General features: G+C 53.5%; 1 protein-coding gene across 1 annotated transcript; it reads left to right on the forward strand.

The window, feature by feature from the left end:
* Nucleotides 1-10,624: 10,624 nt before the first annotated feature.
* On the forward strand, nucleotides 10,625-46,717 carry HS3ST3A1 (heparan sulfate-glucosamine 3-sulfotransferase 3A1; the record flags this gene model as incomplete). The annotated part of the gene is made up of 2 exons (XM_082492185.1): nucleotides 10,625-11,214; nucleotides 45,999-46,717. The coding sequence occupies 2 exons, from the start codon at nucleotides 10,625-10,627 to the stop codon at nucleotides 46,615-46,617; spliced, it is 1,209 nt and encodes a 402-aa protein (XP_082348311.1). The 3' UTR covers nucleotides 46,618-46,717.
* Between the last annotated feature and the right edge of the window lie 23,990 nt (nucleotides 46,718-70,707).

The following is a 70,707-nucleotide window of genomic DNA, read 5'->3' on the forward strand; positions in this document are numbered from 1 at the left end:
CCAAGCAGGGTGCGGGGGGAGAAAGTTTATAACAATGGTTCTCCCTTGGTGGCCCGAAGCGATGGAGTTTATGTCAGGCTGTGCCAAATTCATATCTCTAAGTGAATGGGACTAGCCCTGTCAAGCTTTGAGGTAGGGGCAATACACAAATATTATAAATACAGGGAAGTGTAGAAGCTGTGTCATGTCCAGTGTGGAGGCATCAATCATCTCCTCCCCGTCCTGAGTTTATAAAGTGGTTTCTGATGGTACTTAGACAGTTTACGCCGGCCGTGTGGACTGGCTGGAAAAGCTGACTGCATGCTCCAAGTATGTCGCGTTTGCTCTCAGGGAGCTCCGGTGATGAGGTGCCCCGGCAGGTTTTGTTGATATTAGCAGACGGAAAGAAAAAAAAATAATCCACCACTGCAAAGAAACAGGCAAGCCGAAAACACAACCCGTGCTCCCGCTGAGCCGAGGCTGGAAGGACGGCATGTCCATCACCTCCCTCCCCATGACCTTGTTCAGCGCATGGGATGGGGAAATGGGGCCAGTGGGAGAAGAAATCTGGTAGTGACACAGATGGACAATGATGTGCTCAGTCTTCTGTTTTTCATCATTCCTTTGGAACTATGGAGTTACTGTTGTCTGTTGGCATGGGATGCCCGTCCAGACATAGGTGTGTCTTCAGAAATGTGTGAGGCCCTTTTGCTGTGGACATCCATGTGGAGAAACCTATGAAGCCACACAACCCTCGGTGAGAAATATGCATGACGTGCAGATGCAGAGAGCTTGCACATTGCAGTCATGCAGCTGCCCCCCACAACCCGATGCATGCCCGTACCGCCGTCTGCTCTCCTGCGCGTGCAACGCAAATGCTTATACACAGACAAGAGCATCCCTTTGCCACGCGCACACACTGGATCCTGAGTTTGACTTTTCCCTTCTTCATCTGTCTGGATACCTCTGAGCTGAAGGGAATGAAGGGAAACCTCAAGGCTGAGCTTTTGTGGCCTTCAGTGGTGACTGAGCCCTCCCAGCGTATTGCTGCAGACGTGGGGGCCAAGAAGAGCCATTGTTGGGTATCAACATGTTCAGACTAACCTGACCCCCTCTCAGCCCTCTTCCCGGTGTAGAGGAGGTGACCACATCTCCCTGGGCTTGTCCAGCTGAGGCTGGTGGGGTGGACCTGTCTAACCTCCACCCAACCCCACCGCTTCTCGTAGCCGAACCTCACACACAGCTGCGTCGAGGGAAAGGTGTCTGCTTATGTTTTGCGAGGCACTAAAGATCGTGTTTTGAAACAGCCGAGCTGATGACTGCCTGCTCAGCTCGGTAATTACACACTCGGCGCCGTGCTGTACATGCAAATTAAGCCTAAAATGACACCGGGATGTTGTGCTCCCAAGTCGTCAAAAGCGCACTCCTGGGATTGCCTCCAAAACCCTCCAGCACCGGGGATGCGCTCCCCGGGGAGGGGGGCTGGCTCCTGGGGCTGTGAGTCGCCCCCCGCTCCAGTGGTACCCAGACCTCATCCCAGCGGGGCGATGGGCTTATCCGCACGCCGGCGTGTGGGTGGGAATCTCCGTAACCACCCCGGGCGCACGCCGGCAGGTGGATGCAGACACAACGGGGTAGGTTCCTCCACCCCCACCCCTCTCCCGGGGGGGTTTCTGGTGGGTTTAGCACGGCGGTCGCCGCTGCTCAGCCATCACCCAGCCCTATCTCGAAGCCGCGGCGCGTTATCCAGGCATGACTTCACCCACCGCTGAAGCACAGCCATCTCGGAGCTGGCAGCGCGTTGTAGCATTGCCTAGCAGGAGCGCGGGCTGCCCGAGGATGGGATGCTAAGAATACAGTATTCAGCCCAAACTCCTGGGGTGATGCAAGCAGGCCAAATTTCCCATACAAGGCAGGAATGTGCGTCTCTCGTTCCCCCTTCCAGCAGGAACTAATGCTATGTTACTGCTTTGCTTCCTTTTAAAGTGCTCTCTTCAGCCCAGCGAAGCCAATTAGCGGAGCTGTCACCAGCTCGGCTCGGCCAGGAGGGAGCGGGAGCTGCAGTGCGGGGTGTCCCGGGGAGGGGAGCAAAGCCGGCGCCCTTCCCTCGGCAGCCCCCGGGGATGTGCCGGGGGGGTACATCGTTGCCCCTCTCTGCCTGGCGCACGGTAGGGCTCGGTGTTTTCCGGGTGTTACAAACACCCCGGCAGCACGGTGGGGCTCCGGGCTTGGGTCCCGTCACCGGACCAGTGGTTTCCAGCTGTGGTTTCAGCCCTCCAGTTAGGGGGAGGTGGGATATTCCGAAGGGATCGCATGGAAAGAGCAAGCCACGAGACTCAAATCGGCGCCTCCCCTTCCAAGACCCGCGCGTGCCATCGCTGTACAAAGGATAACTTATTCCTTAAAACCTGCTGGGAAGGGAGAAGCTCGTGGGTTTTACACCCAGCCCTCCCTCTGGCCGTTCTGTCCAGCACGGCTGCCCCATCCCAGCCCTTCGGGAGCCTGGGACATTCTCCAAGCATTGCTTGATAGCCAATAAAGTCAACGAAAAGGCTGCCCTGAACTTCAGAGCCCCTTGGGTCAGTTTTTGGGGAGAGCCCAGGCTTCATACGCTCTCTCATGAGTGAAGCAGGACGTGAGCACGGGCAGGTCCCCCCTCCGCTTCGGGGGAGCCTTGTCTCCAGTTTGGTCCTTGAGCTCATTTTCTCTCTGGCTGGTGTGTCCATCCCCGGACCGGGAAAACCTTACCCAGTAAATCTTCATCAAAGTCAACCCTTCTCCACAAAAACGCGCCACCTTTCCCAAAAGCACATTTTTAACAGGGGGAAAAAAAAAACAACCAACTTATCAGCAGTTTGAAACCAGCCTTCCTCACGTGTTTAATATAGAACCATAAATGCAGATTTAGGGTTTATTTTCCCTGTATTGTTTTCATTGTCTGGTGTGGCATTTTTTTAATTTTTTTTTTTTTTTTAAAGTGGAGAATAATATTAAAAAGCACAAAAGGCCTGGAAGGTATTTACTGTTGTTCCAACCCGTAGCCGGTCACAACCGTATCAAACCCAGCACAACGAAGCACACGGCGCACAAATAAAACGAGACACAAACAAAGGTAATAAAAGAGACAAGTATCTGTTTCAAAAGCACTGGAAGAGCAGCAGGAGCGTAACTATTTCATGTTCCAGCTAATATAGCTGTCTGGAGTGATCCTCGGAAAGCTATACCGGGGAGCAGTTTATGGGTTTCCCTTGGAGAGCTCTTGTAAATATTTGCCTGCGGTGGCTGCGGACCGTTGGGAGCGCTGGGGAGGTGTTCATCATCTCGGTTTGCCAACCCAGCCGACAAACCCGCTGGCCGGGGCGGCCGTATGGCTGCCCCTGCGCCGCGGGCTGCAGGCGCGGACGCGTAGACGAGGCATCCCTCTGTTATTTTATTCTCAGGACCCAACGCTGGGTCACTCCGAGAGTGATTTTGCCATGGATTTTTGCTGCTGATGCGCAAGTGGGCTTAGGGCGTAAGGGCTCGCTTCAGGTGTGCGACTCCCCCGCGTGCGGATTCCTACTGAGCACGGCGCAGCCCCATCTCTGCCGCCTGCCCCAGTTCTCCAGGTGGGAATCCACTGCTTCCCGCAGCCCCTTGTTGCCCGGGGAGGGGTGGGTGCCACTCCGGCCAACCCAGAATGACATAGTGCCTTTCCCCATCTGTTAAAAGCCAAGATGAGAGCTGGTCTCAGCACCCGGACCCATCAATATAGCACCTGGACCTCTCCGTGGAGCTCCCAGACCCCTCAATGTACCTCCCAGACCCCTCATTGTTGCTCCCAGACCCCTCAACATACCTCCCAGACCCCTCATTGTTGCTCCCAGACCCCTCAACGTACCACCCAGACCCATCATTGTTGCTCCCAGACCCCTCAATGTACCTCCCAGACCCCTCAGTGGAGCTCCCAGACCCCTCAATGTACCTCCCAGACCCCTCAACATACCTCCCAGACCCCTCCTTGTTGCTCCCAGACCCCTCAACATACTTCCCAGACCCCTCAGCGGAGCTCACAGATATCTCCATGCACTTTCTCTCCAGGTTCACAGCCCTTTGCAGCCAAGCGACTCCCACCATGACCCCACGGTACCATCCTGCCTGGTCTACAGCGGTCCTTCCCTGCTCTTGGGGTGCACTGGAGGGGCTGCAGCCATTATCATGGTGCAAACAGCCTCCCTTGTGCTGACAGGATGGGTGGTTGCTTGCCCATAGGGTACGTTGCCCACGACTGACAACACACCCCACGTGCGTTGTGTGTTTTAGGTGGCTGAGGAGCCTCACAGATGCGGTGCCAGTCCCCTGGGGTTATGCTGGGTGCAGTAAGCGCCACTGCCTGAGGTCCATGGGGCTGCTTCTCTGCTGGACCTGCCCATGGATGAGCACCAGAGGTGGGCTTGACGAGGGCCCGGGTCACTTTGTGGGCTGCAGAAGGAGCTGGGGTGAGCAGGCACCCAGCTGAGCATCTCAGCGGAGCACCGAGGCCGCCGAATTCGCTCTGCCTGACTCCACCACCTCCCAGCCTGTCCCACCAGCACGGCAGCCTGAAGCAGTGGTAGCCCACCAAAACCACAACTGGGAGCTGTGGCTTCAGCAAACAGGGGAGAGGTATGATCGGTCCTGCTGGCCCCAGAGGGTCCATAACCCACTCCAGTCATTGGGAAATACTGATGCAGCCGCTTTCATGGGAGGCTGAGCCGTTAACAACCTGCGGAGGCCCTCCAGATAAATCATCAGCCCATATATCTCAGGGAAGGACAAACAGGGATCATTTAACCATCAGCCCTTTTGCCCCTTAGATTATATTGCGCATGACAAAGCGCACCGCTCCAGGCCATGCTCTCCCCTCCTTTATGGCAGAGGCATCTCCCGGAGCGTGATGGCCACGTTGGCAAGGGCAGGTCCAGAAATCAGGACCGTGGCCACAGCAGCCGGGCAGCCGCAGCTGGCAGCCCCGAGCTGCCGTCAGGGCTCGGAAGCCCATTCGGTCTCCTCCTCTTACTGGTTCTTATTAATTCATGTTCCCGATCCGAGGCCTCCCAGATGTCCTCACATCTTGTGCCAGCTCTCTAATCAGGTTGGCCTGTTCTCCATCCCCGCCGGGCAGGAGGTATCGGATGCAAGGTGGACACGGTGCCACGGCCAGACATCGGGTACAGAGATACGTTGCCTCCTGCCTCAGCCAAAGCAGGACTAAGATTTCACCCGCTTTCTGCTCACGGGTCTGCTTGCTTTTTGAGGGCAGGCATTGCATATTCCGCAACAGGCCAAGTCATTTTGTCAGGTTAAGTGAGCGCAGGCTGAAAATACTCCCTCAAAACGTTATGTGGTTTTTTCCTTTTTTTTTTTATCTTTTGGTCTATACTGTTTTAGTCCTTTTTTTTTTTTTTTCTATTTGGTCTATAGTTCCTGTGGATACTCTTGTCCTTCAAAAAAAAAAAAAAATAGTAAAATCAAAAGAAAAACCCCATCCCTACACTTTTAAGTGTCTATGGCTCAACATTTCAGGATACCTTTTTGACACCCCCCCTCCCCCAGCACTGGAGTCACTTCTCAGCTCTCCAACGTCTCCATCACCTCCCCTCGCCTGCTCGGCCCCCGCGGTGTTGCTCCGTGGGGCTGCGGCTCCATTCCCGGTGCTCGCACAGCTCTGCCGCTGCCCTGTACACCCTCAGCACGTGCGGCGCCTAATGAGGGCTCCGCAGACCCCGTAAGGGATACACCACAGTTCCTTTTTTAACAATACAGGAGCGTTCGGCTGGGACCTCGCTGTGCCAGGCTCTGCGTGTCCACGCATACCCTGCCCCAAAAAGCTCGGTGGAGTCAGAACCCACCCGGGAGCCAAAGAGCGCCGGGATGAGACCAGCAGCCACGGTCCTCCTGCCACCGCTGCCAGCCTGGGGCTGGGGACATCCCAGGGCTGCCCAGGCGACAGCAGCGGCTCATCCCTGGCACCCCTCCGGCTCTGCTCCGGGGCATTTCCCACCAGCCCACCCCATGGCACACCTCGCTGGCTGCCGGTCCCTCCGGCTCTTGAGGACAATGCATGTCCCTACAATCCAAAGGCAAAAAGTCCTTGAACTTTCCCTGTGATTTCAAGGAGGGGAAAGCCCAGGAGATTACCAAGATCAATAGAGGATTTGGGTAAAACAGGACCCGCCATTGACTCCTCCCTCTCCTCCGGGCTCTCAAATCCTGGGCTGCTGCTGGCCTGTCCCCATTAGCCATTGTTCCTATTCATCTTAGATGAAGGGGCTTTTGTTGTAGGAGCCCATGCGGGGTCACATCACCCTTCGGTTATCAATCTGTTTCTCTCTCCTCTGTCCCATACTCCATCTCCCCGGTACAATGGGATGTTTTCTTCGGCAGCAGCTTCCTGACAGGCAGCGGTTCCCTTTGCCTTCAGACCTTATAATCACTTGTTAAGCCGCGCTAGCCTCGGGCTCCCCGGTCCCCTTTTCCTCCATACTCCCAGTTTAACCCCTGATCCCATCTACGCTACGGGTCACTGGGAAAGGGGAAAAAATACAGCCGTCCCAGCAGGGCTGGCGCGGGCTGTGCATGCACGAGGCAGCCGAGCTGGAAGCCTTCCGCTTTGCCGGTTGTATGGGAGCACCTGGAAATACCGGGTGGCGGAAGCGAAGTCCTCAGCTCTCGTTTGCCAAAGCCACAGAGGATTTGGGTTGCTGAGTTTAAGCCTTGGCAAACTCGCTCACCAAAGGGCTCTCCCAGTGTCCTGGTTTGAGGTTAGAGAGCATCCGTCCTTCCGTCCTTCGTTTAGTGGCCAGCCCAGCCCAAACCACGACAGCCGCTAAGCAGGTCTGTGTCCTCGGTGCCCCGTGAAGGGACCCTGAAAGAAGGGCATCCCAAACCAGCCCGTTTGGAATAGGGGCGTCGCTAAAGGGCTGGCGCTGGCGGTGGAGGGGGATTTTGGCACCGGCCGCGCTGGGAGAAGAGCCCCGCTCGCTCTCAGAAGCAGCACCAGCAATGACTTGTGCAGCAGAGCATTCCTGAAGGGGGAGGCAGGAGGGGAGCAAGCCATAAAGCAATAAATAGATAAAAGGAGGAAGGAACACCCGAGCAAGGTAAGGAACGAGTGCAAACAGGACCCCGGAGGAGAACCTGCCAGGACCATCCCCGGGCTGAGCCCACGCCAGCAGCGGGGCCAGTGCCAGGGAGCCCGCGAGTGCCAGGCACGACGCGCAGCCCTGCCCGCTGGGGTGGCCACGCTCGCCTCCTGCCCGGCACGGCACACCGAGCTCCCCCCAGGAGCCCGGGGCATCCCGGCACCCCGAGGCACCCCGCTGCTGCCAGGCTAAGGGAAGGGCACGCCGGTGCCTGTGGTGGGGTGGAAGGCTTTGAAATAGGTAGATGGATCGATGCGTCAGAAATTTAAGGGGAAAAGCAAGAGGCTGCACTGAAAATGTTAAGTCGGTTGTGTAAGAGGCTGAGTAAAACGGAAAGCACCTTTTGCTCCAAGCCTCTAACTCATTAAAAAAAAAAAACAAAAAACAAACCAAACAAACAACACCACCCCACGTTATCCCTGAGAAAGGGTTATTTTTGCGTTAGGGCTGAAACAGATAAGAGGTTTCAGTTCTCAGAACTGGATGTCGTGACGTCAACCACCCCATTTTTTTTTCTGGCTTGATGGTACCGCGTTCACCAAACGGGCTTTGTACCAAGAGAAACTCATCTAAAAATAAGGACAAAACCAGTCTGCTAATAAACCTCTTCGGAATCTCGTATTTGCAGCTGTACTAGCAGAGTGCGCAGCAATGTGGGGTGCAGAGGGGTGAAGATGTTCGCTATTTTATTCCCCTCTACCAGGTGAGACACCTTTCTTCTCGGAGAGCTGTTGCTGGCTGCCGGAGCCACCGGTACCTTCAGCCCCAGCTGGCAGAAACGATGAGTCAGGTTCTGAAAAAAAAAAAATTAAAAATCCCAGGATTGCCTTAAATATCGTAAGGCTGTTTTAAATACAGATATATTTGGCTTATTGCTTTCTAGACACTGGAACTTTTTAAATAGACTCTGGTCATATTTTCCCTAGGCAACTAGCGACTTTTTAAAGGAAAGCTAAGATTCTCACCAATATTTCCAGGAAAAAAAGCAGCAAACGTGAGTCCTGCGATACGATCGCAGCAGATCCACACGTATCGCCCCCCTCTGCACTCTTTCACACTGATTTCGCTTCTCTTTTTCTTGTTTCCTCCGCTGGAAATGACCACTTATTCAAACAGAAAATGTGGCATTGTTCTAAGCATCGAGGAAAAAAGTACCATAATAACCAGCATAAAGAAGTCAACCCCCTTTGCATTGATCGTGCTCCTTCTACAGGGCCCACTCCAAAGCCCATTGATGTCAGCAAAGTCTTTTCATTGACTTCAATGAGCTTTGGATCACAGCGCAGATTTATAAAGGCATTTAGGTTCCTAATGATGTAAGTAGTTGCCTAGAGGTGTTGGGGGCCTAACCTGCTTATAGCCTTTTGTAAATCACACCAGGCATCTACTTACATGTTCAAGCATTGAAATACCTGCAATGCTACAGTATCCTGAAGTCACCAAACATACCGAGTTGGAATTACGCTTGCTAATTTTAGATAAAGCGATCTGGCTGTGCTGCAGCCGGGGTGGGTATGGATTTGGAAATCCATAGATTCGAGGTTAAGTTTTTTTGTTAGAGAGGAAGAATGTCATAAAGGTGGGAGAAGATCTCATAGAATAATTCATTGCAAATAACATTTGTTGTTAATTTTGGCCTGTTTGCTATTTGGAAACACATTTTTATTAGCCAGCCAGTTCTGCAGATGGCTGATTATTATTCACTGCAATTCCCCCGCCCCTTTTCACTTAATAATTTGTGGATACACCAGCTTTATTTCCAAGTAGTTGAAGTTTAATTCCTCAGCTAGGTCCACACCAAACAGAGGAGAAAAAAATATCTAAGTCAAGTGTTTCATGTGCGAGTTTGTTTAAAAATTCTATAATCTATGACAAACATTTCAAATTAAAAGGACATTCCCACAGGCGATGAAATAATGAAGCCCTTAGAATCAGGCAGCCGAGGCATGAAGCCGATAGCTATTTCCACATTTTATGTACTCTCAAAGGAGAAGAGCAAATTCTGAGAGCAATATCGTGTTGTGTTTGTAGATATTTCTTACCAGCTGCGGGCCAGATTCTGCGGCCAGCCTGAGGGCAACTTGTTCAAGTGAGTGGGGAAAAGTCTGATTTCAGGTCTTTCGGTGCTGTGTTCAGTACAGTGCTTAGTGTAACTGTTGGCTGTAGTCCTGCAAGTATATTTTACACGCATGTCGGTGGTTTCACCGATTTTAAGGGGGACTGTTCTTCCATGTAAAGCTGTTTGTGTATGTAGGGGCGGATATGATCGTTGGGTAAATCAGGAATTTGTGCTCAGGTACCAGAGGGATGGGGAGCCGGGTGGGGGGGGTAGTTCAAAACTCCAAGTGGACGGACAGAAAGGTGGATAGCGTGCGGTCAGACGGACACGACGGTCTCATCAACACCGCACATACTTCACGGGGAAAAGTCCTGTGGAGTTCGCTTGACAAATGAGCCTGTCTGCGGGCAACGGGCTGCATTTCCTACCGCAGCTCCGGCGGGCGGCTGGAGAGTAAGTCAGCGCCCGGAGGGAAGCTGTAGGGAGCCGAGATCTCCTCCTCCCTACCCTACGGGACATCCCCGCGCCCCCCGGGACAGCCTCCAGGGTACCACCATATCCCCCTATCTCCCGGGACAGCTTCCCGGCCACCCCCGCATCCCTTAACCCCCCCGGGACAGCCTCCCGGATACCCCCCCCGGGACAGTCTCTGGGGCACTCCGCATCCCTCTACGTCGCGACACGGTCTCCGGGGGACCCCGCACCCTCCGGGACGGCCTCCTGTGCCACCTCCCCCCATCCCTCTACACCCCGGGACAGCCTCCAGGGCACCCCCACATCCCTCAACCCCCCCCCCGGGACAGCCTCCAGGGCACCCCCACATCCCTCAACCCTCCGGGACAGCCTCTGGGTCACCCCCCGGGACGGTGTCCGGGGCACCCCCGCACCCCGCACCCCCCGAAGTGGACTCGGCAGCGGCTTCCCCGCGGAGGGGGTCGTCCCCTTCCCCCCCCCCCCCCCCCCCCGCGGCTCGACGGGGCCGACCCGGGGGCGGCTCTTCCTCCTTCCCACCCCCCCCTCCCTCCCTGCCCGCCCACCGCCGCGCTATTGGCCCTCCCCGCTCCGCCCCGCTCCGCCCCGCACCCGGCGATGTCCCCGCCGAAGTTTGCCGCGGCGGGCGCCGCACGTGGGAACCCCACGCCGAGCACCGGTGGGCTCCCGGTACCGCTTCCCCCGCCCGGCTCCGCAGCGGGGGCGACGGCGGCGGTTCCCCCCCCCCGTCTCCCCTCTTCCCTCCCGCGGGGGGATGCCCCCCTGAAGCGCCGTCGCCCTCCCCTTCCCCTCCGCCCCCCCCCTCCCCGCGCTGGGGATGCGGCAGCGCGCAGCCCCCCGCCACCGCTGAGCGCTGCGCGGAGGGGCCGCGCCGGGGGGGGCGGCCGCGGAGCATGGCCAAGGCGCCCGGTGGCCGCCGCCTCGGGGTAGCATGGCCGTGAGCGCGGCGACACCCCCCCCCGCCGCCGCCGCCGCTGCCGAGCCGCTGCCCCGCAGCATCTTCAAGAAGTTCCTGGTGATGCTCTGCTCCCTCCTCATGTCCCTCTACGTCTTCTACTGCCTGGCCGACCGCTGCCAGACCCTGCCCGGACCCATCATCGCCGCCGGCGCCGCCTCGGAGGAGGAGGAGGGCGGCGGCGGCGGGTACCTGGGGGGGTCGGCCGAGCTGCCCCCCTGGCAGGCGGCGGCGGCGCGGAGGAAGCGGCTGCTGCAGCGGCTCAAGCAGCAGCAGCGGCGGCGGCGGCAGGAGGCGACGCCGGGCCAGGAGGTGCCGGCCGGGGGCGGCGGGAGCCGGGCCGGCGGTTCGGGCGGCGGGGGCAGCTCGGCGGGCCCCCCCGGCACCCTGACGCTGCTGCTGGGCGAGGGCAGCAAGCGGCTGCCGCAGGCCATCATCATCGGCGTGAAGAAAGGGGGGACGCGGGCGCTGCTGGAGTTCCTGCGGGTGCACCCCGACGTGCGCGCCGTCGGGGCCGAGCCCCATTTCTTCGACCGCAACTACGAGCGGGGACTCGCCTGGTACAGGTACGGGACGGGCTGGGGCGGGCGGCGGCTCCGCGGCGGGGACGCGGGGACGAGGACGGGGCCGTGGCCGAGCCGGCAGTGCCCCCCGCTGGCCGCCGAGCCCCTCCGCCGCCCACCCGCGTCTCCCAGACCCCCAGCCCCTCCTGCCCCCCCTCCCCAAGCCCCATCGCTGCTCCCCGAAGCCCCGTCCCCGCTCCCCACGCCCACCCGCCGGTCCTTTTCTCCCTCCCCAGATCCCCCAGCCTAGCTTCCCCCAGCCCCCCCCCCGCTCCGTTTCCCGATTCTCCAGGCACCACCACCACCCCCATCCTCTTTTTCCCATCCCTGCTCCCAAATCCCCCAGCCCCCTCTCTCCGTTTTCTCCGTTTCCCAGTTCCTCAGGCGCTCTTCCCTCCCCCCCCCCCCCCCCGCATCCTCTCTCTCCCATCCCTGTTCCCAAATCCCCCAGCCCCTCTCTCCCCACATCCTCTTCTCCGCTCCCCGCCACCTCGTCCCCTGATCCCGCACCTCTCCTCTCCCCCCGACGCCCAGTCCCGCTGCCCAGCGCATCCCCCAGCCCTCCTGCACCGGGGCAGTCCCCCCCCCCCCCCAGGGATGCCTCCCTGCAGCTCAGGGTGCTGCCTGCAAGGTGGGGGCTATGGGGAGAGCAGTGGGTGCCCTATCACCCTGGGGACCACACGGGGATGTCTAGGCAAAGCTAACCCCCTCCCCATTCCCAGTTCCCTCACTGAGGAGCACCGGCCCCCCAAGATCTTGCTGCTCCCCGGCTTTTTGGGGGGGGCGGGTGGCTTTGCAAAACCTGTGGCTGATCTAACTCCCCGCCGAGCCGCCCCGCTGCTTCCCCTCGCAAAGCATCGTATCGTCACCTCCCGCGACTCCCAGCCCAGAGATGCAGCCGGGAAAAGCGACTTTCCTATAGTCATAGTGGAGAAAAAACAACCCCATGTTTCCCATGCAAATGTTTCAGCAGCCTGGTAATAAGTAACCCAAAATGTCAGTTCTGGGAGTGCAACCCAAGTGCTCACCTTGCCTAAGCAACGAGCAAAAAGGCAGATGGGGTTCTTCTTTCAATTAATTAGTGTTTCATTAAACCAAATAAAAGGTATCTCCTTTAAAAAGGAGACAGTAAACGTTAAAGCCGAGGGGCAGGATTGTCATTAATGTTGTTTAGATGTTTTCCTCCTGTGTTTTAAAGTTAATAGAGGAGCGTCTTCTGGCAGATTCCTATGGAAAGGATTGGTTAGGGTGGGGGCGAAACTGCTCTTTCGCAGAGTGTGTCTGCATTTGTGGCTTTCTTGAATGAACAAGCAAAAAGGAGAGGATTTCGGGTGCCCCCAGAGCTTGTTTTACTTTCATGTTCAGCCCAGCTATTAGCAGAGAGGAGAGGACGATTTTGGCTCAGCTCGCGGTGACAGCGCTGAGATGTGGAGTAGGATAGTACTGACGGTCCGAGTGTTTATGTAAAAGTCTTAACACGTGGAAGTGATGAGCTTCCTTGTGTATCCGCTGGTGTCAGAAACGCGCTGGGTTTTTGCAGGCAGCAGAGTGTGGGTTCTCTTAAGAAGAAAGATTTCCTTTCGTGTGGGCTGAAGCTGTCTACAGAATTATATTTTTAGCGCGCGCTTATCCAATTTCCACATGCTGACCCCGTATCAGAAAGGAAACATTAAAAACGAATCTGAGAAACCTCAAGAACTTTAATCAAGTCTTGACTTTTTGAAAAATAAACACATGGCTTTGGGGTGGCATCTACTGAAATCTATGGCGGATATGCAGAAAAGCTCATTTATCAAAGATGCTCGCGAAGCCTTGAGGAGCAGATGGCAGTGGCATAGACCCGCTTCTGGAAACGGTGCCGGAGCGAGGACCTAAACAGAGGAGGAGCCACAGGCATTTAGGGCATAGTGCAATCCTTGGTGTAGGGGATTTAATTTTTCCAGAGGTTCCGTCTTGGTCTTGCAGCTCTTACTCATTCGAGGTGCTGCCCTGCAGGCTGTTTGTGTAATCATTATGTTTTAGCATTTGGTACATGAGCTCTCCCATTAATTGCTGCAGTTTGTTTGTTCTACTATTTGATGTACTGAATTTCATCTTTTCTTTTTTTTTTTTTTTTTTTTTTTTTTATTAGCCCTGTGGAGGCTGAGGTACAGTGAATTCTTTGTATGGGATTATTCCTTTGAGACCTAATCTTGCCGGCTTTGCTTGTATGAGTAATCTTTACTAACGCACAGAGTCCTGTCGTGATGGCAGCGCTGCAGTGTCAGCCCGCTGGTAACCAGTTACCAGCCTGTTATAAATACCAATTTAAAGAAAAAAAAAAAAATCTGTCTATCTCCACGGGTTTGTTGTAATGTTTGAGGAGAGTTCAGCGCCAGGGAAGCGGCCAGATGTTTGCCAGGGGTCCCGATTTCTTATCTTTGCCATCGGAGGCTTAGGTTTCACGTGCATTTCTGTTTCCCAGCAGTCAGACTAAACAGCATCATTACACGGTATAAACAGTTGGGTTCTCTTTCAGCGCCCGCAGGAAGCCGGTGCGGGCAGCGAGCGCCCTGTCCAAGGCAACAAAAAACCCTCTTGGCTGTTTGCAGCGACGCGGGCTCGCCAACGGGGATGCTGACGGTCCGTGCCGTTATCGCTGGAGCACGGAGGTGGGCTGTCACAAGGATGTCACACCAGGACCACGGCAGGGTGGCTGTGGGGTCTCGGGCTCGAGGGGGGAATGCCGGTTCCTCCTGGAAACAAAAGAGCAGCTCCGCTAACAGCTGTTTGTTAGACGGTGCGAGGGCGGATTGGGGCTGAGCTGGGGCTGCAGCAGCAGGATGATGCTCCCGAAGCGGCCGGTTAGATGGTAGTACCCGTAGGGCACGGGCTTGGCACGTGAAAGTCCTGTCACCTTACCGGGGTGCCACACAACGCACGGGAACGCTGTCCGTTAAATCAAGTGGAATAAGCGCTCGGCTCTTACAGCCTGTGCCGTGCCTGGGTGAGAAGGCAGATGTCCTACCGGGAGGCTGGTTTTATTAAAAAAAAAAAACCACACACACAAAAAAAAAACCCAAAAAAACCCAACTCAATCCAAGTGATTTAATTTGGTAAGTGCGACACCTCCGTGTGTGCTCGTGTGTGGCTTTGATATCAAGGGAAGTTGTGTGCCGAAAGCAGCTTTCTCAGTTTGGGACTTGCAGGTCCTGTCTTCGTATGGGGACAAAAGGAGGGAGGGGGCAGCCCGCACTGCTCGCATTGACTGCCCAGTGCCGAAATCGCCGCTCCAGCCCCGAACGAGGCTATTGAGCTGCCAGAGTTCAATAGCAGGTGAGCATGGCTTTTAACAGAGTTCAACTGCCATCCCCCGCCCCAAATACAGCCTGGAGGAAACTCCCAGAATAGGGGCTATGACAGTCATGTAAAAAAAAAAAAAAAAAAAAATCTGGATTAAAAAAGAATAAAAAAAAATATCTGTATTTGCAGGTGATATTGCGAGTCTGGCTGGTTCCCTCTGATCCTTTGTTAGTCTCGCGCTGATTGAGCTGCCTGTTGGAATGTCATTATACTGTCAGTCACCTCAGGAACATTTATTTCATATGTTTTAATCTCTCTGCCTCTGTAGCACCGCTGCCAATTGCGCTAGAGCGAAGCCAAGCTAATGTCGTTAGATTGCGCCCGATCCAGGGGAAGATGAAAGATGATTCGAAGTTACTCCGTCAGGTTGGGAGTTTTAAGTACCGCTCCTCCCCGATGCTTCCAGAGCCGGGGAGTTCTGTCTCCTAATTAATGTCCTCGTGGGATTTTTCTCCGAGGCTTTTGTTGGGTTTGTTTTTTTTTTTTTTTTTTTTCATTCTTCCTCTTTTTAATCCAGGCAACCACTGGTGTTCCTGAGTCAAAGGGAACTGAGAACATCTCAGTTGCTGAAGGGGTCCGGGGTGGAGGAGCGGGAGGTTTGTTTGGGGGGGGGGGGATGTGCTTACAGCAGCTGCATCCCACCTTGTTGAGCCGTTTCCCAGCTTCTCTGCCTCAAATCAGGGTGAAATGAGAGCCCCGGGGATGGAGGAGTGGGGCTGCTCCTGCAGCAGTGCATGGCCTGGAGGGTCCACGGGGTTTTGTGGTCACCGCCATTCAGCAGCGCGGTCTGGGAGCGCTCTGGGAGCGTGGAAGCAGCATGGGAAGGAGGAGTGCGCGGATGACGCCAGGGGAGACTTTGGGGGAGGAAGTACCATTCATGAAAGGGGGAGCAGGACCAGGTTGCCATCAGGAGGAAGACCTTCCTGCAAAATTCCCTGCGGGAAGGAGATGATGTAGCAGTAGTTGCCTTAAGGTGAACATCTCCCCCACCTTACTTCAGCCGTGCAAGGAACACCAGTCTTTGACTGTGTTGAGGGTGTGCCCAGCCCAGAACATGGGTTGTGCCGTTGGACATCGAGTTTGAGCTGGTTTGGGTTTTCCGTTCCCTGCTGGGTGCACGCCTGCTTGTAGGAAGGTCTGGTTTAGCAGCACCTGCTCCTCGTCCTGGGAACATCTCGTCTCCCAAACACATCTGAATTACTAATAGCATCAAGCGCAGCCTGCAGCAGTTTCTCTGGAAATTGCAGCCTTGGACAACCGCGTGCTGGAGAGGATCAAGGTCCTTGTTTATTTATTAGCTGTGTAATCAGACACCTCCCCACGCTGAGCTCAGGGTGCCAGGTGCTGTATAAAAAGGGAACAAAAGACGGTCTTGGCCCCAAAGCGCAGGAAATTCACAGTGAATAACAGGCGGAGGTAGGCTGAGGCGGCGGAGAGTGGTTGGGCAGCACGGGTCTCCTGGCCAAGGACTTGTTGGAGATGGAGGATGAGGTGGGTTTATGGGTGGTTGAAGGGAAGAGCAAGGGGAAGAAGGAGCTTGTCGGAAACGCTGGGGAGATCAAGGCTGGACTCATCGAGTGTGTCATAAAAAGTCAGTCGCTGGTTCTGGTCCTCATGTGCTTTGTCGCTGCCAGTGTGTGTGACCTGGACACAGATACTGCAGGGCACTTCGATAAAGATTTGAAATAGTTTGAAGGTTGGCACCCAGCTGCTGAGGAGATGTTGTGGTGTGCCTCGGTTTTCCCATCTGTACAATGGGAGGGAAGTCACTGCAGTGGTGCAACAGCAGGGTTGTGAGGCTGTGCCACCACTCTCCAGCACTGAGATGAGGAGGTATGTGGAGTCTGAGCTTGTTGGGCTATGCTGTGGGTTAAATAACACCCAAAGCAGGTGAACCCCACCAGAGCTGCTGGCAGAGGTCTTGCAGCCTGGGCACAGCTTTAGCTCACTGGCCTCTCCTGGCGAGGTGGAGTGCCATCTAGTGTGCACGCCTGGTGGGTGGCACCATCCAGGGATGGCACTGTCCAGACACAGACCCCCAGCAAGATCTAAGCGCAAAGAGCTGCAGCTGGGCTCTTTCCCTGCTTACTCCATAAATAACACCCAAAGGGTTATTATTTTTGGTGGTGTTTTTAAGCATTTTGTGTCTATACATATCACTTCTGTTTTCTGGTCAGTGGAGAAGTTCGTGTCCGGGGTTCATGTCCATTCCTGATGATGGGTTGAGCTCCTGAGTTGGCATATAAGGACAGGTCAACCCCATTCCCGTTAGAAAGCATCAAAATAAGTATTCAGGGTTTTATTGGACTCTTCTCTCTGCAGATCCTGTGGTCTGCATGGGGATATACTGGGGAGGTTCAGAAGTCAATAGAACCGGTCCTCCTCTTCAGTACAGCTTCTCGCCCCGGTCCCTGGGACGCAGGAGCCTGGAAAGGGGCGGCACCTTCTTCATCCACCCCATGGCTCTGCTTGGGCCTGGGGCACGTGGAACCCGGGGCTCCCCTGGCCCCGCCTGCTGGTGCTGAGCAATCTTGAAAATATGGCCTCGACTGTCCAAGATTTTGTCAGTTGAATTCACAGAGCCGGCTCTCGTGAAAAGCAGCGCGAAGCTCCAGCTGGCTGCTGGGGCCAGAGCCCATTTATGGCAAAAACTGTGATGCTCCTCGGAGAAGCAGCAGATTCACCCCGCTTAAACCGCTGGTCCTCCTTTAAGGTCAGATCTTGCAAATCCTCACCTGTGCTCATCGCCTGTCCCTCCTGCCCGTCGGCGCTGCTGCCGCCTTCGGGGGGGGGGGGGGCTCCTGGGGGTAATTCATCGAGTCTGGGGTCCACGGCTGTGCTCCGGCCGCACCATCACCACCGGTATCTGTTCACCGCAGCCGAGCTAGGATTTCACCCCGACCTTTTGAAGTCTATAATAAGAGCAGTTAGGTCTGGGGAGGGGGAAGGGAGCTGGGGCCTCTCCAAAGAGTTCAGAGCGAACAACAAGTGATCAGAAAACCTGAGAATAACCCTCCCCGTGAGCCCCCTCCCTGACACCGGCATTAAAACTCCTGAGCCGCTAATTATGCTTTTCCCCTGGAGAATATCGAGGTAACCCAAACTGCTTTCGCAGGGAAACAGCAGAGGCTGGCGAGGGGGAGCGGGGGCCGTTGTTGTGGCCATAAATCTCCACAAATTCTCATTACGTGCGGGTATTACAGAAGGGAAGTGGATTAGGTTGCCGTTAAAAGTTGCGTTGCTGAGGTTGGATATTGGGGGTCTTTTACCCTATTACAAAGCCCCACGTGGGTCAGTGGGGCTGTTCCTGCCAGGGCTGTAGGACCAGGGTCACCCTGGGGACGGTGACAGTGTCTCTGCCTGTCTCCTGCATAACCCACCTCCTGGGAAATTCAGGTTTTTCATGGTTTGGAGTTAAACGCGTTAACTCCAAGCTGTTCCCTCCTGAGCCCTTGCGAATCCCCGGGGAGTACGTGAGCAGGACGGTGTCCGCAGTGAGAATATAAATAGAGTTGCCCGAGGAAGTGAATTATTCTTGGCGTTTCTTTCATCGAATGATGTGACTCCACAGGAGGAAATCTTTCAGCGAAAGAAATCGCCGGTTCCCTTCATGCATGGCAAGACCATCCCTCTTGCTTCCTGGAAGCGAGGAGATGCAGAACGTGCGCTTTGTGTTGTGGCACCATCTGTTGCAGAGATATAAAGATCCCTGCTCCAACTCCCCCAGGCTCGGGGCTGCTGCCGGCTACGTCTCTGGTGGGAGACAGAGGAGAAACTTCCCATCGCTGCCCCGGGGGAGCTTTGGAAACCTCCCGCGGTTGTTTTCCCCTCTGTCGAGCGGCCGTGCCTGAGCACCGCATCAGAAAATCCCACCTGGGCAACTCCAGGCATCCGGACGCCTTCCCTGCCCAAAGCCGTGCACGTGGTGGATGCCGGCACAGCAGCTTCAGCGGGATCCTGCCTTCCTCCCGGCTGCGAGCGGCAGATGGAGCAGCTTCCCCTGCCCCGGCCGCACCGCTCGGCTCCAGTTCCTGAGCGTGAGCTGGTGGGCTGGAAACTGGGATGTGATCAGTCGGATCAGTTCTGACCACAATCGCCCTTCCCACACCTTCCCCCGGTGAGAGATGTTCAGGTTCGAGCGCAACATCCTGATGGGAAGCTGCCTATTTATTTATTTAATTCTCTCTCTCTTTCTCTCTAGTGGTATCTTTTTTTTTTTTTGCCGAAAATTTCAAAAAGCCAGGCTGATTTGTTCTGACATCGCCCGTTGGAGAAGGGCTCCCTCCCGCAGCCCGTGCTCTCCGGGGAAGCCTTTTATGGGAAAATATCAAATCCAATTGTTTTGACTTCCGTGTTTGTCTGATGATTTGTGTGTGTGTGCGTATGCTCACACGTGTATCTTTGGGCTCTCAAATGTTGCATCTTGTCATTAACGTTCAGCTCCTGCTTTCGTGGTACTGTATCGTAACACTGAGTACCATATACCAGCATCTTTTGATGTTATTTAAATACTTTTGCACTGTCTAAACCGGACTGTTTGGGAAGCCCTCCTTTGGGGAGAAATCCCCCGGCCTTGGCATGTTTCAGCTCAGAATAAAACAAGTGAGGAAACGTCTGCGTCTCCAGCCTGGGGGAAGCGCAGTGTCCTGACCCCTCCGGCACAGGGTGAGCCAGCAAAAGGCAGCGACCCCACAACACCGACGTGTTCTGAACCCCCGTAACACGTCGGCTGGAGATGCCGCATTCCCCATTTTGCATATGGACTTTTGTTGGCTCCGGAGTCCTTTCCCCTGCTGGGAATTTGCTCCTTCAACCCTTTCGGTCTCAAACCTTGCTGGAACTCCAGGTTACGCCTGGCCAAGTTTTGCCTTAAGCCTCAACAAAAAGGTGTTGGGGAGGAGCCCGGGTCGCCCGGCACAGCAAGGCATGGCTGTCCCCTGCTCCTCTTGGACCTCCGCCCATGGCAGGTCCCAGGCCTGGATGGGGGCAGCAGTGGGTCACCCTGGGTGCAATTAATATTGTGCCATTAACGTGCAGTGGTTTGCATAGGTAAAACTGGTAACGGCAGGAGGCTGTATGATGTGCCAAAGCCAGAAGTAGGGGAGATCTTCCTCCTCTGAGCCACAAACTCTGGGTTGGTGGCCTCAGCCGTGGTGTTCCTCACTTTCCAAAACCATGCTGGTAGGAGGTGTGGGCAGAGCTGTGGCACGGCTGTCCCCCCGGGGTCTGGCAGCCGGTCCCTGGGTCAGTGCAGTGTCACGGCCATCGGCAGCATTGGTGGCATGGAGGACGCTCTGCTCTTCCAGTGGAGGAACAGGCAGAAAAGCACCCAGAGCCTCTGGCGGGGTGAGGCTCAGCACGTGGGACCTCTTGGCATCTAGCTCTACGCTGCTGTTGGTCTCCTCTAACTGGTAGGAATGGAGATTGGCTGGTTCAAGCATCGGCAATGGGCGCTCAGCGTGTGCTGAGCTTCCCTCGGCGTCAGCCGCGTCCCCCAGGTGCTGCTCTGCTCCTCAACCTGTTCCTCGTGCTGAAGGTCATGGAAAGTTCCCCTGACTCTTCTTACAAGGGCTGGGGGTGCTAATCCCCGTGTCCGGGCTAACTTCCAGCTCAGGTAATTCTAGTCTCTGCCCCTAAAAATTAACTCTGTGGTTTCAACTGGCACCGGTTGTCTTTGTTCCCCATCCACAGACCTGCTGAGCACCGTGCAGCTGGCGGAGACCCACCACAGGGCTCGGTTGGCTTTTGATGGCTGTGAAGTGGTCTTTCTTTTGGTCTGCAAGATAATTTGGGTTTTTCTCAGGGCAAGGGATAAAGCTAATATTGAGCACTATTCGTGCCCCCTTGCACTGCTGAACTGCGCTGTGTGAATATTAATATTTGCCTGTAAACGTGTGCCTGGTGTTTATCAGTCCTGTACCCGTGTGACAATGGTTGTTAGCTCCTTCATCATCTCTGAAGAAGGCAAAAACCGAAAGCCAAATCTCGCTGTGTGCGGCGAGCAGAGCACAGGCGGCGCCGGGGGAGCGGAGCGTGGTTTGGGGTCGGTGGGTTCAGCCGCCTCCCGCGCAGGGCTGGTGACACCCGCCTTGTGCACGCTGGTTCCATCAACGTCTCCTCACGCTGCGTGCCCAGTCCCAACCGGCTTCCCCAGCAGGGCAGGGCTGTGCAGAGGAAGAGGATGCTGAGCACAGGCACGCATGCCCACGGATGCACCGGTGCCTCTGTGCTCGCTCTTCCCCAGCCCGGCTGCATTAGGGGCGGCGACCAGTTCTCCCCGCAGCCTTAGCTCATGGGGTTTACTGGGTTTCTTGCTCTGCCGACACGTTAGAGGTGACGCAGCTTTACCACGCGCTGGGAAAGTTCTTTCCACCTTCTTCTGGGCTGGGGTCCATCGTGCCTCCGGCTCCTCTGCTGTCACAGCGTTGGCTGTGTCTGCGCGTCCGCTTTATCTCCGTGGGCGCTCACTGTCCGTCTTGCGTCTCCCCTGCGCTCACGCGCTGTGTTATCGAGTGGCCGGGAGCTGTGAAAGTCTCCCGGGAAGGATGCTCCAGCCCTGCTAAGGACTGTCCCTGCAGCCTGGCTCCAGAAGCTGCCCAGAGGGAGATCTCGTGGGGTGGCTGAGAAGGCAGCGGCCATCCCTCTCATCACGTCTCCATCCGTACTGTCTTGGAAAGAAGCAGAAATAGGGAGTTTCTCAAACAGTGCGAGATTAAATTGTGAAACCAGCTGCCCTGGGAGGTTTTTGGCTAAAGGACTCTAAAAGGGCTCCAGAAGTGCTTAGGAAAGACGCATCAGGAGCTGTTCAGCATGAGGGACCAGAAGCAAAGCCCAGCTGAGGGAGTCCCCAGGCTGGGAGGGACCCGGGGGTTGGCTCCTGCTGCTGGCACGGGAATTAGCCCGTGGGTCAGGGGGACCCGAGGGTGACGCAGGGGGGGCTCATCTTCCCATAACTGTTACGGGGGGAAAAATATGGTTAGTGGTGTTTGGTTAGAAATACACTTTGTGGGAGGGGATGACTTTTCCAGTTGGCATTGAGTGATTGATGGCGGAGAAGGGAGCGTTGCGCTTTGTACCCCCAGTCTGGGTCGTTCCGGTATAAATGCCCATCGGACACCTGCACCCGGTCGGCTCCTGTGCTGAAGAGCCTGTAACTGTCTTGGTTCATACCAGATGCAAAGAAAAAAAGAAAGCTATGGCTTACAGGCTGGCGAGAGCTGGGGGAGCGCTGAAGGCTGAGCTTTTGAAGCATCCTTTCAGATTTATGCACTTCTAAGGTCCCCGAGGCTGCTCCCCAACCCCATGGGACCGATGCTGCGGCCCTGCCGGGACTCTGCTTTGCAAACGTCTGGAGCGCTTGAAGGTCCACCTGCCCTGGTTCTTCAGTTCTTCTGCCCGTCTGCCGGAGGGTTTTGCTGCCCCGATGGAGGGTGTGAGCCCCGCTCTTCTGCCCCATGCAAACCTGCCTGGCTTTAAAGGGCTGCCGGAGGTTTCTGAGCAAGCATACAAAAAAAATCAGCCAATCCGGGTGGGTGGAAGGTGATGTGTCCCCCAGGAGAGGCAAGGCAGGGATGGCTGCATCTCCCAGTCCCGCTCCCTGCGGCAGGAGCTCTCGTGGCAAAGGAGAGATGTCATCCTGGGGAGAGAGGAGCCCAGAGCTGCGTGCTGGGGCTGTTGGAAGGAGAACTTTCTGCCAACACTCGTCTCTCCAAAGACACCAGCGATGCCGACTTGCCAGGAGGAATCTCTGCCTTTGGTAGCAAAGAGGTGAAGGATGAAAGCCCGGGCGTTAAGTACCTCACACCAAATAACAAAGAGTTTCTTGTCCGGCTGCTGCTGCTCCTCATTTGAGCTAGGCTGGCCGGTTCCCACCTCGCTGTTCTTAAGGGTCTGGCTTGGGCTGGACCCTCCTTAGGGCAGGAGATGGGATTTTGCTGTATGCCTACAGTGATAGGAGAGCTGAGCTCCCAGGGATGGTGTGGGCATTGCCGGGGCACAGACAGCATGTGCTGCCTGTTGCCTGTGTCATGTCCAGGGCAGCGAGGAGGCTTTGGGGCACTCACTCAGCCTGGGTCATGTTGAGCAAGGGCCTATTCTCTCCCATGCCTCAGTTTCCCCATCTGTGAAATGGGGTTGTGCTGATAAGCTCACTCACAAAATACTACGGTCATTGCTAAAGGTGCTCCTAGGGGAGCTGGGACTTGGCTTTGCAGGGCCTTTGCAGGTCAAGGGAGGTGATTCTGCCCCTCTACTCCGCTCTGGTGAGACCCCACCTGGAGTACTGCCTCCAGTTTTGGAGCCCTCAACATAGGAAAGACATGGACCTGTTGGAGTGTGTCCAAAGGAGGCCACGAGGATGCTGCGAGGGCTGGAGCCCCTCTGCTGGGAGGAGAGGCTGAGAGAGTTGGGGGTGTTCAGCCTGGAGAAGAGAAGGCTCCGGGGAGACCTTAGAGCCCCTTCCAGTACCTAAAGGGGCTACAGGAGAGCTGCGGAGGGACTCTTGATCAGGGAGGGGAGTGATGGGATGAGGAGGAATGGTTTTACACTGGAAGAGGGGAGATTTAGATTAGATATTAGGAAGAAGTTTTTCCCTGTGAGGGCGGTGAGCCCCCGGCCCAGGTTGCCCCGAGAAGCTGTGGCTGCCCCATCCCTGGAGGTGCTCAAGGCCAGGTTGGACGGGGCTTGGAGCAACCTGGGCTGGGGGGAGGTGTCCCTGCCCAGGGCAGGGGGGTGGGACTGGATGGTCTTTAAGGTCGCTTCCAACCCAACCCATTCTGTGATTTCCTGCAGTCAGTGAGCACCAGGGTCTCTCCCTCTAGCATCACCCTCTCCAGGTTGTGTTTGCTCTGACCACTGGCACAGTCGGACACAGAGTCACGTCAGGTTTAGATGTTGTTTCCCAGCACGGGGGCCGGGCTCGGGGCAGAAGCGCTCGGCCGCCGGAGCCGCCTTCCCAAGAAGTCATGATGGGGCTGTGCCTGCTCGCTCCCGTCTCTGCCGCCCTCCCTTCCAGCAGCAGTAAATCCGCTGGAAGATCCTCAGAAAGAAAGAATTTAGGAGGACACGCAAGCAGTTAGCCCGGGAGCCTCTGAAGGGGCCGAGACAGGGGGAAGGACCTCACGGCCTGACCCAGATGCCGCGCACAGCATTTAATTGAGTTTGACCGTCCCCAGTGCCGCGGGTCGGGGTCAGCCCCGGGCGGCGAAGCCCGTCGAGGTGCCGGAGCTGCTTCATTTGGCACTTGGAGAGGTTGAGCTCTGCCCTGCCTGCGCGGGGGGTCGCACCCTCTTGTCAGGTCGCGGGGACCCCGCTGCCTCCGCGGCACGACGCGGCGGGGTGGGCGAGCCGGGCTGGGGGCTGCGGCTTCCGAGGGGGCTGCGCCGCGCCGCCGAGTTTTCCAGCTTCATCTGCTCATCCCTTCCTAATTGCAGTTGAGCTGTTTGGCCAAGTGACAGCGAACTGCCGGGTCGCAGCTGATGCCTGGATGTGTCCCCGTTTCTGGCGCTCCCATCCCTGCTGCCCGGCTGTTCGAGGGGCTTTACGACAGGGAAGTCCGGCAGCCGTCGCCCTCCCTTCCAGCCTGCCCCAAAAAGGAAGGTGAGAGGAAGAAATCAGTGCTTCTTCATCACCGCCTCGGCCACCAGAGCCGGGCATCGGCATCGCAGGCAGTTTCCTGCAGTAGCCAAGAGGAGAAGCCATGGGCTTGATTTATCCATCACAACCCACCAGCCTTCCCAGGTCAGACGTGAAACCTCGGGTTTCCTTCTGTACCTCTGGATTCTTTGCTAGGTGAGAAATACGCTATTGCAGCGCTGGATTTTTAAATTATTATTTAATTTTGGACAATGTAAGCATCTCTCCAGCGCGTGCTTCTGCTGCTTTCTCGGCTGTCACCCCAGGGCAGTGCCCCCAGCCCCGCTCTCGCTCGGAAGCTGCCTGGGCTTCGTGAGTGGGATGGAGGAGTCTGGACCCAGACCAGAGCCCACTGGGTGTTTCAGTATGGATGAGTTCCTTCTCCTCCCCTCCATCCCTGGGACCTTCTGCTGAATATCCACGGTCAGCCCAGGGTGGGTGCCCTGGTGGGTCTGTCCTCTGCTCATGGTCACCTCCGTGGTCACCTTGGTTGCTGGGAGCCAGCTCTTCCTGGAGCTTCTCCTGTTCCTTATGCATCCCGGTATAAAGCCAGATTTATCAGACCAGTGAGTTTTGCACCAGCAGCTGAGCCTGCTCTCGCGGGAATCTGTCTGTCCGTCTGTCTGTCTGTCTGAGTGGGCTGTGCTCCTGCCTGCCTACAGCTGCTGGGGTTGTGCGGCCTCCGTGGGTACGGAGGTGGCTCTGCTCAATGTGGGGGATACATTTAGGAATCGTTTGACCCCTTGGCTTCCCGAAGAGGCATCAGCAAAGGGGTCTGGAGGAAGCTCTGTCCTGGCTGACCTCCTAAGCCGGGCGTTAAGTGCACAGCACATCCTAGGAAAGGGCTTGGAAGGAAAGCGCACCGCCCACTGAAAGCCATCCCCTCCCTGCTCTGTCCTGGGGGAAGGGGCACTTACCGCACCCCCATACTTAGGAGTGGAGCCCTGAGATGGTCTCGTCCCTGCCCCGACCAACTCCAAGCCCTCGGGTACCCCAGAGCCGTAAAACGGATTCCTGCGGGATCCTGAAGATGAAGAGAAGGGAGAGACCTGGGCGCTGTGGCTCCCTCCGGCCCCCAGGCACCCCCGGGTGCCACACATCCCTTTCTGGGAGCCGCGGCCATGGGGCTCCCGGGGGGGGGGGGGGCGGGGAGGGAGCTTTAAGGAGTGATCAATAGCCTCGGCCACCGCAGGGCCATGGGTCAAAGAGGCCCAATTATTTCCTGGTGATATTCCTCCTGGAGGGGGTCATAAGCCAACACAGCAGATACGGGTCCACTGGACCCCCCCGGCTTTGGAGCAAAGCAAGGGCAGGGATGGTGCGGGGTCCTTTCACGCAGAAGGACTTTCAGACACGAGCCCGTGGGTCACCCCGACATTGCTGACTCAGGCACGGTGCCCCCCTCCGCAGCACAGATTTCCAGGAATGCCGTCCTTCACATCTCCCGCTCGGCAAATCACAGCCATCATATGTTTAGGGGAAAAAATTGGATTTGCCTTGTAATCTAATCAATGTTAAATAACAGTAATTCTAACTCCGAGGCTCTATGTTTAAAGTGCTGTTGGTCTCTGGGGATCATCGGAGTTATTTAATCTAATGAAATCACCATTACTGTCTAATGAGGGTGCACCACGGGAATGTCTTTCCTGGGAAGGAAAGCAATGGTTAAATAATTGGCAGACAGGGCCAAATATTCAGCGGGGGTAAACAGGCTGTAAGCTGAAGGTTTCACCTGGTGGGGATCCGGAGCTCGTTGGCTGAATCCTTCACTCTGGGCGGTGAGCCCCCGGCCCAGGTTGCCCCAAGAAGCTGTGGCTGCCCCATCCCTTGAGGTGTTCAAGGCCAGGTTGGACGGGGCTTGGAGCAACCTGGGCTGGGGGGAGGTGTCCCTGCCCAGGGCAGGGGGTGGGACTGGATGATCTTCAAGGTCCATTCCAACCCGAACCATTCTGCAATTCTGTGATCTTTCTAATGGTAACTGTCATTGCTGAAGACACGTTGGTGGTGAGCACGTGCCCAGGTCCCCCTTGGGCAGGCTGGGCTGTGCCGGTGCCACCTTTCCCCTTTTTCTGGTCCAAGCAGGAGTTATGGTTTTTAAGCCACCTCAATACGTCATCCTGCGTCACGACTTGCTGCGCTGCCCCCAGCAGGTTGCTCTCTGCCGTGGCTCTCCCTGTGGTGGTCCAGGTTGTGTCGCCTGCTGGGTTTTAAAATGTTTTCCCCCAAACTTGCTGTACTTTTTTTTTTTTTTTCATTTTTGTTAAGCAATTTTTTTCCTTATCTCCTTTTCAGAGGGAGATAGGACCTGTTCCAGTTCCCATTTCCCATGCTGGCTTCGCAGCTATTTCTGAATCACCAGTCGATTCAGTCATTACGGAGCAAGCCGAGCTGTATTGAGCTGGTTGCTTTCCTACACGCGGAACTTACTGTATTCAAATATACTGGAGTTATATCAGCAGCAGGCAGGGACTCTGCTGCTGTCAAACGCCGGCACGGCTGCATCCCGCGTAACCGGGGGAGTGTTCCTTCCCTGTAGCGTGTGCTCTAATTTCCCATTATTATTTCTTTAATAAGACCGATACTTACCGTACATCACTCATTCGCTGCTAAAATCGGAGCCATTAGAGCAATAAGTGGCAATTACCTTCTGAGCGGTGTGGCGTGTGCGCCCAGCGCCGTACCTCCCCGACGGAGGAGGTTGGAACCTGCCCTTCGGGAGCGAGCGCCCGCGAGCGGCAGCGCGACGCCGCAGCGGCTTTGTGGGGACAGCTGAGGGTCTGCTGGGGGTGCCCAGCATCCTCCGGAGGGAGGCAGGAGGATGGCACCCGTGGGTGCTGGGAGAGGAGGCAGCCGGCTTGGCGTCCGCGGATGCCGGGGGTGAGGAGGGGTTGTGGCTCTGCGCGTGCTGCTGCGCTCTCGCGGGACGTGGCGCCTGTCCGGTGGTTGGGCTCCTCGGAGCAGCCCGTCCCCAGGGAGTCGCTTCCCCGCTGGAAAACAATCTCCGCGCCGAAATAAAGAGGTAAAAAAGGAACACGTCTGGTAATTTAATCATATCGAGTGCTCCGAAAAATCACGTCTGTGCTGCACAGAGGTTCTCTGGAGGAGCAGCTGCGGCAGGACCGGTGAGGATCCGGTGCAGAGAGACGGGGCAAAGGGGGGATTTCTGGAGGTGGGAGGGTGAGACGTGCCAGCAGGCAGGTCTGAGAGCCCTGTCCCCACACGCCACCCTGTCCTCCATCACCACAGCCCGGCCAGCACTGCAGGGCACCGGCCCTTGCCCCCACAGGGGCAGCACTCTCTCCTCAACTCCGGGAGCGCAGGCGGTGACGCCCTGTACGCTAACGAGGAGGTCCGGGGGCCGCTGTTGGCGAGGACGGTCCCTACGGGCGACTCCTCAGCGACAGCCGGGATGTCTGTGTTCATTATGCACATCCTTTTCATGCCGCCTTCATTATTCGCATGCTATCTAGTGTCATTAAGATATCAAGTTCATTTAGGTACATCCACATTGGCAGTTTAATTATGTCTGGGTACTACTCTGTATTTTATTCATGGACTATCTGGGGGCGGTTGTCAAACACAAGCCCAGGAGATAAAGGTTCGGTGGCTGCAGAATGCTAATGTCCTGCTGGTTCCCTTTTGACAAATACACATGCCAGTTATTACCAAACTGATTATTTCATTCATTAACACCACATACATCAGCTCCCTTCACCCGGTATTATTGTATACATTCATCTTTTCATAAACAATTACCTGACAAGGTTGGGAAAGGCAAGTACTGGGGAATTAACGCTCTGATGGGAAGTTCCTGGCGTGGGTTAGTAACAAGGTGCTGGGGGGGTGTGTGTGTGTGTGTGTGTGTGTGTGGAATGCCCCGTTAGCGTGATCGCTTCATTAATCAAATTAGGGACAATAGCACGTCACATGTGTGCCGTGTTTCCCAACAATACCGAACCCGTTTGCATTGTGCCGGGGGCGCAGCGGATGGGGCTCCCTGTCCAGTTTGCGGTGATGGGGCGGATGAAATGAAAGCCAGGGCGCCCGGCGGGAAGGCTTGGAAAGTATTCACTGCGGCTGGACCATGGCGTGTGATTCTCATCTGCCTTTTTTTTTTATTATTATTATTATTGTTGTTGTTATTATTGCCACGAGGAACATTTGCATGAGAACAGGTTCTCTGTTTATTGTTTGTGTCCCTTTTCCAGCTTCCTCATATTGCTATCCCGGAGCTGTAAACCCTCCTCGATAGCATTAGTGGTGGTGGGAATGATTAAGACACTGTGAACACGCAACCGTCTGGGGAACAAAACCCCCTGGGTCTTCTGTCTACATTTTTTAACTGTAAAAGGCTGGCGATGGGAGGGAAAAACGTACAGAGAGATATGAACAGTGAAGAATATCCAAACTCATGAAATAAGTCATTCCTGCGGCTTGCTTAGAGGTTGTGGAGAAACCCACCGGAGAGGACTAGCGACAGCTGAAGGTCACTCTGGCAGTCTGGATCTGCCTCGAGCAGCCTTCCAGCCCGTTATGTCCAGCTTTAACCCCCGTGGAAGGAATCAGACCTGGAGCCTCTCTCCATGAGTTCCCCTGAACACACAGCCCACGAGGTTTCGGTGTGTTGTTGGTCCCTTCTTTCTTTCTTTAAAGACATTGTACCCTCAACTGTTTCCACCAGCAAGCTCGCTCCCTCCGACAGGGAGAAGGAGCAGCTGCAGGAGGCCACCAACACAGCCAGAATCAATTCAGCCTTTCACTCAAGCAGACATGCTCGGAAAGTAATGCTTCAGGGGTCACACTCCTGCACTGCTCCAGCGCAGCATTTGCAAATGAAATAAAGGACGGGAGTGAGATTTAAGTGCCTAACTCCCTTAGGCCCCTTTGAAAAAAAGCCCCCCTGGAATAACTAAGAAGCTTTCACTGTGCTTTTGCAAAAGCATTAATCCTCCTTGCTATCTCCACCAGTCTCTTTGATCACACTTCAAAATCTTCATCTCCAGGGGTCCCGTCTGGGCTTTCCAAAGTGGCTTAAGAGCAGACGTCTCGCTGCTTCTCGGGGAGACCTGGGCTCCCAAGACACAGAATCACTTTCCAAAGCCCCCCCGTCACCCCCCCCAGTGGCTCTTCCCATTGGGATGGAAAGACCACACCATGCCAAGGGTCCCAGTGGTGATGGAAAGACCACACCATGCCAAGGGTCCCATTGGGATGGAAAGATCACGCCATGCCAAGGGTCCCATTGGGATCGAAAGACCACGCCATGCCAAGGGTCCCATTGGGATCGAAAGACCACGCCATGCCAAGGGTCCCATTGGGATCGAAAGACCACGCCATGCCAAGGGTCCCATTGGGATGGAAAGACCACGCCATGCCAAGGGTCCCAGCAGTACTGCTGCCCTGCAAGGTGAGACTCCATGCCCCAACCGCAGGGTGATGCCATGGTGTGAGCATGGATTTGAAATCCCTGCCGCTGCTCAGAGTCTCAGCCAGAGCTTGGCCAGTTTTTCCTGCATTTTCTTACATTTTCCCCGGGGGAGCGCAATGATAGAGGGAGCACACTGAGGCTGGGTTTTCTCCTCTTTGTGGATGCTGAGAAATGAAGGGGGAAGGAGGGTTGGCCTTGCTAAGCAGGGCAGCCCTGGACAACAAGAGGCTGGGGGTCATCTTCAGGACCCGATATGAAACCCCCAGCCCATGTCAGTTTGGTGCTGAGTGAGGAAGATGAGGGTTTATTGGCCTGGATCCAAATGATTCGAGTTGACTTATGAAGCTGAGGTCACTAATTGGGGTTTTTTATTCATCCATTCATATTCTGGAGAGCGCTTTTCTTTTCTTTTTCTTTTATTTTCTTTTTTTTTTTTTTAACATTAATGAGCTGCATTCACTCTCAGCACCCTTGGAGTCACGCTAATGCCCAAGCAACACCCTCGGCGTCCCCCCCCCCCCCCGTGTCCCCTGTGCAGCGACGTGAAGGTGAGCATGGCACAAACCTACGGACCGGCCGGACCCAAGCGAGATGCTGTACAATTCACTCATGAAATTTAGATCTGCGATCAACTTCAAACTTCCTGAAAGTCGTCCGATGCCTCTGTTAGAGACCGGGTTAGACAGTGGTGCATTCCCTGGGAGGAGATGGAATAGCTGAGCACGGGAAAGAGCTCTTAATGCGCGACCTCGTGAGCTGCGGCTCAAATCCCTCAACAGACTGCGGGGCCGGAGGAGGGCAGGGTGCGATCGCTCCCCGCAGTTTCTTCAGCACCAGCCCCCACCTTGCCCGGAACTTGCAAATTAGGCTAGGAGGAATCTTTTTAAGCTTTCTATTTTTCTGGAGACTTTTGCCCTCTTTGCACTTGACTGCTTTGCTCCGGGAATGAAAGTAGGGAGCCCTTTTCCAGCCATTAAAGTTTCATTTAGCAGAAAGGACAAAGAATTGGCAAAGGAAGGATGAAGAATGACTGCGAGGGTAAACTTGTGTGACTCCATATATTTTAGATCATAGCCTGAGGTCAGGTTCTCTTTTTTTGATAATACAGATAGAGGATTTTTTGGCCTTGCAGCAGGAGGAAACGTGTAGTGATATATAAAGAAGCCACTTCTCAGCATAATTTAAGAAACAACCTCTGCTCTCAAAAAGGGGGAGGGGGGGTTGTCCTTTGAGGTGTCTGGCTCTTTCATCAAGCTCTTTGTTGATGTGTGTGCGCACACACACCCACAATATACATGAAGCATCTCCAGCAGTATAGGGCATGTCACAGTATTTTCCATAACTTAATAATCTCTGTTGAATTGTTTAGGGCTCCAGTATCTTGGAGGATGGATCCTTTTATTTCTGCGGCGAAGGGAGAAAGTCCTCCCTGCTCCCAGAAAACCCCGGCAGTCGGTCCGTGGACCTGCAGGGACGTGGGGGTGTCCAAAACTCCCCGAGAGTGGCCGGGTGGCCCTGGTGGGTCTCAGCCTGCTGCAGCCACTGCCCATTTCCGATATTATTTCCCTACCTCCGGCTCCGCCTGCTTTGATTTAGCTACTTTACTTCTTGCACTCACTAGGTCCTGATTTTTGGTCTCTGAGATCTAGCGGGATTTCTCCTCCTCCAGAGGGAAGGGGGGTGGAGGAACACCTCCATTCAGTGGTTATCCGTGTCCTTCCAGTCTCCAGACAACGTTTTGTTCCCCTTCACGTTGCCTGCGGCTTCTCAACCCCCCGCCCCTCTCTCCGGCTCCGGTTCCCATCCCAGCTCCTCTCCCATCCTTCTCCTCTTCTTCCACGAGAAGGACGCGTGCGTTGCCGTGAGCGGGCACGGCTGAAGGTGCGCGCGTGTTGGTGCCTAAGAAAAACAAGGCAGACATGGAAAACAAGGAAATCACATTATATATTGCAGGCAATAGCGGAGCTCCCAGGGGACTGAGATAATATAGTGAGAGACAAAGGAACAATAGACTTTGCTGGCCTGAGCGCTCACTTGATTGTGGCTTTTCTGGAATTATTCTTGACTTCCTCTGCGCGAGCGCGGAGTCGGGCCTCGGAGCTGATAAGAGATGAGGATGCGGTTTGGGGATCCCATTCCGTACGGGAGCCCGTGTCGTACCTATTGCTCTTAGGGGGAGACTCCGGCTCTGCCCAGAGCCCCGCGGCACAAGGGATGGGGAGTGCTTTAAAACTGGCTGTGACTGTTGTGGTTTGGAAAAACACGCCGCTGTCTGAGGGACTTCGTCTGGAGAACTGTGTTGGTTTGCGGTCCCATTTAGGGGTGGGGACCGTTAGCAGTATGGGGTCGGGAGGGGGGGGGGTGAGCAGCAGAGAGTTTTGGATGCAGAAAGAGGCATCAGGATGAAAGCGCTGGCATCAACCGTGCAGGGTGCTTCCCCCCCACACGCTTTGGGGGCTTTGGGGTGTTTGTAGGACACGACGGGGCTGTTAGTCCCCGGGTCTGCAGGCGGCTGAGCCGGGGGGGGACAGGGCCAGGTTAAGGCAGAAGCTGTCAGGTGAGTGGTGGAGATGACTTTCCTCACCAGCCCGGGCAGAGAGGAGCCCTCCAGACCAAAGCACTGCCGGCTTTTGGAAAACTCCCAGCTGGGATGTTCTCCTGGGGGCTCCCCAAAGTTCCCTCTATAGCGGCAGCCGATGCTTTGAGATGTGCTTCACACTTTCCTTCTTCTTTCCTTCTTCTTTCCTTCTTCTTTCCTTCATCTTGCCTTCTTCTTTCCTTCTTTCCTCCCTTTCTCCATTTCTTTTTCCTTCCTTCCTCCTCCTTCCTTCCATTTTTCTTTCTCTATCTTCTTTTTTCTTTTCATCTTCTCCTTCTTTCTTTCCCTCTCTCTCTATCTTTCTCTTTCTTTCTCCCCTCTGGTTTTTCTTTCTGTCTGTCTGTCTCTCTGTCTGTCTTTCCACCTTTCGTAGACCTCAGCAAATTCCAGGAAGGCATCAGTTGTCTTTAACACCCAAAGGAAAAATCGAAGGGAAGGGTTCAATTACTCGCGTGAAAAATGAGTCTCCTAACCGAGGTCTATCCATTTGCTAGTTGTGCTTGTTTTAAAACTGAATTATAGAGACTGCACATTTTTCTGGAGACAAACGCATTAATTTTTCTCAAAACAGACAAGAGGAAAGCAGAGGGAAAATAAGATAATAAGAGTTTCCCCGGTGATTTATATGCCTTTGTGAAAAATAATGGGGGCAGACGGCAGCGCGCACCAGCCGCCCGTGGGGGAAGGGGCAGGGGGGGTGGCAGGGACGACTGCAAGGAAAACTGCCAGAAGTCCAAGTACGATTGTTGGTTTTAGATGATATAAGATCACTTCACGTCTCTGGCTGGCTTGAAAAATCTCTCTTTCTCTCCCTATATATACACACATAAAATATATGCCATATGATGCACTTAAAACCAGCACAGGCTATACTGTTTATACAGGAAAGGATTGTGTTTCTCACTGACCTCTCCCCAGCCCTCCTTCTTCTGCCGAAGGATAAACTGGGACCTTTAGAAAACAAAGCGGCGGCTACACTTTTTAACAGATTTGCTCTTGCATATATTTATATAGGGCAGGCGAGCCCTTCCCCAGGGCCGGCTGCCTGCGCTCTCGGGCAAGAACCAGGGGGGTTGAGTTTATTTTTTTTTTTATCTGCTCACTTTGGTTTGATTTATAGGCTAAAAGAGATATTTTTATTACGGTGCATAGTAAATTGGGTTTCTTTATTGCTCATGAGAGCTGTTTTCCAAAATTGGACTATTTATATAGTACACTGATTGCAATGTATTTCCGATCTTAATGTCTAACGGGTAGGGAATAAAAAAAATTATACCGAATCGTATTTTTCTTTTAAAAACAGCAACCTCTTTTGAAATAGGATGAAATGGGTAACTTTTTCTCGAGAAGATGTTGTGGCACTCAGCAGCTCCCAGGAAATCATCTCGTTTTAGCAAGTAAAGGCTTTCGGTGGGAACCGGAGACTCTGGAAGGGTTTGAAGCAGTTTTGCGGTTTGCCCATTGGCGTAACCCACAGGAAACACGTCCGGCAGGCCAAAGGCCACCGGGGCTGTAGTACCTATGCTGATGGTTCTCTCCAGTTACTTATAGGAATGATTCAATGAATTTATTCCCTGTTGGTTTCCGAGCAGAAAATTCTGCGGTGTTCAGACGGATACGAGAGCAGAGGGAGGCTGGAAGCGATGCTTTAAAGCAAAACCTAAAGCTTTTCCAGGGCAGATGGTTAATTGTGTGGTTCATTTTATTTGCCTAATGCAAATCACGTCCTGTTTGCCCGTGGCGCTGGGGGAACTGGATTCTCGTTTGTTTTGCTAAAAACCGGGCTGAGATTTCACTGCCATCCTCTGCAGCTCCCACGTGAAGCTCCTCTGCAGCCAGAAGGCTTTGTGGTCCTCAGCAGAGGATCACCCTCTCTCCAGGGCTGGTGGAGAGGAGAAACATCATCTCCTGCAGAGAAGGGCTGTGATGGGGATAAGCTGCCAACACCGTGTCGGTTTGCAGGATTCGACCTCCAGTCTTAGAATCACAGAATTATAGAGTAGTTTGGGTTGGAAGGGACCTTTAAAGGCCATCTAGTCCCCATGAGCAGATCAGGTTGCTCAGAGCCCCGTCCAACCTGACCTGGAATGTTTCCAGGGATGGGGCATCTCCCACCTCTCTGGGCAACCTGGGCCAGTGCCTCACCACCCTCAGCATAAAAAAATTCTTCCTCTTTGTGGCTCCAGGCCTGTGAAGGTGCTTTAGTGGATGGCAGCATCCCCTTCTATCCCAAAACCAGGCACGGAGGTGTGTCTGTGGGTCTGGGTCCCCCCAGTCCCCTCTGGCCTCAGACCAGGAGGGTGTTTTGGGGGGTTCCCGACTTCCCAAATGGGCCTAATTGAAGCCTAAAGAGATTTTTCACAGATTCATGGCTTTTCAAAGGAGAAATTTGCATATTAATAAGAAGCTGTTCAGACTGATTGGCTTAATGTGTTTGGGGTAAGTATAATTAAATGTCAAGGGAAATATATCATGAAGTAATGAAGCTGAAGCTAATTTATCAAAAAATGAGTCCTAGAGAGGGAGACATTTCCAATAATAAACAGTTCTTTAACCTTCCTCTTTAAGGTGATTTGCTTAGTCGGGGCTGAAATGTGTGGTCTTGAAGATCCTCCAGTGAGAGAGACGCAAGATGTGAGACGGTTAGTGGTCTGGGGGTGGAGATGTTCTCCCCAGTACAAACCCCTCTGCCCTGGTACCCCAAGGCTGAGCCCATCAAGGGGTTCACCTGGGTCCAGGTGGGGGAAGGTGCAGCTCTGGTCCCTCCACTTCAAGGATGCACTGAAGGAAGTCGAACGGGCTTGAGGTTTAATTCTATCAGGTGCTGGGTCACTTGTGCCCTTTTTTTCTCCTCCCTCAGTCTTTTCTCTTCACTCTGTATGCTTTTCAGAGCACGTGCCATCTCCTGCTCTGGGGATAAAGCTCAGCCCATACAGGCACAGCTTTAATGCGAACAAAAAACGCAGTGCACATTCAGAATTGCGACGCAGGTCCCAAAACTGGGCATTTGAACAGCGAAATTGAGGAGGGTGAGGCCCAGGCCGAAGGTCATGCTGGTCCCTAGGAAGGCTGTGACTCTTCTGCATCCCTCCGTGCGACGACGGGAAGAGGTTGGGAGCTCCTTCCCCACCGCGCAGCCGTGCAGTGGGCAAATGGGGATGCACTTTTCAGCGAACCTGCTGCTCTGGGTGAGTGCTGGATTCATTTCCAGCCACGCGCTGACTGTCCTCTGCCACTCGCCTTCAGCAGTGACTTATTCCAGTCCACGGTGGGACTGGGAGCTCTTGATGTGCGCTTTGTGCACTTGCAAGGGAGAAGGGCAGGGTGGAAGGCTGCAAGAGGCTCGAGCCCATCGTCTCAGCTGGAATATCCTCCTTTGGCATAGTACAGCATAGAGGGGAATCAGCAGGTTGCAGAGTAATAGAGGCATCTGTAGAAGAGAGCGGAACTCCTGTCCATTTTCATTAAGGAACACCACAGCTACGACAAAAACCAGCACCAAAAAACCAACCGAACCAGCCACCAGAAGCCTGAATTTACCCAAGCAAATCCATCCGGAAAACGAGGAATCCCTTTTCATTTAGGAGCTACGTTAGAAATATGATGAAATCACTGCGGGCCTGATCTACTCCCTTGTAAGAATTAGCTGGTGCTGCAGGGATTTGGCGAACAGCTCATGCCCTACGCCGGGAGCCCCGACTGCTGCTGGGGTTAAGCTCTCACCAGGGAACGTACGTGGTGCTGCAAGAGACCACCGCCATGTACAAACTTGAGACATCAAAAAATGCATGGGGCCACTGCCGGCGGTGATGAGCGCTGGGTCCGGGTCTGCTGAGGAAGGGCAGGGTTTGTGCTCCCCGGCTCATGGCGTACCCCAAACCCGCACACTCCCTAAAGCTGCTGGGAATGATGGGAGAGGAGCTGTAGGGGTGGGTTAAAGAGCAGGCGCGTGGCCAGGCCGAGGGGGAACGACTGCAGGACTCCTCGGCGGCAGGGATGGCTGATGGACCCATCCCCAAACCCAGCAGAGAAAGCTCCTTCAGGTGGTGCCTGGTGGTGTCTCCATACACAGGACAGAGACGTGGTGAAGGGGTCTATGGCCAAAGGCTCTGGACCTCTTCATGCGCTTCTGGTAGGTGGGTGGCTGGGATTTACCAGCAACGCCACCCGGCAGGACCCAGCATCCTCCCAGACGGATGCCGAAGCGCGCCACGATGACTTGGCTTTTTAGCCATTGGAAAGAAAAAACCTACAAAACGCCCCTTTTCCAAATCCCAGCTGGTCAGCCTGGAGGAAGCGGCGGTGCCACCCGTGATTGCCTCAGCTCCAATGAGTTTCTTGTTCCAGCAGGGAAAATCAATGGCTTGCACAGCTAATGGCATCAGAGAGTTTCTGCTTGTCGATAGCACTTAGGCACCGGCGGTCTCCAGGAGATGCCCAGATGTGCTTCCCAGCACAGCGGATTTTCAGGAGCCTCTCGGCATGGTTCCTTCTCCCAAATGGGTCACGGGATGCCGGGACAGCAGCATCACCTCTCACCGCCGGCACGGCCTTCGCTAGGAGCCAGGAGGCCGCCGGGCGCCGGCCTGAGCGCAGGGCTCCCCGCTTACCTGCTGCCCTCGAAGCAGCAGCTCTGCCCATCAATAATTAATCAGAGCAATTAGGCAGAGGGCTTGCACGCCGTAATTAGCTCTGATCAGTGCAACCTCCCTTCCCAGGGCAGGAGGGAGGCAGAAGCTGAGCTCTCAAAGCACAGAGGTGGGGGGACAGTGCTGTTGAGCAAAGGCTCCTGTGGTCCCTCTTTGCATCTAAATGCGCCGTCGGGACACCCCACGGCCCCATCGCTGCAGCCGACGTGAGGTTACGCCTGTGCCTGCTCGTACGGGGCGCTCTCGGGGGCAGAATGAACCCCTTATCGTGGGGACACTGCCGCTTCCTGACGGGTCACCGCGGCCCCGGGTCCCTTGGCCAGGGATTGTTCCTGCTCTTCCTGAGCCAGGTCACGGCCCCGCGGTCCGGAAGGAGAGCATCCACCTGGGGAGGCACCAGCAGCGCCCCGTGCAAACAAGCCGCTTTCTCCACCCCGTTTCTGTGATGGGTTTCCCAGCTCCTCGGGAAGGAGAGGGCTTCCTGGCTGTGACCTCAGGACGGGGTGACACCGGCTGTTACTGCCGTGGACGCGGCACTTAATGTCTAAGTCCCTGAGATCCCTGGAGTGGTTTTTCTTAAATGCTGAAGTGGTTAAACCCACTGGTGGCAGGGAGCAGAGCATGGGGGGGATGTCTGCTGAGGAACCCCCCAAGACACCCGTGCAGCCCCTCAGTTGGGCTTACAGATGCCATTGCCAGGATGCCCGTGTGACGGTCACAGTGTGGATGCCCGGATGGGCACGGCGCCTGCCTTGTCCCGTTGTCTCACCCTGCCCCGGACGGACCCTGCCTTGGGGCTGGGACGACCGGCTTTGGTTGCTGCTGGGGGTTTGGATGGGGACGGGGGGTCCGGGGGTCCCCACGGGCTGCAGATGAGGCAGAGGTTTGCACCGCCACGGGTGCTGGCTGCATCCCGCATCTCCTGAACTTCAGAGGGAGCTTAGCTGGAAGGAGAGGAGGGAGGGACGGGAAGACAGCTCCGCTGATAAGACACTGCTTGACAGATACAGCGTGGAAACAGCTTCTCCCAGCTGCGGATGTAATGAGATACATAAATACCGAGACTTGCTCAAATAAATGCCAGCATCCGCCGTAAGAACGAGCGCGGGGGCTCCCGACGCCGCTGTCTGTGTGCCAACAGCAAGCGCCGAGCAGGCTGACTGGGGGGAGGGGGGAGACACCCTGCCGTTGCCCGGAGAGCATTTTATTCGGGACAGTGGCATATTAACAGTGTGCCACATTTATCCCCCACAGCAATGCCCACGGCCAGGGCTGCGCCTGCAGCACCCAGCAGTGACCGTCCCTGCAGCTGCCGGGTCTGGGTTTTGGGGTATTTTCTAAGTGCCTAAAAGTAACAATGTGCCCCGTGTGCTTTGAGAACTGCCCTTCCATCCCAGCACAGCTCCATACCACGAGACCCTGGTTTCATGTAGGCTTTGATTTATTTCAACCCCTCTGGAGTACCGGGGACGGTAAAAACACTGTGTCGTGGGAGGGACGTGGCTGAGGTGGGCACAGGGAGCGTGCCGTGGTGGCAGGACGCTCCTCGGCACGTCTTGGGGGAAACCCAGGGACTACGTAGTTATTGGATGTGATGGCATAGGATAATGGCATTGTAAGCTCAGGTGTTACATCCCAAATCTTGCCACGGGCAGAAAGGGGACCACACCGTACATACAAAGCCAAGCGTATATTGTTGGTTATTATTATTAGCCCAGTTCATAGAATCATAGAATCACACAATCACACAATCATAGAATCGTTTTGCTTGGAAAGGACCTTTAAGATCATCAAGTCCAACCGTTAACCTAACACTGCCAAGTTACCACTAAACCATGTTCCTCAGCACTACATCTACCCGTAGTAGTTACTACGAAATAACTTTCGTAGAAACGAAGCAGTCCTGCTGGACATCATCCCGACCACGGCCAAGGGAAGAGAACCACGATTATCCCAGCGGGTGATGCTCTCAGCCTGCACAGTTTGCAGTGGTTCGGCGGGGACAGAAGAGCAGAGCCAGAAGAAAACCCGAGCCCCCTGATGCCACCACTGCTGCTTCGCGAGGGTGCAGGCGTCCGCTGGGAGGTGACGGTTGGGTTGCAGGTCCCCCCAGTAACACCTAGGTTTCCCCGTGTGCTATCTTTACCCAGAGAAAACGCCTCGGCAGCAGGATGGGTAGGGATGGGAGAGACCCACGGTCTCTGTTGTCCCATCCCAGGGCCATTCCTGCCACTTATTTTGCTCCAACCTCAGCCCCATCCATCCTCCGTTAAAAGCAACGGCAAGGAGTCTCCCTTGGATAGAATGTCAGTTGGACTTGATTTTACATCCAGCGATGCAACGAGCTATTTTCTTTTTTCCTCCCAGACCTCTCTGATCTTTTGCCACTCTCCTTTCAGCTTCCTCAGTCTCACAGCCTTTCTTGGAGATTTTTTTTTTTTTAATTTTTATCGGATTCTTGAAATGCGTCTTTCCATTTATTGATTTCACCTGACATCTAACGGAATGCAAAGCAGGAGGCGCAGCTAACTCCCAACTTTGTCCTCACAGCTCATCAAAGCAAATTTAGACCCTTGGTATTGCTGCCAGGGCAGCACAGCCCCTGGGCTGAGCCAGCGGCCTCATTGGAGGCACACATTCATCTCTTTAGACAGCTTTTTTTAATTTATATATACATACACGTTACTGGTTACATCAAGTTATCACTCTTGCCAGAGCATCTTTCTTTTCAATCACCTCTTGCACACACTGTAATGGTACTTCTGGGAGAGTGCGGGAGGGTGGGGGAAAGGCAATCGCAGGGTTTGATTTTTTTTTTATAAATTTCTGTTACAGAGTCACGACTTAAAATGATTTGGAAGTAAAAGAGACGTGGGGGGGGGGGGAGGAGAAGACAACTTGCTGGTGGCTGCAATGCACACAGCTTCGGGGGTGTGAGGCGGCATCAAGCCCCGGTGCTCACCGTGCCTCAGTTTCCCCATCCTCTTTGTCCGATAACTTCGTGCTGCAGCAGGCTCCATGTTTCCCCCGGGAGTGCCAGCTGTGTGGCGTGCCCCTCACCGCGGTGTCTGGGCCCTTCCCGGAGACAGAAATTCCGGCAGCATTTCTATAGAGAAGTGAGAGGTGAAATAAGTCCCCTCAGGCAGCTGATTTTCCGCCTCTGCTCTGCTCTCCTAGCCCTGCCATAGCAGCCGCCGTCCTGCCAGTCACTGAGCGCTTGACATATAGAAGGCAGCACACGCGAGAGGCGGAAAACGCCGTCAAGTGGGACTAAAGGGCGCAAGAGCGCCAGCGGCCATCTCAATTGCTGCCGGGGTTTTTGGGTGGTTGATGGAGGGGGGAGGTTTCCCTCGAGCCCTGAACACTGTTGGCTCCCAGAGATGAGAGAAATGTTATTTTTTCTCCTCTTTTCACCACACTGTCGCTTGGTGGTGCAAAGGCAGGGCTCGGCACGGGTGTTTGCTGGTGGGAGAGTGTCCGATCCTCCCCGTGACCCCGCGTTACATTTCTGGCAGCAGAGCTGGCCCTTCTTTGCCGGAAAGGCTCTTCCGTGGGATTCGAGGTCCCACAGCTGATTGCAGAGCTGTTGCGCTCTTTCGGGAAGAGCAGCGGTTCTTTGATACGGTTTTTCCCGCGATGACTTCTTTGGTGGCACTTCCTTAAAAACACCACTTGCCCCCACATGAGCCTTCCGCTCCCACCGCTCCAAACCCCGGCCGTTGAATCTGGAGCGAAACCAAACTGCGGCCGGTTTAAGCTGAGCGGGGCGAAAAGGTTTCTTCTTTGAAGATTGCTCTTAGGTGTTAATTATCTCGTTCACTGGCAACTCCTTTCGAGTCACGGAAAACAGGGGGGCTCCTTGGATGCTCTAATATCTGCCTGGGGTTTCCCTTCCCCACCCGTCCTTTGCGTGTATCCCACCGCTTGGACCAGCAGCTCAGGCTGGTGGCAAAGATGGAAAAAGCAGCTGGAGGTTGGAGCAAGGTGCCCCCCAGCCCAGGCTGTCCGGGGAAGGTGTCAGGGGAGCGCAGGGTCGGGGTACGCAATGCCCTTCTGCTGCGTCTCATAACCCCGCTGCAACCTGCCGGCTGGGGAATGGAAAGATGCCGCTCGCTAAACTCACCGCCCCCTTTGGGAAAGCCCAGCTCTGGGTAAACAGGCCGTGCGGAGCTCCGGCTTCGCGTTCCCGTTTCGTTTTCATTCCCATCCTTTATCCAGCGGATAGTTCCCGGCCTGCCCGCCCTCGCGGGGCTGCGGCCGGGTCAGCGGGAAGGCGGCCAAAGCGAAGGGTAAACATCGGCGTGCCGGAGAAGCTCTTCCTTCGCTGCCTCTCTGCTGCTGCGGGCGGGTGGGCAGAGCCGTGAGTCAGCCCGGCGGTAGGGCCGGAGGGGTCCAGGGACACTAACGACGTCCCCGAGCTGCCACCGCCACGCAGGTGCCCCGGCTGCGGGTGTTTCTCCATGGCAGGACTTGGTTGATGGTGGGTTTGCGCTTTCAGGCTGTACCTCTGCCGTGTTGGCTGGGGGGGCTCGCAGAGCCGCTCCGCTCCCCCCTCCTGCACCCAGCGAAGCTGAGACTGCCCCGGGGAGGGCAGGGATGCCCCCGGGGGCGAGCGTCTGCCCACATCTCCGCCACCCCCAGCTTGCTGGTGCTGGGACCGGGACGTCAGCGTTCGGTGAGCCGGGGTCCGGTCTTTCTCCTTCACTGCTCACATTCCCCCCCGGGTTGTTCCCTGCGAACCCCCGTGCCGGGCCAAACCTGTTCTCTGCATCCTCCTCCTCCTCCTCACTGCCGCATCAGGCAGCGCACACACGCACTCGGCTGCTGCAGAGGAGCTCGAGGCAGAGCTGGCCGTGCTCTCCCATGGAGAAAGGGGTGCAAGACCGCCTCAGGCAGGCGCACCTTGTGCTGGATGGTCATCTCGGTCCATCCAGCTGGGCTCTGCGAGGCTGCTGACTTTAAAAAAGTCATACCAGGACCGTCAGGGAGAACGCACTCACCTTCCGGAGTTAAAACTGGAGGAGATGATGCTGCCCTTAGCAGATGATGGGGGCAGGTTCTACTGGAGGCCAGAGAGCACGTGGGGTTGATGGCTGCAATCGCAGCAGCTTTATTTATTGCTTTGGGTTGCGACGGTGTGAGGTCTGATGAAGAGCTGCCCTTATCTGCCGACTTCAGCCTCCCTCCGGGAGAGACCTGGACTAGATTTACGTGGCAGAGCCTTGCAGCGAGCCCGTCCACGCTGCTTTGAATGCTTTGCACGCTGCGAAGGAGCCCAGGAGGTCCCGAGCAGGACATGGCTTGGTCCGGCTGGGAGCAAAGACGGTGGACTTCCCACAGCGAGCTCACCTTGACTTTTCTGGACCAACCACCAGCAACAACTCCCACCGCTGCGGGAAACACAGCGGCACGGGGCTGCCTCTACTACATGAAACAGGCCGTCCCCTCCCAAAATCTCATTTCGGGAACAACCAATGCTTGTTTTCTCATTAGTCACCGGCTTCTCTTGCTGCTTTGAGTTGGTGGGACAGCAGCACAGGTCAGCTGAGGCAAAACAGCTGCTTTAACCCATTTCCCATCCCCTGATGGAGCCGAGGTGGGTACCCAGCGTGGGCCGGTGGCAACCACCACCACCACGTACCATTGCATCCGTTCCTCCAAGCTGGATTTCCAGAAACACAACCTTTGGCTGCTCAGTCTTGCAAGGAGGGAGCCCGATATGTTCTTCTGGTTTCCTGACATAACGTGATGCTTTCTTCCCCAGAATTGTGCTCTTGCTAAGCACGGGGACTCGAGCTCAGGTGGCGTCTCCGTGGACTCCGATCTCCGGCGGTTGAGCCAACCCCCTCTTTGCCCCGGGAAACTTACAGTCAAGATTTTTAAAGGCATCGCTGTACAGCCCATAAAGAGATATAAAAGCCATAATAAACGTGACGCCAAAGATCAGTACCGACACCAGCAGCGTCTGCGGGTTGGGCGACCGTTACTGGGGCATCCTAACGTGACCCCAGCCCTAAAGTGCCCATGTCAAGGACCGGCACACCGGGGCGCATCAGGGAAACCGCGTGCGTCACTGAGACCTGTGACCGCATCACCCCCCAGCCCGGCCCCACCAGGCAGCCCACCCCGCTCCCCCCCGGCCGGCTGCTGGGGGGTTTGCTGCAGCAGCCACGAGGGAGGACATCGCCAAACCGATGCATTACCAAAGCGAAGTCCTGCGAAGCCCCTTTGGGTGGGGATGGAGCCACAGCCCCCACGAGCAGCAGCCCCGTGAGCCACCTCCAGGGGCTTTGGCCGGACACGGGAACGGCCGTCTCGGACACCGCTGCTGGGACCTGGAAAAGGCCAGAAATGAATATGCACACATAGCCGAAATGCTCCCTTTGAGGAAAGTCTTCCTCCCCTATTAAGTAATTAAATAAAGCCCCGAGCTCTACTAAAATTAAAATAACAGAATCCATTTATTCTGGCAGGGCTCACTGGTGGCTGCTCTTGCCAAAAACATTTTTGTGGTTCTTGTCTTTTCAAGTGGCTCTTTTGCAATAAAACCCAGATGCCATTAGTCCAGGGAGGCCTTCAGGCATCTGTTTACGTCCATGAAAGATGCCCTTTGTAATTAATTAATCTCCCAAAAGCTGTGGTAGCACATTCCCCGTGGCTGCTGGCGTGTCCCTGCCCGCCGGCCCTGGCAGCGGAGGTGCGGGCTCATTCCTGGGCGCTGAAGAAAGCTTTTGTGCTGCAGCCTCCCCGCGAAAGGGGTTAATCTCCTCCTTGGGAAGGCGCAGCGGAGATTTCGACACTTACCGAAACACAAACAGAAGTCAGCTCGCCTTCCCGCTGCCCCTTCCACGGCGCCCGCTCTTGCTCAAGGGTTACGTTATAGGGGCAGGGACCAGCCCGGGGCCGAGCTGGCGGGTGGTGGGCAAGGGGGGGTACAACCTGGTCCCTGTGCCCTTTCGGGGGTTGAGGTGCTTCCAGGTGACTCAGTCGTTGCAGGGTTTCTAAACCAGAGGGCAACAACACAAACCACCCGAGAAACGTGGGCTCGGTGCGCGTGGGGGAGAAGAAGGTGATTCATGAGACTGCCCCGAGCGAAAAAACATACAAACAGCTGCACCGGGGCAGAGCAAAGAGCCGTCCAGCCCTGTACCTTCTTCCAGCTGGTGGCTGGTATCAGGTATCGTCAGAGGAGTGTATGAAAGCTGGTGGTTTGTAGGACTCCTTCTCGTTATGTCCTCCCAGCTGAGGGCATTTGGGATTGGGGGCTCCCTATGGCTGAAGTGGCTCTGGGGCTCTCACATTTCATTGCTACCAACTCGATTTGGCCAGTCTGTTTCCGAACCATTTACACGTTCGGCCTTTGCAGCATCAGGTGATGGCAAATCCCACTGTAGGATTACGTGTGTGCTTGGCAAAGGCCGTCCTCGGGCTGATTTTGAACCCGTCTCCATCCTTAATGTCAGCAGCGGTCGCCTTTATCTCTTCACATCCTTCAGGATGGGCGAAAGCTCTCTCCGTACCCCTCAGCTTGTTTTTTCTCCAGCCTGAACGTCCCTAATTTAGGGAGTTTCCACCAAACAGAAACTCTCAGCAAACGTTTGGCTTCTCTAGGACCATGTCTCTGCTCAGCCCCTATGTGACGTGGTTGCAAATAGAAAGAAGTGCTTTAGGAAGGGTCAGTCCTCGCTGCCTCATTTGTAACCTAACGACTCAGCCTGGGGTTTGGCTGTTATTGGTGTTTTGAGCCATTGTTGGCTTTTCATTGTTGCTTTTTTGATAGATGAGTTTAATTTCGCTGGCGTATTGCACAGGTTTGCAAACCAGATGTTGCTGCTGCAGGACGGTAGCGGTAAGGCGGGCAGGGAGCAGTTCATCACGGCACATGGCTCTCACAACCACGGCGAGGTCAAAGACGAGGGGTCAGGGCTCGGAGGGGGGGAGGAGGGATGCTGGTCCCTGCTCCTTGGGACCCGGGGCCACAGTTGCCATGAGAACTGCTGGTGGTGAACCTCGCCGGCGCTGCAGCCACCTCTCATCCATCTCCCCTTATCCCCGGGAAGGACCGGACCGTTGGAAGGAGACCACGCTCTGCTGAGAGCCTGGGAGGAGGGATAGGTTTGTGTAACCAAACGATGATGGTGTGAATCACTGGTGTTTCGCAGATGCTGGCTCCTGCCCGGGGGTGATATACGGGGTGACGTGAATGTGAGGGGATGGGATGTGGTGTGGCAGACAAGGGGGAGCAAGGAGAGGAGCTGGGAGCGCCCAAGAGGAGCAAACGGCTGCTCCTATGGCTCCTACACCTCCCCGGCTTGCCTCGTTTAGCATGGAGGAGCTCAGGCTACCCTGCGGCCAAATCCTGCCGTCCTTTAGCAAATCACACCCGGTGCCTGGCCCAGGAGGGCTTTGAACTCTCAAGGGGACCATGGAGCAGGATGGACCCCGGCCAGATCCCCTTCCCGCTCCTGGCTGGGAGAACTTCCCGAAGCAGCCGGCGTGTAGGATTTCTTTGGGTGGAAGAAGGAAATTGCTGAGGTCGGGGGGCAGGGGGGGGTGTGGGGGGGGCTGATATTGCACATTTTTCTGTGACATCAGCTTGCTGCCACCTTGAAAATAGCAAAAGATAGAGTCTTACATCCTGGCCCTCAAAAATCCCTTGTGCCCTGCAGGAAGGGAGTGTTGTTACTCCAGAAATTCACTGTTATTCCAGAGAATTTAAGCCAATGTGCAGAAAAGCCCAGTGTGGGCAGGGACGAATTTAAAGGGATAGGAATTTAGGATTGTAGAGATGTGCTCTGTTCTTATAGTGCCATTGCAAGAAGGGAGGTGGGATCCCCCTCAAGAAGCCCCTTAGAGACCTTGAATAGGCACAATAGGTTTAGGTCTAGTTCTCGGTAAAGAGGCAGCCAAAGGAGGTGGGAAATCGGGAGGGTGTTTAGATGCTTTGCTGAATGGGAGCATTATGGACCCCCGACAATCCGTGAAGGAGGAAAGCAAGCTGGGCTGGAGGCGGGAGGCTCAGGAGCATCCCACCCTTGGGATCTGGGACATCCCTGGAGCACTGCCCGCGCTCGGCTTCCCTCACCTCGCCCAGCGATGTTCGGCACTAACGTGTCCCTCTCTCCCTCTCTCTCAGAGACCTCATGCCCAGGACCCTGGAGGGGCAGATCACCATGGAGAAGACCCCCAGCTACTTCGTCACCAAGGAGGCCCCCGCCCGCATCTCCTCCATGTCCAAGGGCACAAAGCTCATTGTGGTGGTGCGGGACCCCGTGACCAGAGCCATCTCGGACTACACCCAGACGCTCTCCAAGAAGCCCGATATCCCCACCTTTGAGAGCCTGACCTTCAAAAACAGGACTACGGGCCTGATCGACACCTCGTGGAGCGCCATCCAGATTGGCATCTACGCCAAGCACCTGGAGAACTGGCTCCTCTACTTCCCCATCGGGCAGATCCTCTTCGTCAGCGGGGAGAGGCTGATCAGCGACCCCGCGGGGGAGCTGGGCAGGGTCCAGGACTTTCTGGGCCTCAAGAGGATCATCACCGACAAACACTTCTACTTCAACAAAACCAAGGGGTTCCCGTGCCTGAAGAAGGCGGAAGGCAGCAGCAAACCCCACTGCCTGGGGAAAACGAAAGGCAGGACCCACCCCGACATAGACCAGGAGGTGGTGCAGAGACTGCGGGACTTCTACCGGCCCTTCAACATGAAGTTCTACCAGATGACGGGGCAGGACTTCGGCTGGGACTGAGGCTGAAAAAAATAATTTAAGAAAAGGAAAATATAATATAATATATATTTTTTTTACATATCAGTAGAGAGGGGGGAAAAATACAGAAAAAAAAAATAGTTGTGCTGAAACATGATTTGTTCTGATTTTTTTTTTTTTTCCTTTTGACACTGCTTTGTTTTCTTTCTTCTCTCGGAGATGAGGTGATGTGTCCGTCCAGAAAAGGAGGCTGTGAACAGCAACCTGGTCCTACTGACATCGCCTGCAGCTCGGCTGCTTCCTTCAGTGGACCCAAGGTTTAGCACTGTCTCTGTAAATGAGAAATGCAGGTGCAAATTTTTTTAGATGTCCTCAGGTCCGCCTCCAGAAGCGACAGGGGTGCTTGGGGGAGCTCAGAGCCTTCCTGGAAGGTCAGCTAGATTTTGGCTTGCAAATGCCATTTTAGACCAGACCTCATCACTTTTGACAATGAAACAGAGGAGACTTAATATCTAATTTGGTTTTCAAAACCTTACGTTATGGATTTTTTTTTATTGCATTAAACCTTTGGTGACATTTTTTTCATTTATCCAATTTTTTGTTTGACGTTGCCTCCCCCTAAATCAAGTTCTTTTCATCAACCAAACTTCTTTTCCATCTGATAGAAGCCAAAACCAATAACCCTTTGTTTTGTTTTGAGACAAAACAATTTGGGTAGCCAAAAGTGAAAGAAAACAAATGATTCTTTTGACGGATGAAAATTGCCAGGTAGTCAAAAGGCCTCATTCACAGGAGTTGGCTCTGAACCAGTGCTCCCCACTGCCAGCAACGCGCACCCCTTTTGCTACGCTGAGAGCGGAGTGATTTTCCCAGGGCGGGGGGGCCAGGATTTGGGTGATGGGCAAGGAAGGTCCACACCGAGATGATGCTCATGGTACACCTGTCTGGAAGGTGATGGGGGACCCACCTCGCATGCAGGAAACAAGTTCACAGTGTCTGGCGGGTGACGTTTAAGCCATAATGAAGAATGTTTTAAGTTGGGCCGGTCTTAAGAGTGGAGAAAGGGTTGTTTGGGAAAAAAAGCGAACAAAAATCACATCCAGAAAGGGGAGAGAATGAGGAGAAGACAATGGAAGTTTTCTTGTCCTTTCATAAAGGAGAACCGAGGGGGAAGCAGGAGCACTGGGTGTGCAGGGCTTTAAAAATTGTCAGGCAAAACGAATCTCTTGTTTGCAATAACCAGGAGCTTTAAATTCTTTGCTTTGATCCTTATCACCTTTTTTTGGCTGGTAGAAGTGTCTCAGCAACAGAAATCTATTAGCGAAGCAGGATCTTGTATTACTGTGGGCTCGTTTATCTGCTGGCTTTTTATCTTCAGCATTTTCTGGACTACAGGAGTACCTAATTATCGCTTGGTGCTGTATAAACACAACACGATGATGCTCCCTCTCCCGAGTCTAACTTTAAAAAGCCCCCGATGGGGTAAAACAAACTAAGTGGGGGATCACCTGGTAATCCGGTTGGGAAGAAGCCTGGGGGCCAAGTTCACTGGCTGCCTGCACACCGGCCAAGATCTTAATAAAATCACAGCAGCGCAGAGATTTCAAGGAGTCCAAAAAGAATTGTAGCTGAAATTACAATTTAACCCAAGAGGGAGTCACTTCCACATTGGGCTGTCCTGTTTGACAGGTTAGGAAAATGGCTTGGTACCTGCTCAGCTTCATGGCACCAAGGTCCACTGCAGCTGTTGAGCCACGTACCCTCCTGGCTGCCCTGAGCCTCCCCCTTCCTACCCATCCCTACACGCCTCCCTCCGGCCCCGAGGATGCAGAGTCCTGGGACCTTCCTATTCCCTGAAGACACAAACCCACATGGTTTTGCATGCAAGGTCCATTTCCCAAGGTAATTAAAATAACTTCATTAGCGTTGCAAGGCCTTGGGACCTTCTCCCACCTTTTTTGCCCCAAAGCCTTACCTGAGCTCAGGTTTCTGTGCCCCGGGGCTGGTGGAGCGGTGGTGATGAGCTGGTGGCACCAAAGCTGGGCTGTGGCCAGCCGTCTGTGCTGGCATGGTACAGTTCAGTGCCACCCTTCCTCCCTCCACTGACACCTTCACCCCCTTCCCACCATTCTTGTTCCAGTGGGTGCCATTTTAAGCCCCTTTTGGCAAGGTCCTGTACCACATCTGGGTAAACACCTTACGTAGTTGCCTTCTGCAAACCCCTTACAGCAGAAAGGAAGATGAGAGATCACACAGACCCCCAACGGCCCTTTCTCTTACCTGCCTCCCTTCAGCCCCTCAGTGTTCATGCAAGAGATGACACGAGAAAATCAGAGATGATCAAGCAGCTTTGGCTTCATGGGGTCATGGTCCCTCCCAGCATCCCTGCACCTCATTGCTGGAGCTCAACGCTTCCAAATTGGAAGAAGTTGGAAGAGTGTTGGGATCTTGGTAATGTCTCCCCAACGTGTGTCACTGGAGCCAAGGGGAGCAATCTGCTCTCTGCTCGTGCCGGCCACATCAAGGGGGAACAGGCTCAAGGTGCAGCCAAAAGGATGGGGGTCAATTACTGGGAAAACCTTTCTAACAGCAAGGTTTGTTGGGGCAGGAATGGGAGATGGCCACCATCCCTCCCACGCTGTCCTCCTCCATCCAAGTGCGAAAGCCAAGCTGGTGGCAAGGACAAGGCACCACTCGTGGGCGCAACCGTACACTGCCAGGACTACCAAGGCACGAAATCTGAGGTTTTCCAAGCTGAAAAGAAGACTTAAACATCTGTACGTGCCTTTGACAAGTATAAATATCACTTAAGAGTATGATTTAAAAAATATCAATATAATTATATTGCTATTGTCTCTCATATGGTCCCATTTAGACTAGTATAAAGCAGCTTTATAGTGCTCCGGATTGTTCTTCCCGTATTGAGGCAGCTATAGCAATACCGAGCACCTTCATACAAATGAGTTTCTACAACTGCCACCAAATCACTGTCATTGAATCAGTATAGCTTCAGTGCGTACCCAAGCCTAACTATCATACGTGCCTTTAAAAAACCCTTCCCAGCACGCTGAACTCAGCTACCTAGGCATATTTTCCCAAAAATGCTTGAAAGTTTTACTTCCACTGATTTCTGAGGGCTTGAATCCCTTGCACACCTAGTAAAACTATTTAGGGATCTGAGACTGGAATTGATTTTTTTTCCGATCTGGGCCGTAAGTATTTTTGAAAATCCCTCCACGTATGAACAACAGCTTTTAAAAAGAGGTCATGCAATCAAATTGCCTTGAATCCTAATAACATTTAAGCCTCTAAACTCTTTAGGCTTATTTTAAAATCCAGCCATGAAGTTTAGATTATTTTAAGCTAAGGAGAATTGGAAGTAAACTATCGAAAACCGCACCCCTCCTAGGCCTGCAGTACTGAGCATGTGTGTTAGGAAGGGAAAGCAAAAGTAGCTATAAATAAGAAAGGGACCTATAAAGTTTGATTTTTTTAAAAAAAGCAGAAAAATTGATACATTAACGATGAGAAACTAATTAGGTGTATTAAAATTCTTCTGGTTTCAGTAATCAAATGTGCACTGATGAAGTTCAGGCTTGCATGCCACGTAACATTTAGATTTTAGAGCATTTGTTTGAAGAGGAAAAAAACAAACCCTTTATAAAGCATCCTATCAATATCAAGTGCCAAATTCATCATAAGGAAGAAATTATTTAGGCTGAGGGTGGTGAGACGCTGGCCCAGGTTGCCCAGAGAGGTGGGAGATGCCCCATCCCTGGACATACTCAAGGTCAGGTTGGACGGGGCTCTGAGCAACCTGATCGAGATGAAGATGTCCCTGCTCATGGCAGGGGGCTTGGGCTAGATGGCCTTTAAAAGTCCCTTCCTACCCAAACTACTCTATGATTCTATGACCTTTGAGCATGCAGCCACATCTCCTTCACCCCCCATTTGCAGCGCTGCAGAGGTGCCCCCGGTCAACAGGCGGTGGGGCTCTGCGGGTTTGCCCAGAGCCTTGCCCAGCCCAGCCCCACAAACAGGGCACCGCAGCCCTGGTGGGCAGAAACCACCAGGACCTTTGGCTCAGGTGTGCTGAGCATAAGCATTGCCCCCAAAGTCTTCAAAAAATCAGTTGGCTTTTTTTTTTTTTTTTTTTTTCTCCACTTTAGCCCACGGCAGCGGCCGCTTTCAGCTAAACCCAAACCGAGGGAAGGCTCCTCGCACCATGCTTCAACTGGCCACACCTGGAAAATTGCAGAGAAATAGGTTTTTCTTTACCAGTGCAGTTTGGCAAGACAAAAGCTGGCCCCTCTGCTGCTGCGATTCCTGGAAGGGCACGGACCGGGCTGCTGCGGCCACGCTGTAGTTGCCGCTGATTGCGTGCCACGGGGAATTTTAATCGACTCCTAAGGAAATGCTGCCACCCGCTCATTTACGCAGTTAAAAAGGAACATAAACACCAATTTGCCGCGAAGAACGGCGTACGAGACTCCTCCGCGTGGTATTCGGGCTGGTCTTTGGGGTGCAGCGCTAAGAAGTTAAATTTCCAGCAAGGATTTGGCCGCGCCGCCCCTGCACGGAGTGATTTTGACTAACGCTGATCCTTGGCCCCCTCGGTTCTCCCACATACACACTCGCATACACAATGTCTCCAGATTAGGGGAAGAAAAACCCACCCATTTTCTTAACCATTAAAAAAAAAAAAAAAAAAACCAAAAAAACTTGTTCGTATGTAACAGTTTCTGGGTTTTCTCTCCTCCCTCCCCTTTCCTCAGCGATACTGTCATCCTTCTCCCTTTGGTGCTATTCCAGTATGAAACGGACTGATTTTAATTTAATTTAAGAATGAAAAAAGCACACATTTAATAAAGTTTACGGGTACTGAGAGGCTGTGCTCTCTTTTTGCTGGCGGCAGCAACCTGGAAAGAGCGGGCAGGTTTATGAAAAAGGGGAAAAAGACAGAATTACCCATTTGCGTCTGATTTTAATCTCCTAAACCTAACGTGCTCCCCGGCAGCTGGGGGGGGCGGGGGGGGGGGCACTCTGCCTGCTGCGAACCCCCCAGTGGCCTTCGGTCTCGTTGGCATCATTGCTGTGACCTCTTATCTACCACTTCACGTTTCTCCAGGTAGTTTAATGTCATACTCCTTTCTTTAGGTTGCAAAAAAACAAAAAAACCAAAAAAACCCTGGAAAAGTCAGGTCTTCGCGCCATTCACCCCTTAGCCGTCGCGGGCCCCGCCACGTTCCGCAGCGTTTCGCCACCAAGTTTGCTGAATTCCTGCTTTCCCCCTGACCTGGTAGGAGAGGAACGGACCCAACTCGCGATGCGTTGCGTGAAACCCGAGGTGGAAGCAATTCACCAAGAAATATATACAGCGGAGCAGCCCCCGTATATCAGGTTTTCTGTGTGGTCAAGTAAAGTGATATTCTATTTACTTTTTTAGACGTATAAACAGATTAAGTCCCAGGGAAAATATGCTCCCAAACTTCATAATATTTTATTAAACCGCTGAAGTTTAATATAATCTTTTGGCTTCCCCAGAAAAATGTTCCATTTCTTTTCCGAGCACCTTTGATTTTATTTTCTTTTAATTACCGTTATCCGGAGTTAACAATGTGGGTTTTGCACTCCACCCAGCGAGGACTATCCAGATTAGCAGTGGGGAATTTTGCTGAAATACAGAAATATCTATGTGGTGGTAAGAAGTCAACGACGCCTGGGTGGAAAACTCCGGAGAAGCCAATGTGCAGAATGAATTCCCCTCCGCCAGGCAATAACACGGCTGCATTCCTCAACTCATAACATTTATTACCTAAGACATTGGCCAGCCATGGCTTTTGAAAAAAAATTATACCTCCTTCATCTTACGCCTGTCCGCGCTGCGGCGCGGGGGCTGGCGCGCTGCTCCAGCTCGCTCCATCCCGCAGGCAGCGCAGCTCATTGCTCCGCCGGGAAAGCTCTCGTTAATGCAGGTCCGACGCTGCCCTCAGGCTCAGCACCGCACCGCGTGAACGCAGCTTTGGACGCATCGTCTCTCTGGGTGTGAAGTCGCTAGCGAAGGCCAACACCGCGCCGAGCCTCGGGCGCACCGCTGGGCCTGGGATCCTCCGAAGCTGATGACCAAGAAGTACCCTACGGACAGCCCGGCTCATGGCGAAAGCTGCTGGGAGCCCCAGGAGAGCTCTTCAAGAAAGACTCAGCACCTGCATTTCAGCATCGTTAAACAGGAATGATAACGGTAATAATAATCTCACAGTTTTTAAGACAACTGTGTAACTTGCGGAGGGCAAATTCATTGGCCTGAGCGTTACCTGAGGTCCTCAGCGCAGCAAAGGAACTTCAAACACAGCTTTATCAGCCACAAGTACGTACTCACTTGCCAAACCTCTCTGCTATTTCCTCTCCTTCAACTCAGAACAGTCCTGGTAACGGAGGGTTCTTCTTCACAGACGCACCAGCATGTGGCCTCTCCGAGGTCCTCCCTTAACGCCAGGGCAATGGTGATGTTGTAGACAGGATTAGACTTGCTCGGCCACGGTTTCTCCAGCTCATTTCTTTTGTTCTTTCACCAGCAGCTGTGATTTAGGGCATGTGAGCAACATCTAAAGGAAATGACTGAGAGGTATCGGCTGGGGAGCACTTACCTTCCCTTGTACGGGGGCTTATGGAAGAGAATCGATAGATTTTCTACACCGCTCACGGCTGGAGACCCCCCCATGGCTGGGCACAGGAGAGATGGCAACGGAGTGAAAAAATTCTCCCAAGAAGGACAAGTTTAAGAGCACAGAGGAAAGCGGCCGAGTGCATCGTATCGACAGGGCAAACGCAGTCACTAATCCAATTACCTGCCTCTCCGCTGGCCTGCAGCTGCACACTGCCTTGACTGCAGCTCACCGGGGCTTTACTGGTGTGAAACGGCCTCGGCGGCTTCCCGGGAGCCACGGCTTCGGGGAGCGCAGGAGGGTTTGGGCTTGCCCTTGCGATGGGGGAGGGTTCCAGCGAGGCGCGGGGCTGGCGGAGGCAGAGCAGAGCATCCAGCCGGCGCGCTCCAAGCAGCGGCAGTTCAGCAGCGGCACGGGGTTTGCTGGACGGCCAGGAGCTATTTCCTACTTATTTTTTTTTTTTCTTTTTTAATCAGCTCTTCTGGCTAAAAGAGCATGTCTGCTAAGCTCAGACAGGGTCTGTTGTCCAAAGTGAAGCCACAGTCGAAGGACCCCAATTCAGGGGCACATCCTATCCCACAGACATGTCTCTAGCCCCTGTCACGGGAATTATGAAGATATAACCAACAGCATCACTACACCGTGATTTAAAAAAAAAAACAACCAAACAAACAACTCACTGTGGTTCCCTGTAACTCAAACCCAGTATTGGACAGAGACCAAACTCCTCCATGTTTCACAATTAGAAGATTCAAGGTTAAATAAAGAAATTATTTGTACGGCTACCCATGTGAGTCGCTGGCAGGGCTCAGGACACGGTCCACTCTGCCCATATAAACTGGATATTGCCCCTGTATGTCTCGGTGAGCAAGAGGTGCCACACGAGCTCTCCCTGGTCCGCAGTTACCCCGTCCGGCACACGCCGTGTCATCCGGAGCAGACACTCATGTAAGAGGCATCTGGAAGATGCCGCCGGTGTAGTGATGGACTACATCACCGCATCTGCCATCAGGATCAAATCTGCGCTTTCACCGCCTCAGAAAAACTTATTCATGGAAGAGCTGACTGGTCTGAAGCCGCAGCCCATCTCTGGCCGCAGCACCCCGGCACGGCCGGGTCCCACGTGCGCATCCCACCGCCCTCAAACAGAAGCTGCGGCTCATCTTCTACGCAGCATGGGAATGTCCGTCCGAAGTCGGAGTCTCACATTTCAACCACCTAAACCCCCCTCAGACGTAACACGTCCCGGAGCCGGGGAGCTTGTGGGGAGAACGCGGGGCTCATGCTGCACGTTGGACCCTCGGCACCGCTGCTCCGGAGGGAAATGCCGCAGAGGAGCCTGCCTGGCCACAACTGCTGCCCGGCCACAACTGCTGCCCGGCCGGCCAAACTGGCCGGGGGAATTCATCCTGGTTTGACATCCCGTATTTTACCAGCTTTACTAAAGAGAAAATTGACATACGCTTCTACTTTTTGAGGAGCTGAGCTGCCCTTTAGATAGCAGCTGCCAGCATAAATATATCCGAGGAACAGGTTTTTAGTTCCTGAAAAATGTCTAAAAATTGTAAACAATTCTCAAGTCATATGGGGATAAACAGTCAGAATTTCAATATTGTTTATAGTTTAAAAAAACAACAGTCGTTTGAGTTCAGTCAAGCCAAGCATTTTGGATAGATATTTTTTAAACATTTGGTTTCAATTCTCCCAAAACTTCACAAAGAAGCCCCATTCATGCTATACTTAGCTTACAATTCAAAATGAAAAGTATTATGGACTAGAAAACCGGATGTTTCGATTTCAAAAAAACTGACGGTCTCAGACGTTGGACCACGTTGGAAGACCCGTTCAGAAAAAGAACAAACGCCACCGCTCAGACAAGGAGTTTATCCAGGCTGATCTCCTCCTCCTTAAAGTTTCCGTTTTGTCAAATTAGTTGTTTGCTTTGCTTAACAAACACGAATACTCTGTCGAAAGTAAAAATTCCTGACAAGTCCCGTTTGTCAGCCGGAGAGCAGAAACTTTCCCCTTCGTCCCAGTCCTCCCCCAGCAGCGCGCTGCAGCCTCCCTCCCTGGCACCGGCCCCCGCGCCCCACACACACGCTTCGCAACTGGGCAGAGTGGAAAACAGAGTTCTTTCATTTCCTCCTCGCGTTAGAGTTCATTAGGAAAAATCCAGAGGCCCCTCACTGAGCAAACGTCTGCATTTGCATGTCTTCTGTGGATGCTTCAATTATATTTTCCCGCAGGGTGTTTTTTTTTTTTTTTCCACTTTTCTTGTGTCTTTCCTGCACCACCGACACCGGACTCCTTCTCTGCTCACAATTAACTCCTGAAATAATTTTTTTTCACTTCTGTCACTCTCTCTCAGCTGGATGGCTCACAGGAACAAAATTTGCTGGTTCTGGTGTTAGGAAATTATCTATTTAAGCTATTTGTTGGTATTAGCGATTACTCAGTCAAGTTACGTGGCAGTTCCCGGGCTGGATAAGACATCTCTCAGGAAGAAAGAAGGAGAAAATAGTTACTAACAAACCCTACTGGGTACATCTTGGATACTTCACTGCCCCTCCTAAAATGCATCAGATCTGATCGTTTCTTGAACCAGCACTTATTGTTAACAGTTTGCAATCACCAAATGCTACTTTGTGATTGCGTTCATGAAAATATTTGCAGATCTGGACCAAAGGCCGGGAGAAATAATGCAAAGTAAAATCAGAACGAGGAAGAGCATCGGTAAGAAACGCAAACACCAAACCGTGCAGCATCCAGAGAAGAGGTTTGCAACTGTCGCCCTCAAACCCCCGGCGTGTTTGCCTGGTGGCAGAGCCTCGTTGCTACTGACGGTTTCACGAGGGTAGAATTCGGAGACCATGACCAAAACTGAAGCCGAGCTTTGTACGAGCCTGTCCTTGCCACCAAACCCTTGCCCTCTGAATGCACGAAGAAGGGATTCTGCACTTTTCTTCCTGAATGTCCCAAAGGACAACAAAATCGGGCACCCGCCGTGCTGCAAACCACCCAGCAGGCAGCACGGGAGCCCCGCGCGAGGCAGCCCCGGCCCTGCCACACTAAGGAAGGTTCAATCAACGCTTTTATCACCACCAGCCTTTGGAGAAGAAAATCAGAGTTAAACCCCTTCTCCAAGCTTGTGGCTCCTATTAAGGTACTTCATTTCCAACACAGAATAAGTGGGGACTAAATCATAGGGGGTAAATATGGCTCAAAATGCCCAGTTATGGGAATGGGGCTCTTTGGGCTCAGGAAGCCAACCTGTCTATCCTCAACCACGATGGCCAACTCTGTTGCCCTAAACATGCTCCAGATCTCGAGCCTGCCTTGGCCCCTCCTTCCTCTCCCACGGGCTCTGTTTTCCCATTTGCTTCCCTGCAGCATCCTGCTTCCCTGCCCGAGCTCTGGCTATCGGGAAGGTTTCTGCTTGTCTCCATCCCTACAAGGCCCTCGGTAGCTCATACACACACCAGGAAAAACCCCTGCAAACAACCTGTTAAGACTGTGCAGCCCTTCAGCGATGCCGTTTCCGTACCAGAGCCACTGCTGCTCATGGGGAGAGCAGGACTGCAGATTCCCGTCCCTTGTGAAGCCCTCTACTGCCTGAGACCATCCAGGACGCAGACAGGAAAGCAAATTAATCGGCAGTCTGCGAGGCATCACTGATGAACAGCAAGGGAGGCCAGCGTCCCCGTGCCTGGATCCGTTGCCTTCTCACAGGAGTGTTTTGACTCATCTTCCTTTACCTACGAGCTGCAGTTTTATTCTCTTACGGGAGGATGCAGGAGAAAGCAGGAGAGAAGGACAAGATCTCCAAATCAGTCATCCCCAGCCCGGTGTGCCGTGGGGCGGCAGCCCCGTGGCTGAACAAAGAGCCAAACAGAACAGTCTACTACTTGTTCTCCTACAGAGGACCTCAGGGTCTCACAGCCAACACATTACTTCAGAATATGGCGGTTGTCCTCTGATCCAGATACCCCTGAGAGACACGGGCGTGCGTTCGTGCACACTCAGGGGTATTCGTGTGGGGGACCGGAGCATTTTGAGCTTTGGCGAGCCCTCCTACCACATCAGAGAGTTACTGCTCTGAAATACCGGGGAGGCAACGGGAGGGATAAAAAAAAAAAAAAAAAAAAAAAAAAAAAGACTCCCAGATGTTGCACTTGACTTTCTATCAGGCTCTTTGCTACCTGTGTGGCCCTGGCAGAGCACCGGAGCTTCTTGGATGCGAGCTCCCGTGCTCCTGCTGGATCCATCCCGAGATAGGGAGCTGGCTGGTGGTCAGAGAGGAGAAGCCAAGCTGCAGCTATTCCCTCCCTCCGCTCCCAACCCGTGGGCTGCGCTCCAGTATCTCTGCTGAGAGAAGGAAAGAAGTTTTTCATTAATCAAATGGAATAAAGATTGAAGGGATGAAAGGGAAGGTTCAAGGGAGCTGCAGGTGGGGAGACACCGAGGAACTGGAGTGCAGCGGCTGTTCCTATAAGGCTTGCTCCCGCGAAGCATTATTTGTCCCTCACACCCCTTTCTCTGCTCCGTCCCCAGCTTGGCCTTGGAGCAATGCGGCTTTTCCACCCCCTCCTTCCTCCCAGCCCTCCTCCCCCCACGCACACCCACGGCGTCTCCGGGCACTGGCGAGCACCAGCCACCGCGCTCGGCACATCGCTCGCTCAGAGCTGCCCGCACACACTGCTCAGTTAAGAAAAACGAATAATTCTGTCAGATAGAGGTTTTAGGGATTTCTGCACTCAGCCCTTGGCCACCATCCTTTCCTGTACCAACCACCCGAACCCAGAACTAAGCAAATGAACGCGCTTCAGAGCATTCATAACTGTAAACCCCAGTTACAATTTATCAGCATAAAAACTATCAGTTTCCTTTGGCTACTCCCTGTTGGAAACTCCTTTTCCAAGCTCGCCTTCCTTTCCAGCACCACTGCACCCATCTCCAACCAGAAATGACACCAAGAACAACTGCAACCATCCACACACACAGGGTGTAGCTCCATCCTCAGGCTTAGATTTAGGCACTTTGCACCATGGTCAATTGGAAACAGAGACACTCAATCATCCTCCTCCTTTTCTTTTTATACTACATCCCACAAGCACTGAAATGCAGCCAAGTTTGGGAGGTATTGGTAGTTCGGTGGACAGCTGATCTTTGTGAAGCGGTATGCGAGCCAGCTCAGGAGGATATTGTATTCCAAAGCAACCGAAGCATATTTCTGGTTTTACGTGAAAATTCTCTGCTACCTTTTGGCTGAAGGCTCTCTATACACAAGGTCTTGCTTGAAGATTCGTGTACTTGGCATCCTTGCGCTCAGGTCAGGTGCTGCAGAACTCCTTCACGTCTGCGAGGGGTTGTCTTTGTGCATCATCCGCATCAACTCACATCAGGCACAGCAAGGTCCTGGGCACTTCTGACCCCCTCTCCACGCTGTGAAGCGAGAGTTGAGCCAGTGTCCTGCAGCTGGTGGGTCCAGCCAGCCCTTTAGCGGTCACTGTAGCAGGTTCAAGCTGAAAGGCTCGGTCTCCAAAGAGCCTGAGGAGACTGTGGATGGAGCTGGCTGGGACTCGGAAGGCAGGAGAACCTCTCCTCCCAGGGCCCCGCGCTGCGTTTCCACGGTGAGCCAGTTGTAACGGGAAATGACAGCTGATGAAAACTGCTACTTATGGCCCTCTAAGCAGTTCATTACCCCCCCTCCTCATCCCAGCCCCTCCATGAGATTCACTCTGGCTTGAGTCCAAGCCCAGAGACCGAAGCGGCTGGAGAACCCACCCCAGCGGCAGTGGCCGGTGCTGTACCGCGGCAGGGATTTGCCGACTCTGCATCACAGCCGCCTGCCAAAAACAGGCTGCATCCTGCCCAGCCCCAGCTCTCCGTCCGTTCAGCTCATATTGTGCTTCAGGTGAGACGCTGACAGTCACCAAGGCCCCATTTGTGGCCCCATTTGTGCATCTCCGTAGGTTTCTTCAGTCTTGGAGTACCTCGCCAAATCACTCCAGACGTGTACCCACCTGGTGACACAGACACAGAACAGGCACAACATTTACCACTCCGTTATTTATCTGTATCCAACCCCTTTTGTCACGCCAGGACACACGCTGATTGTTTGCTACAAGAGTGCCACACCGCTTCAAACCTTAAATGCCTTCTCCAAGACCAGGGGGTCCTAGACATCCCTCCTTCTCAACTTTGCCAGCTCTAAGAGATCTCTCGTCACTAACTAGCAGTGGTTTTCACCACTAACCACTGGGGTGGCTTCCTGCACAAGGTATCCAGAATTTAGGTTGGATGTTGCCTGTAAGGTTCTAGGCAGCTCCACACCTTGAGAAGTAGGCTGAAAAGCTGGAGGAGGATTCAGAGAAGGGCCATGAGAATGGCTGAAGACCTGGAATGCCCTGGAAATCCTGCCATGAGTGACAGAGCCAAGGAAAATCTATCCGGCTTAACAGCAATCTTTTCTCAGACTGAAAGAGAAGAGATCCAAGACGTACAAGGATCTGAGCTTGGACCAGAGCCTTTGGTCGCTCATTCAGGTGTCTAAGTTTGATCATCTAAGTCTAGATTTAATCATCCTCTGTTGCGGGTTGGCCAGCTGAGCTATGGAGTTTGAATTAATTCTTCTGTTTCTACCTCCCAGTTCTGAGACTTAATGGATGTAAATGATTTTACCCTGCAAAAGCACACCGTGGGGGTGCCAGGAAAATAATTCCTACCCACAGGCCATAAGACTGCAAAACAGGCAGTCAAATAAAAGGGTAAATACAGCTTTTTGAAAAGAAATCTCAAAAAAATCAACTCTCACCTCTAAAACTCTGACTGTTGCATCATTTTACAAAGAAGGGATTCGTGCACAGGATAATTAAAGACAGACATTTCAGCACGGATAACTTGGTGGATAACGAGACAGCGGCAGCGGGCCTGGGCCAGCCACCGGTGCCTTTCCTCCTGGAGTCCCGTGATGGTGCCACAACTGCGACCAGCGAGGATGGACAGAATTTCTTTGTCATAATCTAACCCTTCTGGGCTCGTCCACCTGCTGGGACAACCCCTTCCCTCCTTGTCTTTGCGCTCATTGAAAATGCTGTCCAGGATCGTACTCACCAAAGCTTTGGAGTTGAGGTCTGGTCCATGCCATGGATCGCTAACGAGGCACTCTCTGCAGAAGCACTTGCGCTCCATCAAGTGTGAAAACCAAGAGGATCACCTGAGAAGGATGTAGCAAATGAGCGTCATTAGCTTCCTTAAGCCAAGTGCCAAAACTTCATCAGCCACCAACCTGAGAAGAACCAGGAGTACTGAGAGACACCTCGTCACAGGGGAACACCAATTCACTCCCCAGGTCTCCGGGAAGCCAACAAAGCTTCTTTTGTGCCTGTTGAGGAACAAGACAAATCCGACACTTCTGGCACAGAGTAACACTCTGTCTCCCGTTATGGGGGAGAGGAAGAGGGGCCCAAACAACCATCACTAGTTAGGCCAAATACTGTCTCTCTGTCTCCACGCCTGCCTGTACCTATCTCCTACCCATTTCCCCCTTAGCTTTTTGAGACTAAGGACCTACAGCAACTGGATTTTAGCCATCACTCTTTGGTGCTATCACAGTAGAAACCTTCATGCCCAGAGGAGCTCGGTGTTCCATTGGAGCGGGGTACGGTGCAGCTGGGATTTTCAGAGGGGGCTGGTGGGACCGTGAGCTGCTGCTATTGACTCTCAAGAGGAAAGACCAGGGGATCTGTGTCTCCCTGGAAGGATTTCCATTTTCACGGCAGACTTTCAAAAGCATTAGCAGCCACAGTCCAAGAAGCAAATGTCTGTTTGTGGGTAATAAACCCAGACAGATACCTCCTGCACGCAAACAGCCAATGCCTCTGAGACAAGAAGCTCTAAATAAGTAATCAACAAATCCTAGAGCTGAATGCACAGTTGCTATTCACATCATAAATAAATGAGGAGGCTTTTATTTACTCATTCTGGGGGCAGAGCACATAACAGAGGAGCTCCTCAGGGCTCCTATGCCAGAGATTGTCATCACTTCAGCACAACCATTCCGTTCCCACCAGCTGGTTGCTCCTGCGCTGCTCCTCAGGCGATGCACAGCTCGCCAGTGAGAAGGGAAAACAAACACAAGGTCCCCATCATCATGGAGCGCTCAGCTCCCTGCTGACCTCTCTTAGCTGGCGAGGTGGGGAGGACACGGAGCCAGGACCCAGGGACACAGCTGAGCTGCCACAGCCCTGCTAGCCGGGGAGGTGGAGGTTGGAGGCTCCATCACACCAGGAGGGTCTCTAGATCCACCAAAAGACAGCCACATTCACCAGCATTAGAGAGATCTCTCCTGGTTGTAAACCATTCTCTAATGGCTCCACAGGAGCAGCTGCACAAGAGACGTGTAGGTCCTTCTCGCTACTGAAGCTGGAGGACATTGTTTTGCATCAGGAAGCCATTGCACAGTTTGAGAAGGCCATGCTCCAGGCAACACTTTGAGCAGCCCAAAGGAAAATCAGGGGTTTTGGTCAAGGAAAACAGTCCTACAGTGGTGGAGGGAGGCCAGTCAGTGGCCCAAAACTCTGCGAAATGTTTCAAGAAATAGAAAAAAATCTACCGAGAAATATCAAACTGGAAAACTTCATTTCTCAAGATGCTTTCCACAGAAGACGCCTGCTTGATACCTCCTTTCCCCCCACAAATTTCATTTGGAAATGCAGTGAACCACCAGCTGTTCTTTCTGCGAGGCCAACAGCAAATCCTCTATCCACCATCACTCCTCGGGATCAAAGCTGCTCTTGGACAACCAGCTATGGTGAAACTGCATCAGCCTTGCAACAGGGGCAAGCACTGATATCCAGTGCTCAGGGTGTCACTCAACAAAAGCCAGATGAAACCACACAGAAGAAGAGTTCCCATTTCTTTCCCTTAATACCCACAAAACAGGGAAAACAGTTAGTGCCATTTCCAAGGAACAAAGCCACCTTTTCAGCCACAAAATATATCCCTGGAGATCCAGCACGCTGGCTCTGGCTTGGTTTTATTTAGTTATGTATCAAGCGTTATTGATCTGTTTGCTTCAAGCAAACCAGACAGCAGTGAAACCTTTTCTGCTTTTTATGTCCTGAAAATTGTGTTTTTTCCACTTTGGGTTTGGGGATGACAAACGGCCAGAGCTCACGGAGGCTCAGAGCACACACATGCGCCCTGACCCCGTCCATCAGCTTTAATGGCATCCCGAGCCTGCAGCTCTCTTTTGGCTTATTAATAAAACCCAGGTCCAGAAAGGTCCCACCCCTGGACACCCCGGTGGCTCTATGCCTTGCTGGTGGCACACGGAAGCCAACACGTGGGCAAGACAAACCGTAGCGTAGAGCCAGGAACCGAATTCAAGCCTTGCATCCAAAATGCAAGGTCGCCCTTCCCCATAAGTCACTCTCCTGCAACGCCACGTGCATCTTTGGTGGCCGGAGGTGGCCAGTCCTGAGCAGATGCAACACAACGTCAGGCGGAAGCCCAAACCAAACCCTTTAGGAACAATTTCTCTCCAAATGAGATTGGTATCTAATCCCATCACTAACTCAGCTGTCTATTCACACAGCTATTGTATCAGCCATCTGACAGCCAAAATACATTCCTATGATCGAGTGGTTCATCGCAGGATTTGTATTTCTGATACAGCTGTGAGAAGACCACGGCTTTGTGCACTGATGCCACCAAGATGGTCTCCTCTCCTGCCTCCGCATGGCGGGTACTTTGGTCCACAGGGTCGCAGCGAGAAGGGCCCACTGCCAGCCTCAGACTCGGTTCTGGGATTTATACCTCCTTCCTACAGGAACATGAGCTGCTCCAGCACTCATCAGGCTGGCACCAAACTGCTAATACTGTTCAAAATTAGTGCTGGTAGAAAAATGTGTCATAAAATTTATTTTGCAAAGGAAAAGTCATTTTTATTTTGTTTTTTTTTTTTTTTTAAAAAAAGAAAGTTATTTCCCCTTCCTGCACCACCACCACTCGATCCTCCCCCACTCCACTGAAATCATGTCTCATCTTGCAAAGGAAATTCTGATTTTTCATCGGGGAAAAAAAAAAAAAAAAACAAGCCAAATAAACCTAAGTGAATTATTTTGGCATGAAGCCGATACATTTCAGCTCCAACATATCGCCACAACACCTCCGGCATTAAGTACCCCAACCAGGGAATGGCAGCAGCAGTACAGCTGCCATGAGGACGGGCGGCAGCACAGCCAAAGCAAACTGGTTTGGTTTTCCAGTAAAACATGCCACTTTCCAGCTCAAAAAAAGATTGCTTTACCTTCTTGTACATGCACATTAGCGTATAGCCTCTTGCTACAGAAGCAGGGGAATTTTCCTATAGGACTTGGTGGGTTATTGATTGCCGGGAACGCGTAGATGAATCCACACAACATGGTTATGACAAGATGCTGCTGGTCCTGGGCGATGGGGTCCCCCGTCTCTCAGACCCGCCTTCCCCCCGGCTCACCCCAGCTCAGCTCAGCTCCTCCTGAGCGAGAGGGGTCCCGTAGGGAAAGCGGCGTTTAATCACGTATTAAACCCCGTACCCGCACGGGCAGCACGGCGCAAGCGAGGGTTGCTCCGGCAGGAGGAATGCCGGCTTGAACTCCCGCGGGGTGCGAGACTTTGCAGCTTTATCAATCGCTATTTTTAACACATCTGGGCTTTGTGCAGCTTCCCGGCTCCTAAGAAAAATGAGAAAAGGCAAAATTTCACCCGGTGGCACTACCTGTGTCACGGATGGTACGTGGGTGATGCGTTTCAACCTAAAAGATTAAAGATTTGCAGTCCTATAAACAACGGTAAAGAAGCTCTGATAATGGGGAATGTCAGGGAACTTAATAACAACAGAGATTAGCGCTCTGCCTACAGCGCATTGTTGCTGCATTCAGCCAGCTTTTTATATATAATGTCGACAGCTACGTACAAGCTGTGAATAGTTTCCTATCTCCTCTAGCCTTGTCTCCAGTAACTCCACCGACTTCCCTCGAGCTGTTTTAGATTTACACTGGCTCTGCTGAAATCGGAATTGAACAGCCAGAGGAGACTGAGGCAAGCCAGCCCCGCCGCCCCGAAACCAGAGGAGCCGTGTTGCTTTACCAACGGGAGGATGGGGAAAATGTGCTTTGGATCTCTCTCTTTCCTTGGCAGAAATCCGTGTCCCTCTTCCAGCTCCAGTAGAGCTGTGAGGATTTACAGCGGTGGGGGATCGGGTCCTCCGCTCATAGCTCTGCGGGATGATGGAGACAGTGCTGATAGCAGAGACCTGTCCCATTTCTAAGCCCAGTGAGAATTAACAGCTCAGTTTAATCAAGAGCAACAGGCAGGTTTTTCCAAACTGGATGGAAGGCCGGCGGGTCAGACAAGGAGCATCCTCTGCTAACAGACACCCCCACCAGCTCCCCCCCCCCCCCCCAGTCGCCACCAACCCGCTCTTAACGCTGGTCTGGGAAACCAGAGGTGGTTAAGCACATCACCAGCTGCATCGCTGCCTCTTCCACTCACCTTCCCACTGCCGCCCCACATCCCTGCCCTCGGTCCAGAGCACAGCTTTCCCCATCGGAGCGGCATTCCCGAGAGCTCCGCGGGGCATTCCTCCAATCTCTGATAGTGGATGGGGTTTTCACAGGAACATGCCCTTACAGTCCTCCCTAGTCTCCAAATAATTTTCTGTGGCGTTTAGGGCTGCTGCTCCTTTGCATACGGTGTCTCTAAAGACACACAAAGAAACACAAGAAATCCCCTCCCCAAACTTTTCAAACCAAAAAATTAACGACGTGATTAATTATTCTGAAAAAAGGGCTGTTTATAGTTTGGACTCCATAAAACAGAATGCCTGATTTAATACACTATCCGAGAATGTGCTGGTTTTCATTTCAGCACAATCAAGACCAAAATCTGTGTCTCCCTCTCCCTCATCTGAGCTGGAAATGGTTTTATATTCCATCTTGCTTTAAATTATACACACGAAGTTTATAATGGGACATGGTCTATTTTGTTGCCAAAACCTGCTCTGTAAGATCATCTATTAAGCTGTATTTATTTTTTATGACAAACAAGAAAAATGACAAAACAGCTACCGAGCTTCTGCTAATGAGGACCAAATGCCTCCCCAGGCACCGTTCCTATTACAGGCACCCGCACAGGAGCTGCGTTCGTGTCCTCCCACCCGTCAGCGATGGCCGAAGGAAGATGCAGGGCTTTATAAACCCCAGTATCAGCCCCGGGGCATTACGGCTCTTGCTGCCTGCACTTGGCTATGAGATGTGGAGGTCAGGAGCTGTATCCCAGTGGGATGCGAGCAAGGAAACTCAGCCCCAGCAGAGGGGGAGAAAAGCTATTTGAAATAAGGCGATGGGAGAGACCCCGATTGATGTTCAGCCTCTCGCCTGGGATCAGGGTGTGGAGGGAGATCAGTTAAACCCGAGGCTTTGGGGCTGGCAGGTGGGAAGCCATAAGAGGCGCAGGCTGTCCAAGCAGTCCAATCCTCCTCTCAGCACCTCCAGCTCCTGGGGAGGAGATTCCCATGAGTCGTGAGGAGGATATAGCGACCCTCAGCTGGAACAAGCCATGGCTTTGGGGCCTGATTCTGACCCTCCCCAGAAAGGCTGGCCTAAAAAATGACCTTGAGGAGCTTGCCAGATGATGAGCACTGGGCGTAGAAGATGTCTTTCACTTCCCAGGGCCCCACCAGGCCCTCAAAACTCTTTTAGTAGCACAGACTTTAGGAAATATCATCTGCTACCCAACAAGTCCACCCAGGCAGGGTAAAACCAAGCCACAGCCCATACGTATCTCCAGATGTAGAGCTTCACCTGGCCAGGAGGATCTATCGGTCTATAGATCCATAATAACGACAACATAACCGTGTCCAACCTGCCTTGATACCCTGAAGGAGAGTATTACAAACTGGGGGCCCAGGAAGGCACAGAGGCAGAGCCATGCCGGGGTGAGAGGCCCCCCCGATGTGCCCCAACCCCTCAAGGCTCATTGTCACCCCTGGGCTGGCAGCACCACCCCAGTGCAGCCCAGCAACGTAACACCGGTGGGTGCCAGCACCAGCACCCACCTCCTCAGCGGCTCTGCATGCGGCCACGGAGCGGGGCACAGCCGAGGCCATCCCCAGCAGGATATTTGTTCCCTCCTTCTCCACCCTCAGCTTTTGCATGGCAAAGGAGGGAGCTGCTGCAAAGCACTCCATCACCATGGTCCTCCACAGGTCATCAGCACTGAGGATGTAGCTCTGATCCAACCAGCCCTGACCCTGGGTGTGAAGCCAGCCTGGGCACCAGAGCGGACTCATGCACGTCCAATCACAGCCTCCCAGACTGGTGAGGGCTGGAAGGGCCCTCTGGAGCTCCCCCAGTCCCACCCCCCACCAGAGCAGGGGCACCTCCAGCAGTGGCACAGGACACATCCAGGTGGGTTTGGAATGGCTCCAGAGGGGGAGACTCCCCCCCTCTCTGGGCAGCTGTGCCAGTGCTCTGCCGCCCGCACAGGAGAGAAGTCCCTCCTCAGGTTGAGATGGAACTGCCTATGTTCCCGTTTGTGCCCGTTCCCTCTTGTCCTGTCACTGGGCACCACTGGAAAAAGACTGTTCCTGTCCATCTGGCACCCTCCTTCTAAGGATTTATAAGCATTGATAAGATCCCCCTCAGTCTTCTTTCTTCTAGACTGAGAAGACCCAAGTGCCTCAGCCTTTCCTCATAAGAAAGATGCTCCAATGTTTTACTGTGCCCATGTTTTATTCCTGGAGATGATGGCAACAAGACGACCCTTCATCAACCAGTATAAACAGGCCTCCAGTAGCGTGGGGTGCATTACACACGTGTCAGGCTTTTCAGCTTTGAAGGAAAAAAGCAAAACGCTGTATGGAGAGTGGAAGACGTCTCGGAGAAATCCCTTCAGCCTGGTGTTTCATCTGCTCTGCCAGACACCAAAACAGCCCCGGGATTTTTCTTACGAGCGTTGACTTTGGAGGTTTCCCTTAGCTAAACGATTGCTTATTATGGCACTAAGTGACCGTCCTAACTGGCTCTTCGCCACAACCACGGCGGTGGCCACATTCTGCAATGCTTTGGGAACCCCCATTAGAGCCTGCCCATGTTCCCTTGGCAGGAAAGCAGGCTATGACATGAGATCTGTGGCTAGAAATCACCATAAACCTGATGCTATTTCCGTTGAAACGACAGCTCCGTTTATACTGCAGTGTTCACGTAGAAAGGCCTTCCCTCAGCATCCTATTTGTTTGGTTTCGCCACGCTAATTGCTGGCGAGCACAACAGCAAGTTTTTAATACTGGGCATGGCAACCCATCCCATTACGGTAAACTCCTTATGTATCATAGGAATAGCTAAACCCAGGAATAATCTAACCATGGTTTAATCAACATTAACCTAATGGTTTAATCAAGACCAACTATGTCATCTTTCCCTAAAAAAATTACAGGCCGAGGCTCTGGCTCTGGTTTCGCAGCATAGGAAGAACACACATACCCTCAGTGATGTTTTAAACAAATTAATCGTGTATTTCTCCATGGCACCAGCGAGGCGAGGGCTGGAGCGTGTTAGCTGTCCCTTCTCCTGCTCCACCCAAAAAGCTTTCTACGGCCTTTCTGCTAGAACTGCAGAGCGAGTTGGATGCGATGGAAGGGAGGTTGTGGAAGCAAAGTCCATGCCAGCCCGCCAACCCCATCCTGTGCCAGGTTTGCACGTGTGTGCACATGTATGTGTGTCCATGTGTCCCTGTTCATGTCCATGTGTGCCGAATCGGGTCCGCACCTTGGATCTGGGAACATCACCCAGGCGCAACAGGCAGAGAAGAGCGGGCAGGAGCTTGGCACTCCTGTGCTAGACTTGCTGTGAAGATGGAAATACCATGGAAAACATACGGAAAAGGGACACAGTAACAGCCAGCGGCTGAAAAGAGCATAACCACTTTGGGCTAAGCAGACAGCACTGGCAAGAGGGACCACATGTGGGAGTCAGGAAAATCTCAGCCCCGGTGCAATCCCCCAGGCAGTGGGAGAGACCTGATGAGCCAAAGGCAGAAAAGATAATGCACAAACAAATGCAGAAAGGATCATCCGTGAACATCTGCTGGTCTCCAGAAAGGACCAGAGAACCACAGGTCCTCTCATTCTCCACAGGAGCCCTCGGAGACCAGCAGAGCCCTGGCTGCTGCTCGGCCCCGAGCCCGCAGGAGCTGGACCAGTAGGTTCAGGGTTAGGTCAGGAGATGCCCGTCTGAAGCGCTGCTGTGGTGGCCCATGGGAAGGACGGTTTGGGTGCTTGGTCTCCACTCCCCGGCCAAGTTATCTGGGATCCTCAAGGGCCCTTTCACTAACAGGGGTCAGTGGTGCTCCCCAGGGGACATTTCTGGCCTAAGACGGGACACCTGACCTGGGACAACACCCGTGAAGCTGCGATATTTCAGGGTTCCATTTTCAGAGAACTACAACTCGCCATAGAAAAAACTGATGAAAGCACCGTCTTTCACCATTAGACCTCCAACATCCACAGTGCAAAACGTGTGGCGCGCGCTGCACATTTCCAACGCCCTCAATAACAGGGACAGCAGCGTCTGACATCCAGCTCCCCCCAACAAGCATCAGCCTCCACGGTATGTGCATTTCTCAAGAGCCGACGAAATTTTTTGAAGGAGAAAATTGCTAGTTACGAGCTCAAACTCAATGGCAGCCAGTCAAACCCTCCCTCTCTGGACCGTTCAAGACACTTTCTAAAGCCCTTGTGAAGCCCAGATCTCACTCTGCCCATGTCCTCTGATTTATTAACTGTTTTAAAGGAGTTTATGGCTGTTACTGCAGTCAGAGATCACTGCGAACTCTCAGCCCGCACTGTTGGCTCAGCGTTGAGCATTTGTTCCTCTCCAAAATTCACAGCCACGCTGATTTTATTCCAAGCAGCTAGGGCATCCTACAGCCCAAATGGTTCATTATCTCTGGCTTTCTTTAAAAGGTCAAGAAATGCTCTCTGCTTGGCAGATGGACTAGTGCAGGAGTCGCGAAGTCTCAGGATTTGTAACACAACAAGGTTATTAAATTGCAAACTCGATCCTGAGCAGAGGCGACACCAAAAGTTTGTCTAAAGTTTTTAAAACAACAACAAAAAAGAAGGGGATATTTTGAGAAAATTATTTTCTTTCCATTTTCTTTAAAAAAATCAGAGAAAAAAAAAAAAGAAGAAGTTGGATCTCAAAGCAAATAACTCTGCTCTCCAAATAACTCCATTTCTCATTCTTTCAGTATTTGTTTTCTAACCTGTTGCCTCCAGGCCCTTCCTCCCTTTTTTTTTTTTTTTTTAAACTTTTCGTTTTCCACTGCAGCTACTGAACAAAAGAAAGAAAAGACAAGAAAAGAGGAGGAAACCCCTCCCCTAAATAAACTACCGATTCAGCAGCTCTTGAGTTCCCGCTGCCTTTACGTTATATCAAGAAATTCAAAGCTCATAAGCATCAGATACGGCCGCCAGCTGCGAGGGCAGGCAGCAGTTCCCGGAGCACCGAGTGAGCACCTTCGGGGCCACGACTATTATGGGCTGGGTGGGCACAGGTCAGCACCCGCGCCCCGTGCTCACATCCCACCCGGGCACCGGGAATGGGACGGCACAAGCGGGAATGACAGCGCGGCATTAAAAATCCACCCCCCCTCTTCGTCTACGAGCGCTTTGCTACTGAGTCTTGCTGCCCTTTGAAGCTAGAAGAGATCAAATGAAGACAAATGCACCAAGCGCTTAACAACGACGAGCCCCCAAAACAGAAAAGCTCTGGGAGTTTGCAGCACTGTTGCAAAACACGGATCTGATCGATGTGAAATCCTGCTGCTCGCCAGCAACCAAACTCCTTGGCCGGCACAGCAGAACGGTCGTGCCTGTTTGGCTCCGGCTTTCACGTGAACAAGGATGCTCAGGAGTTGTTCTCGCAAAACCTCGAGTCCTCGTTACCCTTTGCATCCCCCACAGCTCTCCGTGGAGCACTGGACAGTAATCGTGAATGCCAGCCCCAAACTCCCAGCCTGGCAACGCTCAGCAAAACTCAGACTTTAAGCTTTACAGACCTTTATGGAGCCCAAGCTGAGTTTTATTAACTCCAGTAGCTGCCTGGACAAAGCATCCTTTATAAACCCCATTAATTTCCTGCTCTTAGCAAATACTTTTTCTCTGCACGCTGTAATTATCTGCCAACAAAGCAGAAAACAGCGGATTGACGGGATCCACTCCCAGGGCTTGTAACGCCCGTTCCTCTGCCGCAGGTACATGTGTCGCAGCGGCACAACCAGCCTATTTTTGGAGTCCTAAGAGGAGGTGCAGAGGAAAGATGAGTGCAGGGGGAGCCTGCAGGCTGGAGGAAGAGGAGCAGGGGAGGAGATGCTCTCTGGGGTGATACTCCCCGCTCCGCTCCTGAATTTCTCTGCGTCG

Source organism: Vanellus vanellus, assembly GCF_965231255.1.
Source record: "Vanellus vanellus genome assembly, chromosome: 17".
NCBI classification, from domain to species: domain Eukaryota; kingdom Metazoa; phylum Chordata; class Aves; order Charadriiformes; family Charadriidae; genus Vanellus; species Vanellus vanellus.